The following is a 72,089-nucleotide window of genomic DNA, read 5'->3' as shown; positions in this document are numbered from 1 at the left end:
TTTTGTGTCAACAATGTTGCCCTTAACATATCTGTATACTGCTTATATTTATTTCTTCAGATGAAAATGTAAAAATTAATTCAATTTATCAATAAATATACTCTTTAAAAATTTGAAATGTATCATTAAATTGCCAGCAGAACATTTCTACTGGGAATATGCGAGGGCGCCGCTTTTCTTACACCTGTTTCAACAATGAATAACAGAAACTGTTCTTTCTTTAGGTTTCATCTTTAATAAATGTTTAATACATTTTGTTCATTTTTCTAATAACACGTTTTTTTATCTGTAAAAATGACTTTATTAAATAAATGAATCTCTTGCCTATCGTAGAATGTAAATGCTTTTTACAGCTTCTCATTTAAATATCAAATTCGTTTATAATTTTTCTCTGAAGAAATTTTAAATATGAATTTAAAAAAATCAGTCTTTTACTTTACAGATTCTGACTCTGCCATCATGATTAAAAACATCTTTCCTATTCCAGTAGTGTAAAATTGTTCAACTAAATTTTCATTTGGAACTTTATATTGGTTTTCTTTGTTGCCATAACAAATCCCTTAGTAGCTTTAAACAATATCTACTTATAGCCTGGCTTGGTGGCCGAGGCCTGTAGTCCTAGCACTTTAGGAGGCCTAGGCGGATGGATTGATCACCTGAAGTCAGGAGTTAGACTGGCCTGGCCTGGCCAACGTGGCTAAATCTTGTCTCTACTAAAAATACAACAATTTGCCAGAGGCAAGCGTGGTGGCGGGCAGTTGTCCCAGCTACTTGGGAGGCTGAGGCAGGAGAATGGCTTGAACGTGGGAGGCTGAGGTTGCAGTGAGCCGAGATCAGGCCATTGCACTCCAGCCTAAGTGACAAGAGTGAAACTTCATCTCAAAACAAACGAACAATCAAAAAACCAAGATCCACTTATGATCTCACATACTTTAAGTCAGAGGTCTGGGTACAGTGTGGCTCAGCCAGGTCCTCTGCTTAGGATCCCACAGGGCTGAAATCAAGGTATGGAAGACTACGTTTCTTTTTGGAGGCCCGGGCAAGGAATCAACCTCCACACTCATTCAGGACGTGGGCTAAATTCCATCTCATGCTGGTAGAACTAAAGTTCCTTTGCAGGAGGTTGGAAGGTCCTGGTTTGGTTTCTACTGGCCTGCAGTCATTCTCATGCTTTCCATTTGACATCCCTCAAGCAGCAGCAGTTCTAGTTCCGCTCATGCTTTATGTGCTGTTGGTTTATATATAGTATCTAATTTAGTATGTACAGAAACTTTATGGGCTTATTATCCTCATCTCATGGACGAGGAAACTGAAAGGTTAAATAACTTGTTCAGGGTCTTATAGCCAGTAAGGGAGGAGGTAACACTTGACAGCTCACATCTTTTCTCATCTTACTTCTTCATGAGATATAAACAAAAGCTACCAGGGCTGTCTACTGATAATATAATTAAGGGTATTAAGGCTTCCTTAGATAAGTATCATCTAATGTTTGTGAGGAGGCTACGTTTAAAAACATCATTTTAAAAATGGTTATGGACCTTTCCTTTTACCCATTCCTGTCTCTCTCTCTCTCTTTTTTTTTTTTTTTGGTAGCTGAGAAGTTCTCATATTGTAAACAACTATTATTTTATTGCTATGTGTCCTCACCCCACCCCTTTTGTAAGGTAAGATGTTGATGATAATAAACATGAGTTTATGATCCTCATAATGTACTAGAACAAACTGCGAGTTCAATCACTGTTCAATCCAACTGTAAAAAACTACATTTTTTTTTTAACCCTGGTGACAATAAAGTGCCTCAGAAGTGATTAGTTTTTGTGGAAGAAGAGCATGGCAGAAACGTGATAGTCTGAGGCCGAGCTTTTGCTCTGCTTATGGAATAGGTATGTCAAATCACAGGTGGCTTAATTTACCTCCTTGGAGTGGGTGAACATAAGCATCTGTGATATGGTATTCTAAGAAGATACTAAATTTCCTTTTGATAGCTCTCTCTGTTTCTTTCAATGCAAATACCTGACATATTTAAATGATACAAGAGTCTTTTAAATCCTTTTATAAGTTCATTGGATATTGATTTGATAATAAGGGTCACTAATATATGATGCCATTCCTGGAATCTTAAATGGATTAATTTTGGAAGTTAATATAAAGAAAAATTTCTAAAATACTAGAATGCTTTTTGTCTATCAAATAATAAAACACACAGAATTGATTCTATTGCCATTTCTGCTTTGTTTTCAGGGAAGGGTCAGGATTAAATGTGATGCTAAGTCATGGTTACTGCATTTGATTTGATGGTTATCATATTTCTTTCTCACTATGGTTAAGGGCTTGGAGTTTTATATGTATGCTTTTTAGTAGCCTTATACTAAATAAATCTTGTTTTGGTAAGCCAACTCAAGTCTGATTTGACAATCAGAAAGCAAGATGTAAGTTAAATATTGTAAGATATCTTCTTCCTCCAATGTTGGGATTTCCTAGACTACCAAAGACCAGCATTTTCATATTTAGATTTCTAATAATTTATAATTACACAGAATAAAAAAACTCTCAGGATGGGTGCCATGAAAGTCAGTTAGCTAACAAGAGTTTCAACAGGATGTGAAAGCAGCTCAGACTGTTCAAATTTCTTAGTGGAGCATAACTATTTGCATGCTTATAATAGAGAATGAATCTTCAGCAGGGTTTTTTTTTAAAAAAAAACCTTCCTTCTCTACCATCTCACCCCTACCAAACAAACAGATTTAAAAAAGGACTAAAACACAAATAAGTGAGCAAGCAATTTATGCAGCATCCAGAATCTCGTCTTTCTCAATGTGTCCTTGCTATGGTTGACAACAGAGATAATAGGCCTTTGTCTAGACTTCTTTAACTCCTGCAATGACTCCAGCCACATCTCCCTAATTACATGTCTAAGTCACTGAAACAGGTTGTTGTACTGGAGGGAGCATAGAAAGTCAACACCAAGACAAAAGTAGGCCAAATTGCAGGGTCTTTATTGCTGGCAGCCACGGAGGACTCATGTCTTTCCAACCTGTGGCCCTGAAAGGAGGGCGTCAAGACCTTTTATGCCCATAAACCACGGGGGTGGGGGTGAAGGGCAGGAGTGAGGGTGAGGGGCTTCACACATTCCAAGGGCCAGTGGATTCCGAAAATCACCTCCTGGGCGGAGATGAGGGTGAGGGGCTCCGGATATTCCAAGGGCCAGGGAACTTTGGACATTCTGATTGTTACTTAAATGGTTCACAGAAGTCAAGATAAGTGTTAGTTTACACATTGCCTGGGTAGGGTGGAAATTACAGACCTTAGTTACTTATTACAAGTCTCAGGGGCCAAGATGGCATGGGTTTAGACTGCTTGCCTGTCACATCAGGGTTACAGAGAGCGGTTTCAACAGAAAGCTGAGGTATGGTTGAGGTATGCAGATTTTGGGGCTTTTACCATGTCACAAGATCACTCTGGGGACTCACAAATCCCCTCCATGTAAGAACACTGAACTCCCTAGCAGGCATTAATAATTCTGACTTAGTAGAACAGGAGAAGCTATCGCATAAATGATAAGTAAACTTTTATCTTGAAAGTAAATTCCGTATATAATAAATTTATAGCAACTATAAACTGTTCAAATACATGTATGTAGAAAGACGACATATACTAGCATAATAACTTTCAGTTTTTTATGGAATTTTAACAAGAAATGTGGCTCAAATATTTTATAATTGGTCCCTCAGATTCAAATGTATCATCTTGGTGTAGAATTGTGTATCTTTGCTCAGAGCAAACAGTAAACATTTATTCATGGATTTCTGAGTATCATAAAAGCCTTTGTCTTTCTTAGATCTTAAAAAAAAACACATGAGTTTCAAAGCATCTTTTAAAATAACTGAGATTGTGAGCTTTTACCTGGAGAATTTGACAGACTTGACACAAGTTTTCCAGAAACAAGTCATACCTTCTTGGTGTTCAGTTTGGTTAGAGCTCCTATAGGCTGTCAGCTATCTTTGTGGAAAAGGAGGCTATATTTGGAAACGAGTCAGATCTTAATTGTTTTCTCTGCCAAAAAAGCAGTATTTTTTTGAAGTTTTGACAGCTGTGCCTTGTCATGGAGAAAAATCTTCTGCAAGAAAACAAAGGAACCTTTATCTTTACCATACATTATGCTCCAATGGTGTGCATAATCTATCATTTTAAAAACAGTGTACATAGTTATAAATAACTCTACCAAGAAACGGCATATCAAAAAGCTTTTTCTTCTTACTTTGGCTTTTAAAAAATCATTAAAATATTTTTGCTTAGGAGGAAGACGATAATTATAGATGGATCAATTTCAAGTATGTTGGGGCAGAGTTACAAAGAATACTTTTCTCAGTTTTTGCAGAAGCTTGTTTCTATAACTGACACAGCTGGAATTTAGGCATTTGTATCATTTCTATAGTTGTTTTAAATGAAAACTCTATTCTGTTATACAATTATAGCTTCAGATTAACATCCAGAATTCCTTGTACAGGTATTTATGACTCTTGACTTCAAAACCAAAAATTATGTATTTTGACAAGATGACTTTCTGAAAAGACTGCCCACAACTCAAACTGTCTCTTCTCTTGATATAATTTTTGCGGAAATGAACAGGAGCCTTTTGGAAAATTAGTACAACAGGGATACATTCTTCTCCAGAAGCTCAGCTGTGCCAGTCATACTACATTATATTTTCTAAAAATAAATGTAACTTCAAATGTTAAGAAATGCAAACTCAGTTATTACCAGGTCTTCCTATTCCTCCCATCCAAACCTTATTACAATTTAGAGTTCCACAATGCAATAGGGCCCTCTGTGCTTCAGACTGTGAACCCGGAAAATCTGAGGCGGGTCTCAGTTAATTTAGAAAGTTTATTTTGCTAAGGGTGAGGATGCACCCATGACACAGCCTCAGGAAGTCCTGAGGACATGAGCTCTAGGTGGTCGGGGCACAGTTTGGCTTCATACATTTTAGGGAGACATGAGACATCAGTCTATGTAAGAAGTACCTTGGTTCTATCTGGAGAGGCAGGATATCTTGAACCAAAGGCAGGAAGACTCAAAGTTGGGAGGGAGCTTCAGGCCATATATAGTTGAGACACAAAGGGTTGCATTCTTTTGAGTTTCTGATTAGCCTTTCCAAAGGAGGCAATTAGATATTCGTCTCTCAGTAAGCAGAGGGATAGCTTTGAATAAATAAGAGGTAGGTTTGCCCTAAGCAGTTACCAGCTTGTTTTTCTTAGTGAATTTGAGGACCCAAGATATTTTCCTGTCAGAAGACTATATATGTCACTACTGATTATCCAAGTTGTCATGATTCCTTGAAAGTGAGAGACTCTGATGCACTAAGAAATGGGTAGGTATGTTTGTTAGGGCTGAACATCCCAGGGCCTCCTTCTAGCCATCACTGTAGTGCCTCAGTTATACACAGCAATTTCTTTCTCTTTGAGTACTTGTCCCCCAAGGACCCTGAGTGGGAATGAGATGATGGCTTTTTCATCTCAGGGAACCCACAATTCTCTATCAATTTCCCAATTGTGAGAAAGCCCGCTTGCTCTCAATACTTCCTGTCTTTCTCCTTTTTACTCCCTCAAAGTATTTAGCATGATATCCTTATTGGGCTTACCTTTTGAAACAAAGAAAGAACTCCATCCCTACCCCACAACTGGCCTGGGCTATTCTGCTTTTCCATCTGTAACACAAGCTAGTAGGTATGGCTACATTAAGGAAGAACTGATCTCTTAGGGAAAATGAGAAGGGAAAGACACAATACAACTCAGAAGGAAAAACACACAAAAGAAAACACAAATTAATACTTCAAAAAGTTCTCTCTCTCTGAATTTGGGCAAGGCTTTTAAGCTCTTTATGCTTTGTTTTTTATCTATAAAATAGAATAATCATTGTACTCACTATTAAAATTAATGGATGTAACACACTCACATAATGATGATTAATATTCTTAGTCTAATTTGTGAGAGAGTAGAGCATTGCATAGAGGAGCATCACCCCTTAAACCAGACTCTCTGAGTTCATATCCCTGAGCTACCTGAATGTGGGAAAATTTACTGATTGCACTTTAAGTTTCCTTGTCTGTGTAATGGCGATTTAAAAAACATGAACAATCTAATGTGGTCTGGCTCTGTATCTCCACCCAAATCTCACCTTGAATTGTTATAATCCTCACTTGTCAACCTCATGACCAGGTGGAGATAATTGAATCATTAGGGGCTGTTTCCCCGCACGCTGTTCTCCTAGTAGTGAGTTATTTCTCATAGGATCTGTTGGTTTTATAAGGGACTTTCCCCTTTGCTTAGCACCCATTGGCTCTCTTGCCACCGGTGAAGAGGTGCCTTCCACCATGATTGCAAGCTTCCTGGGGCCTCCCAAGCCATGCTACTATGCTGGCCAGGACATGTTTTATCTAAAAATAAGTTGTCTACACACAAGTAACAATATACTGCATTAAACAGGAATAATATATGCACAAGAGAAAACTTGAAATTTTACTACCATAACCATTTAAGGACTCTGTGTGTGTGTGTTTTTATGTCTGTATGTGTATATGTATATGAAAACAAATTTTTGCTAACTTAGCAGTTCAAGGTACTTAATTTTAATACTGTTTACAATATACTGTATTTTACATAACTTTTCAGTTCAGTATTTCATATGTTATGAGCAATCATGGACTAATGGGCTTTCAGCTTGTATAGGAAATAACAAGGTAAATTTAAAAATCATAACACAATTTAAAAGCAATAAAATCAGGCAAGTTAAAAAATATTGTTGATAATAATAGTTTTATATCAGTTAAAAAGATTATCCAGTTTTTAATCAACCAAAATACCTACTTCTGCTTGATGAGCCATAGTCAGAATTTAAAGTTATTCCATTTGAACATTTTCATTAGTGAAGTCTCTCCACAATAATGATGCGTAGCAATCAGATCGTCTCAGCGTTACACCAAACTAAGCCTTTCTTTTGCTCATAAGTTTGTGCTTCAGGTGCTAGTTTTCCTATGAGCTAAGGTTGCTCTGCAGATGCATCCCTCAGTTTTGAATGAGCAGCCTAGTGTGACATTTTTCTCCTTGTGAAGATGGCAGAGATGCAAAGAAGACCGTCCTACCAAGGCAAGTACATATCACACTCTTACTGTGTCATTCCTGCTGATATCTCACCAAAACAGGTCACATGGTCAAGCCCAAAACCAAGGGCTAAGAATATATTATCCAACCTCCTCCCCCAGTGATGAGGCCATGGCAGCAAGGGTGTTGGATGTGAGAGAAATGAAGTGTTGTGGCCAGTAAATCAATGTACCATGTATAGTTTTTCTTACTCCATGCTACTAGAAAATTAGAAAAATTAACACAGGAGGACATCATTTATGGCAGAAATTGACTGTCTAGTTGTTTTATATACCTGAATGGATACTTTCATTTCTATGCTAAGTGACAAGATAATGAGTATATCACTCACACTTGGAGCTCTGATTTTTTTTTTTTTTAATTTAGAAGGTAATAGCAAAGTGCTCCCTAAACCAAAGTTGAATGTATTTGACTCTGGAAAGCATTTTACAGTGTTTTGAGAAGCATTTTGAAAGTATTTTAAAATATGCCTAATAATATGTCATTTGTTATTTTTTCTGATGAATAAGTACTTCCCTTTCTAGCCTAGCCTTCTTATCATATGTTAGCCTCATATTATTATTTTTTCTACTCTGAGATTATAAATTTTAGGCTATTCAAGATGCTGAATTCATTACCAATATATGTAGCCTGGCATTAATGGTTGGTGGAGAACTTTGATTCTCTTATTGCCCAACCTATGTGGACACCTTTTCTCTTAATGACCAGCATGACCTAACAGGAAACAGCAGAAGTTCACATTACTATTTTTTTTTTTTATTAGGCAGTCTTAAAATACTTATGCTTAGGGGCATAATATAATTCTATTCACCCTTTCACCATTTCTTTCTATGTGGAATCAAGATTAGGAGGCAAAATCTACTGTTATCTATGATTAATGGAGTGTAGTAATTGGCATCAAGAAGCAATCTTTTTAATTTGATTAGCTACACTCTTTATTGCTGCATTTATATTTGCTACTCTGTTAGTAGTGATCACTACATATTTTATCTCTTTCTGCTTTATTTTAGTGCACAGAGGAATTATTAACCAAAGTAAAAGGTATTTTGTCTATTGTATCATGAGTTTTCAGAAACAGAAAAAAAAAAAAACCAACGCACAGTTTTCTCATAAATTCCTACCACATATGTGAAGAGATGATTTAAGCTTTGCCTATGAATGGCTTTATCCAGCTCTAAAGTGAAATCTTTTCTAGCATGCATGTGGGGTGAGGCTTGTCTTTTCAAATGACATGTACTTGCCATTAAGTATTATTCTATAATGTCATTCAGCAATGGAATTTTGCCATTAACAAATTGTGTTTCCTTTCTGACCGGATTCAAATTATATGAATATACAACATTTTCTTTACCCATTCATTTGTTGGTGGGAATTTAGGTTGCTTCCTTATCTTGGCTGTTGTGAATAGTGCTGGAGTGAATATGGGAGTGCGGCTATCTTTTTGAGATCCTGATTTTAATTTCTTTGAAAATATACCCAGAAGTAGGATTGTTGGATCATATGCTATTTCTATTTTGAATTTTTCGAGAAACCTTTACGGTATTTTTCCATGGAAACAATTTGTATCTCCACTAACAGTGAAAAAGGTTCTGTTTTTACTCTGCATCTTGTGAACATTTATATATATATAAATAGTTATCTTAATAGGTGTGAAGTAGTATTTCATTGTGGCTTCTATTTGCATTTCTCCAATTATTAGTGATATGAAGCAGTTTTGATGACCTGTTGTCCCCATTACCTATTGGCCATAGACTAAATGTTTGTGTAAGTTCTTAGTTTATTTTTAAAATTGGCTTTTCTGGACAGGCATGGTGGCTTGTGCCTGTAACCCCACCACTTTGGGAGGCCAAAGCAAGTGGGTCACTTGAGATCAGGAGTTCAAGGCCAGCCTGGCAAACATGGTGAAACCCTATCTCTATTAAAATACCAAAGTTAGCTAGATATGGTAGCACATGCGTGTAGTCCCAGCTATTCAGGAGGCTGAGGCAGGAGAATTGCTTGAACCCAGGAGTTGGAGGTTGCAGTGAGCCAAGATTGTGGCATTGTACTCCATCCTGGGTGACAGAGTGAGATTCTGTCTCAAAAAAAAAAAAAAAAAGAATTGGGTTTCCTGTTTTTTTCTCTATTGAGATGTTTGAGCTTTTTTATGTATTTTAAGTATGAACTCTTTGTCAGATATATGGTTTTCAAATAGTTTCTCTAATTCCATAGGTTGCCTTTTCTTGAATTCTTTGTCAAACATTTTATACATTTCCATCTCTTTAGGGTCAGTCTCTAGCACTTTAGTTTGTCACTTTGATAAATGTCATGTTTCCCTGAATATTCTTTATCTTTGCTATATGTCTTGATGTCTGTGTATCTGAAGCAGGTACTTATTCCAGGCTTCACAGACCAGCTTTGTCTGGGGAAGTTCAACAGTTAGCCTGTCCAGGGCAGGCTGACTCCTGTGGACCATGGGCAGGCTTGCTGCTGGATCCCTTGGGCTAGTTGGTCAGCTGTCTGGGTCAGCAGTTAGTAGGCTCATAGCATGGGACCCCTGGACCTAAGTTGACAGTGGGGAAAGACTTAAGTCTGGGGCCACTGGAGCCAAGCTGATGGTGGGGTGGGCTTGAAGCTTGTGGCTATTGGGCCTAAGATAGCAGTGGGGTTTTCCTAAAATCTGCTTGTATTGAGACTGCCTTGGAGCTGAGGCAGGCCCAGCAGTGATGTGGCCTGGAGATTGAGTTTGCCACACAGGCCTGAAACTTGGGCTGTAGGGTCTGGTTTGGTGAGAGGGAAGATTTGGAGGCTGATTCTGCAGGTACCAGCTTGGAGTCTGGGGCTGTGAAAGCTTTCCTGATATTGCTTTTTTTTTTTTTTTTTTTGTGGCAGGCCTGGATTTGGGGTCCAAGGCTAAGTCCTCTGCTCATCATTTCCCTGTTTTCCCCAAGTGAAGTTTTTTTCTCTGCATGCTGTGCTGCCCAAAGTTGAAGGAGAGGTGACACTGGTAATGTAAATATGTCTTTCCTACCCTCTTCCATGCATCTTTTCTCATTTCTATGCTATACCCAGGTACTGTGATCTCTTACCTGGTTGCTTAACTCTTGTAAAAGATTTTCATGCATGGATAGCTGTTTAAATTGATGTTTCGGTAGAGGAATGATTACTAAAATGTCCTCTTGTGCCATCTTGCTCTTTCCATTTGATATTGCCTTTTCATTTTATTGATTGGTTCCTTTGCTGTACAGATGCTTGTTAGTTTGATGCAATACTACTTGTCTATTTTTGTTTTCATTCCTTGTGCTTTTGATGTCATATCCAAGAAATCATTACAAGGGCCAATGTCAAGGTTTTTCTCTGTTTTCTGCCTTCCTTCCTTCCTTCCTTTTTTTTCTTCTTTCCTTCTTTTAGATGGGGTCTTGCTATGTTGCCCAACTACTCTTGACCTCTTGGGTCCAGTGACCCTCCTGCCTCAGCCTCCCAAGTAGCTTGGATTACAGGCACATACCACTGCATCCTATGCTTTATTTGAAAAGTTTTATAATTTCAGGATTTATGTTTAAATCTTTAATCAGTTTTGAGTTGATTTTGTATATAATGCAGAATAAGAGACCAATTCTTTTGCATGTACATATCTAATTTACTTTTAATTTATTAAAAGAGACTCTTTTTTTTTTCTCATTGTGCATTCTTTGTACCCTTTTGAAGATCAGTGGAATGCACATTTGTCAGTTTTTTTCTGGGCTGTCTATTCTGTTCCATTGGTCTACCTGTCTGTTTTTATGATGTTATCATGCTGTTTTGATTATTATAGCTTTGTACTAGACTTTAAGACCAAGGAGTGTGGTGCTTCCAGTTATAATCTGGTTCAAAATTGCCTTGGTTATGTAGTATCTTTTCTGGTTTTAAAAGAATTGTAGGATTATTTTTCTTATTATGTTAAAATTCTATTGGGATTTTAATAGAAATTGCATTGAATTTCTAGATAACAGAATCTATAGAGTAGTGGGTAGTGTGGACATTTTAACAATATCAGTCCTTTCAATGAACATAGGAATGTTTTTCAACTTATTTACATCTGCTTTAATTTATTTTTTCAATGTTTTGTACTTTTCAGTAGAGATTTTTTACTTCCTTTGATGAGTTTACTTCTAAGTATTTTGAAAATTTTGTAAATGAGATTTTCTTAATTTCCCTTTTGGATAGTTCATTGTTAGTATATAGAAATGCAACAGATTTTATATGTTGATTTTGTATCTTGCAACTTTGCTGAAAATGCACATTAGTTTTAAAAATTATTTTCTGTGGAGGCCTTTTATTTCTTTTCCTACCTAATTGATCTGGCTAAAATTTCTAGGGCCATGTTGACTAGAAATAGCATTAGTGGGCATCCTTGCCTTGTTCTAGATTTTAAAATAAAAGTTTTCAGTTTTTCACCACTGAGTATGATGTAGCTGGTGCTTTCATATGTAGTCTTTATTCTGTAGAGGTATGTTCCTTCTTTTTAAATCTTTTTTTGAGACAGAGTCCTGCTCTGTTACTAAGGCTAGAGCATAGTGGTATGATCGTGGCTCACTACAGCCTCAAACTCCTGGGCTTAAGTGAACCTCCTGCCTCAGCTTCCTATCTTGCTCAGCTTATTTTATTTTATTTTTTGTGCAGATAGAGTCTTGCTGTGTTATCCAGGATGGTCTCAAATTCCTGGTCTCAAGTCATTTTCCTGCCTTGGTTTCCAATAGTGCTGGGATTATAGGCATGAGCCACTACAGCCAGCCATAAGTTTTTATAAGAAATATGTTGAGAGTTTTAAAAATTATAAATGTTATTGAATTTTGCCAAATGCTTTTTCTGCATCTATTGTTAACTATTGTGTCATTTTTCCTTCATTTTGGTAATGCCATTTATCACATTAATTGATTTGAATGTGTTGAACATGCATCCCAAGGATAAATCTTACTTGATCATGGTGTATGATTATGATTATGAGTATTATTTTTTGAGATGGAGTCATGCACTGTCGCCAGGGCAGGTGTGTAGTGGTGCAATCTCAGCTCACTGCAACCTCTGCCTCCCAGGTTCAAGTGATTCTCCTGCCTCAGCCTCCTGAGTAGCTAGGATTACAGATGCCTGCCACCATGCCTGGCTAATTTTTTTTTGTTTGTTTGAATTTTTAGTAGAGACGGGGTTTCACCATGTTGGCTAGGCTGGTCTCAAACTCCTGATATTGTGATGCACCCGCCTCAGCCTCCCAAAATGCTGGGATTACAGGTATGAGCCACCGAGCCTCACTGATATATGATTATTTTAATGTGCTGTAAAATGTGGTTTGCTAATAGTTTTTGCAGAATTTTTCAGTCATGTTCAGTAAAGATATTGACCTTTAGTTTTCTTTGTTTATTATGTCTTTGTCTGGCTTTGGTGCTGGCCTCATAGACCAAGTTTGGAAGTACTCTTTGTTCTCCATTTTTTGAACAGTTCAAGAAGGATGTGATTAATTCTTTTTTAGATGTTTAGTAGGATTTACCTGTGAAACTGTCTTGCCCTGCGCTTTTCTTTCTTGGGAAATTTTTGAACACTGATCCAGTTTTCTATATTTTATTTTCCCTTATTTTTTATTGGTCTGCTCAGGCTTTCTATTTTTTATTCATTCATTCTTGGTAGGTTGTTTCTAGAAATTTATTTCTTCTTGGTTGGCAAGTTTGTTAGTAAGGGATTTTTATAATCATGTATACACTATCTTTTTATTTTGGTAGCTTGATTATGGACTTACTTCTTTGAGTCTTCTTCCTTTTTCTTAGTCTAGCTAAGGTTTTATTTATTGTATTTATCTTTTCAAAAGACAAATAGTTATGCTGTTCCTTGTGTAGTTCTTCAATTCTCTGTTTCATTTATTTCTGCTCTAATCTTTATTATATCCTTCCTTATGTTACTCTTGGGCATAGTTTCTTCTTATTTTTCTAGTTCCTTGAGGTGTAATGTTAGGGTGTTTATTTGAGATTTCTTCTCTTTTAATGCAGGCATTTATTGTTATAAACTTCCCTCTCAGTACTGCTTTTGCTAGATCCCATAAGTTTTATTATGTTACATTTCATTTTTATGTATCATAAAATATTTTCTGATTCCTTTTTTGACATATTTTTTGACCCAGTTGTTTTTGTGAATTTTTCTGTTTTCCTTCTGTTATTGGTTTCTGGTTTTATTCCATTGTATTCAGAAAAGTTATTTGGATAAATTCAATCTTAAGTATGTAAGATAGATTTGTTACCACTTAGCATGTGATCTGCCCTGCAGAATGTTTCATGTGTGCTTGAAAAGAATGCGTATTTTGTTGCTGTTGGTGGAATGTTCTGTTTATGTCTGTTATGTACATTTGGTCTATAGTGTTATTCAAGTTTGCTGTTTCCTTTGTCAATTGAACAATAATATGGTTCAGAAATTTCAAAAGGAGAGCTTTATTTCTCATAAAGGGCTACAGTCTGCAAGGTGGCCATTCCTATAGGCTAGGGAGCATAGCTTCTGGTCAGAAGCAAGAAACAGATACTTCAAAGGTGGAAATAATAAGACAGGGCTTTATGCTAAGTGTGCTGGCCAAATATATATATTTAATAAGCTATAGGAGGAGTCATGAATATTTATGAAAGGAGAAATGTGCATGTACAATTGAGCTTCAGGGCCCTCCATGGGACCCATGTTAAAATAATGGCAGCATTAGTATGATCCAAGCATGAAATTTTTGGTCCTCTGAGTCCAAAAGGTGAAGCAGAAGACATGAAAACCCTCCCTGTGCATCATGCATAGACTGGCCAGAACCATTCTGTAGTTAACGGTCTTTTAACAGGGAGTGCTGATTGAAACTGCAAAAGGGAGGAGCAGCTTCAGGCGACTTGTGATATCAGGGTTGGAGTGAGTTTGTTTAAAAAGCTCAATTCTGTTTAGCCCTTAGAAAGAGAGCCTGCAGGGCACGGTGGTTCACAACTGTAATCCCAGCAATTTGGGAGGCCGAGGAGTGTTGATCACTTGAGAAGAGGAGTTTGAGACCAGTCTAGCCAACACAGCAAAACCCCATCTCTTCTAAAAATACAAAAAATTATCTGGGCGTGGTGGTGGGTGTCTATAATCCCAGCTACTCAGGAGGCTGAGGCAGGAGAATCACTTGAACCTGGAAGGTGGAGGTTGTAGTGAGCTGAGATCCTGCCATTGCACTCCAGATTGAGCGACAAAGAGCAAGACTGTCTCCAAAAAAAAAAAAAAAAAAAAGACAGCGTAATGGTGTTCAGTGAGAGAGAAGGCATAATGAGGCATGTCTCATATCCTATTCTTTCATGGTAGGAACTCAATTTTGATGTTTTTTATTAGGGTCCCTTAGTCAAAGGGGGGGTCCATTCAGTTGATTGGATGGCTTAGGATTTTATTTTTATTTCTCATCTTGATATTTTTGTCTCGATTATCTGTCTATTATCGTTAAGTCTGTGTTGTAGTCTCATATTATTATTGTATTACTATCTATTTCCTTTAGATATTTCAATGTTTGCTAATATTGGGTCCATATATATTTGTAATTATAGCTTCCTGTTGAATTGACACTTTTATCTTTATATAATGACCTTCATTTCTCTTGCAAAAGTTTTGATTTAAATCTGTTTGTCTCATGTAAATATAGCTACCCTTGCTTTCTTTGGTTACCATTTACATGGAATATCATTTCCAGCTTCTTCATTTCAGCCTATTTGTGCTCTTAAGTCTGAATGTGTTGTAGACATTTTATAGTTCAATATATATTTTTAAATATATGCAACTACTGTATATATTTTGATTAGTGAACTTAATCTATTACATTTCAAATAATTATTGATAGGTAAGGATTTACTATTGCTATTTTGTTAATTGTTTTCTGTCTGTTTCTTGGTTCTTTTGTTCTTCTTTTTCTCTTTTGATCTTTTTGTGTTTTGATGATTTTTTTGTAGTGATATGCTTTGATTATTATGCCTTTATCATTTTTGTATTTGGTATAGGTTTTCTTCTTTGTGGTTACCATGATGTTAGAATAACATTTATTGTAGTTCTAATAGCCTATTTGAGCTGATAGCTTCAATTGCACAAACAAAACCCTCTATACTTTTACTTCCTTCTCAGCACTATGTTATTGATATCAGAACTTACTTCTTTTACACTATGTATCTATTAATCAATTTTTGTGGTTATAGTTATCCTTTATACTTTTATCTTTTAACCTTTGTACTAGAGCTAAAAATGTTTTATGTGCCAACCTACAGTATTACATTACTCTGCATTTGTCCATATATTTATCTTTACCTGTGAGATTTATGCTTTGATGTGCTTCCTTGTTGCTGTTTAGCATCCTGTCATCTCAACTTGAAGAACTCCCCTTAACACTTATAAGACTGGTCTAGAGATGAGGTGCTCCCTGTGTTTATTTTGTTGGTCTGTGATATAATTTGGCTTCATATCCCTATCTAAATCTCATGTTGAATGGTGATCCCCATGTATTCAAGAAGGGATCTGGTGGGAGGTGATTGAATCACAGGGGTAGATTTTCCCCTTGCAGTTCTTATAATACAGTTCTCATAAGATCTGGTTGTTGGACTGTGTGCAGCATATTCTCTCTTTCTCTCTCTCTCTCTCTCTCTCTCTCTCTCTCTCTCTCTCTCTCTCCTCCCCTCCTCTCTCTCTCCCTCCCTCCCTCTCCACCCTCTCTCCATCTCTCTCTCTCTTTCTCTCTCCCCCCATTCCCATCTCTCTTTCTCTCCCCCACTCCCTCTCTCCCTTTCCCTCCCTCTCCCCACATCCCTTTCCCTCTTTCTCTTCCTTTCCCTCTCTCTCTCTCTCTCTCTCTCTCCCTTTCTCCCTCTCCCTCCCTCTCTTCCCCCTCCACTTCTGGCTATATGAACACTGTACCTGCTTCCCCTTTGCCTTGCAACTATGATTGTAAGCTTCCTGAGCCTCCCCAGCCATGCCTCCTGTACAGCCTGTAGAACTGTGACTCAACTGAACCTCTTTTATTCACAAATTACCCAGTCTCAGGTACTTATTTGTAACAGTGTGAGAAGGGACTAATATAGAAAATTCGTACCAAAGAAGTAAAGATACCTGAAAATGTGGAAATCACTTTGGAGTTGGGTAATGAGCAGAGATTGGAACAGGTTGAAGATCTCAGAAGGAAGTAAGAAAGAGAATAAGTTTGGAATGTCCTAAAGACTTACTAAATTGTTGTGACCAAAATGATGATAGTGAAATGGAAAATGAAGTCCAGACAAGTAGTCTCAGACGGAGATAAGGAGCTTAATATGAACTGTAATAAATGTCTCTATGAATTAGTAAAGAGACTCATGGCATTGTACCCCATCCCTAGAGATCTGTAGAACTTTGAACTTGACAGACATGATTTAGGGTATCTGGTGGAATAAATTTTCTAAGCAGCAAAGCATTCAAAATATGGCCTGGCTGCTTCTAACAGTGTAAGCTCATGCATTTTACAAAGTGATGGTATGAAATTGAAACATATTTAAAAGGGAAGCAGATCATAAAAGTTTTGGAAATTTGCAACTTGACCATGAGGTAGAAAAGAAAAACCCATGTTTTGGGAAGGAATTCAAGCTGGCTATAAAATTAGCATTTGTAAAGTGGAGCCAAATGTTAATAGCCAAGACATTGGGGAAATGCCTCCAGGACATTTCAGAGACCTTCCAGGGAGCTTCTCCTATCACAGGCCTGGAAGCCTAGGAGGGAAAGATGGTTTGGTGAGCCAGGCCTACGGCCTCAGTGCTCTGCACAGCTTTGGGACATGGTTCCCTGTGTTCCAGCTGCAATACCTCCAGCTGCGGCTAAAAGGGGCCAAGGTACAGCTTAGACCATTGCTTCAGAGGTTCCAATTCCCAAGCCTTGGCAGCTTCCACATGGTGTTGGGCCTGTGGGTGCACAGAAGGCAAAAGCTGTGGTTTGAAAGCCTCTGCCTAGATTCTGGAGGATGTATGGAAACACCTGGATGTCCAGGCAAAAGTCTCCTGTGGGAGTGGAGCCTCATGGAGAATCTCTGCTGGGGCAGTTTGGAGGGGACATATGGCATTAGAGCCCCAAAACAGAGTCCCCACTGAGGCACTGCCTAGTGGAGCTGTGAGAAGAGGGCCACCATCCTCCAGACCCCCAAAAAATAGATCCACCAACAGCTTGCATTGTGCCCCAGGAAAAGCCACAGGCACTCAACACCAGCCCATGAAAGCAGCCAGAAAAGCTGTACCCTGCAGAGCCACAAGGATGGAGCTGCCCAAGCCCTTGGGAACCAACCTCTTGCATTGCTGTGGCCTGGATGTGAGACATGGTGCAAAAGGAGATCATTTTTGAGCTTTAAGGTTTAATCACTGCCCTGCTGGGTTTCAGACTTGCATGGAGCCTATAACCCCTTGTTTTTTGCCAATTTCTCCCTTTTGAAATGGGAGCATTTACCCAATTCCAGTACCCCCATTGTATCTTGGAAGTAACTAACTTGGTTTTGATTTTACAGGTTCTTAGGCAGAAGTGACTTGCCTTGTCTCAGATGAGACTGGACTTTGACTTTTGAGTTGATGCTGAAATGAGTAAGAGTTGGAGGAATGTTGAGAAGCCATGATTTTGTTTTAAAATGTGAAAAGCACATGATATTTGGGAGGGGCCAGGAGTGGAAGCATAAGGTTTGGCTCTGTCTCTACCCAAATCTCATGTCAAATTGTAATTCCCATGTGTGGGAGGTGATTGAATCAGGGTAAGCTTTCCCTTTGCTGTTCTCATGATAGAGTTCTTACAAGATCTGGTTGTTTGGAAGTGTATAGAACTTTCCCCTGTGCTCTGTCTCTTTCTTCTGCCCTGGTCCTGTGGAGACCATGCCTGCTTCCCCTTTGCCTTTACCATGATTGTAAGTTTCCTGAGGCCTCCCCAGCCATGCCTTCTGTATAGCCTATGGAACTATAAGTTGATTAAACCTCTTTTATTCATAAATTACCCAATAGTTCTCTATAGCAGTATGAGAATGAACAAATACAGTCTGTGGAAGCCTTTTTCTCACCTGTATTTTTAGAAGACAGTGTTGCCGTATATGACAAACCTGTAACTAATATCACAAAATCATGTGAGACTTTACTTGGTAAAGTCAAAATCTATTTACATTTGTTGGTAGTAAAATTTTAAAAGAAATTCAGCTTAAATATCTGTATCCATGCTTCTTATACTTGGTAAGAAAGCAGATAACCACAGTTAAAAAGGCCATTTTGCAAATGAGTGTTTATAATAGCAGTTCTATTTTCTTTAGTGCAAAGAACACAGGAAGGCATGTTGGAAGTGACCCTTAAATATTTATAGGTTTTTATGTGTATCCTTAGCCACATTTTATTTATTTTTGGATAATTTCACTTGAAAAACTAAAATGTTTGTGACTGTCCTTATTTAGTATTACTTTTATTATCTATGTTTCAACATATATATCAATGAGATTTGACAGAATGCTCTTAAGCAGTCTACTAGCTATCATAATAGGATATAATGCTTCAAATATACATAAATGTATGGTTCAAAATATTCATCTATAGCTCAAACTATGCATTTGCCAATGGAGTTAAATATAATACACTAAAGATATAAGAATTTGTTGTTGGGCATGTTTATAGGTGGTCTGTGAACTCATCCTCACTATTTCAGTATTATTTTCTACAAGTGTAGGAAAAGTAAGTGATAAATTAAAATTCTGTTGACACTTCTATTGGAAGTTTTGTATCTTTGGCTTTATATACTTTACTTTGACTAAAGCCATAAATAACTCAGAGGAAAGGAAAAAAATTTCTTTTGACAATGCATATATTTATATTTCAGGTCAGGTAATCAAACTCAGGCAACCAAGTTTACACACCGAAGCATACATTCTTTCTTAAGCTAGTATTATTTCATATTATAAAGAATAAGCTAAAAAATAATTGGACTTTTATTTAATTTCAATGATAGCAAAGACCTCTTATTTAGTACTATATTCTCAGAGCTTTAAAGGATGCCTGGCACAAAATAGATATTCTAAAAGTGAATGAACAAATGAATGAATGCCAAGATGACAGGTTAGAGAGGCTTTTTGACTTAAAAAGTGTGCTTGCTTTTTCATCACCAAAACTCTCTTTAAAGTTAGCTTATATAAAAAAATACATGTTAAAAACTCCTGGGCTTTAACTTGTCACCTTGCAGAATAGTCTGTTTTTAAGAAAACATAGCTCATACAAGTAGAGGAATGCAGCAAACTCAAGGGGCTAAGTAGCTTTCCTGATCCCGTAAATCTCTTCTCACATTTAGGTTTTGTTAAATTAGCTATTAGCCAAGTACAAGTAGAAGAGCTATCAGGAAGAAATTCCACAGTCAAATATAGCATAAGAATAAATAGAAATAGAAATATGTAATGTGTAGGTTTCTTGAGGGATTTGAAATTTGCCAGCTGGCTTGTTAAGGGGAACTCAGACAAACCACTAAAAGCTCTGATTACTAAAGGATACTTTCTTTTAGGACATTAATAAAAATGAAAGCAAATAAATTCTAAGGATGAATTTAGCAAAAAATATTCATTGAATGGCATAGGCTTTTTAAAACCTTGATAAAAATTTATATCTCCAGGTCTTTAATTCTGTAAAAAAGCCTACAGAATATTAAATCTGTTGGAGACAGTTGATGGAATCTGGTAATCTATGTTATGGAGCAATTAATTGCCTTTTGGGTTCATCAAATTTGTCAATGTGGAAGAATCTACAATAATGCTTAGAAGATAATTAAGATTTCTGCACCCAAATCAATAAAGAAAGATAAAGAAATGGAGATTAGTTGTTTCAGAAGACGTTTGAGAGGTGACGCTGTCAATCTTTAACTACATGGAGAAATTATCAAGCAGACCAATTTTCCTCTTTCTTCCTAGCATGGTGAAGAATGAAGTGGGTTTGGTCAGTCTTTCATCAAATATTTATTGAGTGCTTGGTTTTTTGCACAGTACTGTGAGAGATACTGTAGGCAACACAGGGAAACATGGACCTCCTTGTGTGCAATAACAGATGCAATTTAAGTAACTTGATTATCTACTATGTATAAGTATATGTGTAGTTCCTCCATGGTTTATTTTTGGGGACAGAAGTGCAGCTACATTAGTTAGGCATTTTGACAGAAACCAGAAAACCTTCTGCTCTTTAGTAGACATATGGAAACCCAGAATGAAAAGCACATTTTTAGCTTCTTTTGCAGCTAGGTATGGTTATGTGCCTAAGACCTGTTAATGAGATATGAACACAGGTAAAATATATAACCTGTAGAAAATGCCCTTAAAGGGAGCTAGTGCATCTTATTCTCCCATGTAGGTCAAGTTGTGGAACTGGACTGAGTAGCACAAGAAGAGGGTGTGGAATAGAGAAATGTTTTTCCTCATTTAAGAAGTTCATATACAGCCAAAGACAAAAAATCACATGATTATCTCAATAGATGCAGAGAAGGCCTTTGGCAAAATTCGACAGCCCTTTATGCTAAAAACTCTCAATAAACTAGGTATCAATGGAACGTATCTCAAAGCAATAAAAACTATTTATGACAAACCCACAGCCAGTATCATACTGAATGGGCAAAACCTGGAAGCATTCCATTTTAAATCTGGCACTGCACAAGGATGCCCTCTCTCACCACTTCTATTCAGTATAGCATTGGAAATTCTAACGAGAGCAATCCGGCAAGAAAAATAAATAATGGTTTTCAATTAGGAAAGGAGGAAGTCAAATTGTCTCTATTTGCAGATGACATGATTGTATATTTAGAAGACCCCAAAGTCTCAGCCCGAAATCTCCTGAAACTGATAAGCAACTTCAGCAAAGTCTCAGGATACAAAATCAATGTGCAAAAATCACAAGCATTTCTCTACACCAATAACAGACTCAAAGAGAGCCAAATCAAGAACGAACTGCCATTCACAATTGCTATGAAGAGAATAAAACACCTAGGAATACAACTAACAAGGAATGTAAAGGACCTCTTCAAGGAGAACTGCAAACCACTGCTCAATGAAATAAGAGAGGACACAAACAGATGGAGAAACATTCCACGCTCATAGTTAGGAAGAATCAATATTGTGAAAATGGCCATACTGCCCAAAGCAATTTACAGATTCAGTGCTATCCCCATCAAGCTACCAATGACCTTCTTCACAGGACTGGAAAAAACCACCTTAAACTTCATATGGAACCAAAAGAGAGCCCACATAACCAAGTCAATTCTAAGCAAAAAGAACGAAGTTGGAGTCATCACATTACCTGACTTCATACTACAAGGCTACAGTAGTCAAAACAGCATGGTACTGGTACCAAAACAGAGATATAGAACAATGGAACAGAACAGAGGCCTCAGAGGCAACACCACAGATCTACAACCATCCGATCTTTGACAAACCTGAAAAAAACAAGCAATGGGGAAAGGATTCCCTGTTTAATAAATGGTGTTGGGAAAACTGGCTAGCCATGTGCAGAAGGCAAAAACTGGACCCCTTCCTGACACCTTACACTAAAATTAACTCTAGATGGATTAAAGACTCAAACATAAGACCTAACACCATAGAAACCCTAGAAGAAAATTTAGGGAAAACCTTTCAGGACATAGGCATAGGCAAGGACTTCATGACTAAAACACCAAAAGCATTAGCAACAAAGCCAAAATAGCCAAATGGGACCTAATCAAATTCCAGAACTTCTGCACAGCAAAAGAAACAGTTATTAGAGTGAATTGGCAACCAACAGAATGGAAAAAATTTTTGCAATCTACCCATCTGACAAAGGGCTAATATAAAAAAGAACTAAAACAGATTTACAAGAAAAAAGCCCATTCAAAAGTTGGTGAAGGATATAAACAGACACTTTACAAGAGAGGACATATATGAGGCCAACAAACATGAAATAATGCTCATCATCACTGGTCATTAGAGAAATGCAAATCAAAACTACATTGAGATACCATCTCACGCCAGTGAGAATGACGATCATTAAAAAATCAGGAGACAACAGATGCTGGAGAGCATGTGGAGAAATAGGAACACTTTTACATTGTTGATTGGACTGTCAATTAGTTCAACCATTGTGGGAGACAGTGTAGCGATTCCTCAAGGACCTAGAAATAGAAATTCCATTTGACCCAGCGATCCCATTACTGGGTATATATCCAAAGGATTATAAATCGTTCTATTATAAGGACACATGCACATGAATGTTCATTGTGGCAGTTTCCAATAGCAAAGACTTGGAACCAACCCAAATGCCCATTGATGATAGACTGGACAGGGAAAATGTGGCGTATATACACCATGGAATGCTATGCAGCCATCAAAAACAATGAGTTTGTGTCCTTTGTAGGGACATGGCTGAACCTGGAAACCATCATTCTCAGCAAACTGACACAAGAACAGAAAATCAAACACTGCATGTTCTCACTCATAGGCGAGTGTTGAACAATCAGAACACATGGACACAGGGAGGGGAGCATCACACACTGGGGTCTGTTGGGGGGAACTAGGGGAGGGACAGTGGTGAGGCTAGGGTATTGGGGAGGGATAACATTGGGGGAAATGCCAGATATAGGTGATGGGGAGGAAGACGGCAAACCACACTGCCATATGTGTACCTATGCAATGGTCTTGCGTGTTCTTCATGTGTACTCCAAAACCTAAAATGCAATAAAATTAAAAAAAAGTTCATATGCTTATAAATACTTCCATTTTTGTAAAATTGTTAATAAAAATGTATAATGCCTATGATGTTAATGATACCATTTAGACTTGCAGAGTGTGGAACCTGTGCAATCACTTTAATTTTTGGTAACCCTGATAATCATGGAGCCACCATAACTAGTTGGAAACTGCAAACACATTTTACAATTTTTAAAAAACTTTTAGTGTTTTTTTTTACTCAAGGTCATGCCTAATCCTACACACTCTCCTTAAGATGTAAGCTCTCCTGAAGCAGAGATATTCCCTGTCTTTCTGTGACATTTTCCATTGCCTCAATAGAGCCTGTCATATAGAAGACATGAAAATATTGTTGATTGACTTACTGAAAAAGAGAAAGGAATAAAAAAAGAAAATTGATAGTGGGGGCTGGAGAGGTAGGAATATTTTTTCCTTTGCTAAGAGTTGGTGGCCTTTTGAAATTTTACCATACATAAAACTGTTTCCATTGGAATCATATGTAAGATAAAGTAAAAACTGGACCATAATATTTACCATATTTTCTGATTAAGAAAATTGCATAATTCTTTAGTGTTTTTACGTGTAAACTACTAGTAAGTTTCAAATAACTTAGGCAAGCTGGGCATGTGGTGGCATATGCCTATAGTGCCAGCTACTTGGAGGCTGAGCAGGATTGTTAAGCCCAGGAGTTTGAGGCCATAATGCACTGTGACTGTGCCTGTGAGTGGCCACTGCACTCCAGCCTGGGAAATCTAGTGAGGCTCTACGTCAAAAAAAAAAAAAAAAAAAAAAAAAAACAAATTAGAGAAAGCTTTTGTAAGCCAAGGCCTAGCTACATATTTATATTGAGAAGTCAACCTATAAGATTTTTTTTTCAATTTCTATTTTAAATTCAGAAGGTACATGTGCGTGTTTGTTACTTGGGTATCTCTCCCTTCCTCCCCCACTCCGGAAGTCCCCAGTTTCTATTATTGCCATCTTCATGACCATGAGTACTTAATGTTTAGCTCCCACTACTAAGTAAGAACATGCATCAACCTGTAAAATTTAAATTGTGACCATTTCTGAAAGGTAGACAAAGAATTATTTTTTTGGTCAATCATTTAGCATTTGCTTACTTTCTCCTGTGAGGGCAACATTGTGGTAGACACTGTGTAAATCACAGGTAGAGTCTTCCTGTGATTGTTGACCACACCCATTCCTTACAGGTTCTAAAGTAAAGGAGAAATATATAAAAGAGCTAAATAGAGAACAAAATGCTTGATTCGTGACCAGCCTGGGCAACATGGTAAATCCACTTTAAGACCAATAAAGAAAAAAAAAATTAGTGGGTGTGGTGGCACGTGCTTGTAGTCCCAGTTACCAGCCACTCAGGAGGCTGAGGTGAGAGGATCTAAAGCCCAGAAGGTGGAGGTTGCAGTGAGCGATGATTGTGCCATTGCATTCCAGCTTGGGCAATAGAGGGAGACCCTGTATCAAGAAAAAATTCTGTGAAGTTTATGCTAATTAAATATAAGAAAAATGATGGTCAAAATTGCTTGAAAGAAAACTTTGATATGAATGAGAGATTGTGTTTATCCATGTGCTTAAATAATAAAGGAGCATCCTTGTCTGCGAAGTTAAAAGAGTTGATATAGACACTTCCAAATTCATACAGAGGAGCTCCATTTAATTCCTAGCTCAGCCTTGGTAGGATTTATACAAAGACGTTTTTAAGGTTGATTTTGAACTTTCCTAGTGATATAATCTCAGAGTAGTAAATCAGAAACTGGTTGGGGTGGCCTGTTGGACTGAGAACTAGAGGTCATGGGGCAGAGTGCATTTCTTCCTTTTTATTTTTATTAAAATGGCCAAGGGTCCCCAACACTACCTTAGATTCAAAAATTCACTAGAAGGACTAATAGGATTCAGCATAGAGCCATAGCCATGATAAGATTTATTACAGTAAAATTATCCAAAGCAAAATCAGCAAAAGAAAAAGGTGCATGGACAAAGTTCAGAGAAAACCAGGCTCAAGCTCCCAAGGGTCTTCCCCAAAGGAGTCTCACAAGATGTGGTTAATTCACCCAGCAATCAGCTGTGAGAATATATATGAAATGTTGTCTGTCCAAGAAGCTCATTAGAGACTCAGTTGCTAGGGTTTTTATTGGTGGCTGATCATCTAAATATCCTCTGCTTACTCCATACCCAAATTCTGCACTCCCTGAAGAAAAACAGGTGTCCAGTAGACATCACATTGTTTGCATGAATATTTTAGGCGCAGTATATTGCTCTTACCTGTTAAAGAATGATAGGAGCACTCCAGAAACCCAAGTTACCAAATGCTAGCCCATGGCCATCTTCCAAATAGTCCTTTCTAAGGATAGATAGCTATCTCAGTACAGGCCTATTATTTAAGTGTCTACTACGTACTGGATTTGTTTCTCCCAACTGTGTGGATTATTAATATTTTGCCCAGTTTTAGTAATTATTCTAGAAACCAATACGGAAAAGTGGAAGAAATAAATCCATTTGCATTTTCTTCCCTGCCCTGCCCTGCCCTCCCCTCTTCACCCCTCCCCTCACCTCCCTTATGGAGTTTTGCTTTTGTTGCCCAGGCTGGAGTGCAATGGCTCAATATTGGCTCACTGCAACCTCTGCCTCCTGGGTTCAAGCTATTCTCCTGCCTCAGCCTCCCAAGTAGCTGGGATTACAGGTGCCTGTCACCATGCCTGGCTGATTTTTTGTATTTTTAGTAGAGACGGGGTTTCGCAATGTTGGTGAAGCTGGTCTTGAACTCCTGACCTCAGGTGATCCACCTGCCTTGACTTCCCAAAGTGCTGGGATTACAGATGTGAGCCACTGCACTCAGCCTCCATTTGCATTTTCATGAGTAAAACTTTTAAAGATTATGTTGAAAATATAGAAATTAATACATTTACTGTGGCTTATATATAGTCTTGCTACATCTTTTTCCACTAAACTCTTGCATATTTAATAAGAAAATTAAGATTGTTTCATATTTGATATATTCTATACTTTATTGAATTTTATTAGTTGCTTTTATGTTTTTTTCTTAAACTTTCAATTTTGAGATAACTGTAGATGCACAGGTATTTGTAAGAAATATACCCTCCAACCAGTTTTTTCCAGTGGTAATATAGTGCATAACTATAGTATAATATCACAATCAAGAAACTGACATTGGTATACTCCACAGATTTATTCATATTTCACCAGGGAAGGGAAGGGAAGGGCAGGGAAGAAAATGCAAATGGACTTATTTCTTCCACTTTTCCATATTGGTTTCTAGAAGAATTACTAAAACTGGGCAAAATATTAATAATCCACACAGTTGGGAGAAACAAATCCAGTACGTAGTAGACACTTAAATAATAGGCCTGAACTGAGATAGCTATCTATCCCTAGAAAGGACTATTTGGAAGATGGCCATGGGCTAGCATTTGGCAACTTGGGTTTCTGGAGTGTTCCTATCATTCTTTACAGATAAGGGTGATATACTGTTCCTAAAATATTCATGTGCATGTGTGTATGTCTTTAGTTTTATGAAATTTTCTCAGATGTGTAGATTCTCATAACTTCCACCACAGTCAGTGTAGAGAACTGGTTCATCACCGTAAGGATTCCTTGTGCTAGTGCTAGTCTTTCTAACCGTACTCTCCCTCCATCCCCAGTCCACTCCCTCACCCCTCAAAACTACTAATCTTTTCTCTATAATTTTATCATTTTAAGAATGTTCTATGAATGAAATCATACAGTATGCCACTTTTGGGACTGGGTTTTTTCATTCAGCTTAATTCCTTTGAGATCCATCCAAGTTGCTTGCATCAATAGTTCATTCTTTTCTATTGCTAAGTAGTATTCCATGGTATGGATGTGCCATGGTTTGTTTCACCATTCACCCATTGACAGGCATTTGGGTAGTTTTGGCTCTTACAAATAGAGCTGCTATAAATATTTACTCATTTTGCAATGAAGAGAAATTTTTAGTTTTCTCTAATAAATGCCCAAGAGTGCGATTGCTGGGTTACATATAATTGCATGTTCATTTTTATAAGAAACTGCCAAATTATTATCTCATAAGAAAAGTATGAGAGATACATTTTTTCCACATCCTCGCAAGCATTTATTATTGTTGCTGTTTAGCCATTCTGATAGACTGGTAATATCTCCTTTTGGCTTTAATTTTAATTTACCTAAAGTCTAATAATGTTGAAAATATTTTCATGTGCTCTGTTATTCTCTGTATATCCTCTTAGAGAAATGTTTATTGTTCATTTTATAATTAATTTTTTTATCAAAAAATAGTTAACTTTTGAGAGTTCTTTATACTAGGTATTAGTTATTTGTCAGATATTTGTAAATATTCTAATCTCTAGCTTGTCTTTTCATCTTCTTAACAGGATATTTCACAGGGCAAAATTTTAAATTTTGATGTTCAATTTATTAATGTTTCTTTTTATGAATCGTATTTTTGTGTCAAGTGTAAGAACTTTTATTCTACTTAGCCTTATGTCCTGATGATTTTCTCCTAGTTTTTTCTAAAAGTTTTATAGTTTTATATGTTATATACTTAAAGTGACTGCCTAGAGCAGCAATTTTAACCAAAAAAATACCACCTTAGAATTACCTGCAAACGGTGACACACTAGACGTGTTTTGCCACTGTATAATTGTCAAGTTTGTGTGAATACATGTACTCTGTTGTAGGGTACAGACTGCTTGCTGCTAGTGGTGAGAAGTAGTAGACTGAGACAGAAATAGGGTTTAAATATTTACCAAATTGTCATTCTTTGAATTAAACTTTATCATGTGTCCATCTCAACTTACTTCTTTTATTTGACCTGAACAATTGAAACGATGAGAAACAAAACACAGGAAAAGTTATAGTAAATAATGTGGTATTCCTTATTTATTTTTTTACAAATCTGAAATTAAAAACGTATTTTTAGTAGCAGAAAGGCCATTTTATCTTGTAGAATTGCATTTTGTGAGTGCTTATTCAGAGATATCTCAGGAAAAAATTTCCATTTCAGATTTTAAATGAAAATATGTAACAATGGTTAGGCCATTATAGTGGCTCCTCTCCAAGCCACACTTTATCTCTAATCTCGTGCATCCCTAACAAGATCAAGCACATCTTCAAACTCAATTCCATGTAATGTCTGATTCTGAATGTTTTTATTTTTAGCAAATTCTGCTTGACACAGAAATCCATTAAATTAGGCTTTTAGCTTGCAATGGCTTTCTTTCTGTGGTTTCCACACACCAGAATACAGTTCACTTCCTGGCAGCTAAAAAGGTTGACTTTTTGAACCTTTCTCAGAGGGAAAAAAGTCTCCGCTTCTAATGCAAAAGTTAAAATTGCTGCGAAGGTTTTCTATGTCTGTGGATCTGGAGTCCGGAGCAGTGCCGTTAAAATGTATCGCACTGTTAAAAATGACCTAACTGCCCTCTAGGTGGCACACTACCATTATTTTTTTCTTAGCTTCCGGCACGTACTTGCTTATCACCAAATCACCAAGTAGCCCAGATACCTGTTCCTAGTTCCAAGAATCATCCAATTCTCAAATTTAATCGACTTCTATCTCTTCTAAAGTTATCTTGGACTTCTATTTTGTTTTGATTAACACTGATGTCATGTCTCAGTGTTCAGACATTCTATGTCAATTATTTAAAAACATACTAGTGTTTCCACCCTAATAAATTTTGTATATACTTAAACATACTCTAAATTCACTGGTATTTATACACGGAATATGCCCTATAGTGCTACTAATATAATTAAAATCTAAGAATGTAAATTTAAAGCAAGTTTATTTTATACCATTTCTGAACTAAATGACATTATATAGACAAAATGTATAAGCTACATTTTTATGGCATATGTAAAATTTTGCTTAAAGTTAGCATTTATGTGAATTGATTATTGATTTGAGAGTCAAAAACATCACAAACTATTAACTAGTATGTCTGATAACCTTCCCATGCATAAATTGTCTATCAAAAATTAAAGTGAAAACTCTTAGTTATACTGAAAGGCATTATTTGTTTTATAGTCCTTTAAATGGTAAGTTTTGTTTCATAATAATTTTTGAAAAAAATTAATTTCAAATTATATTTTATTGTGTCATAGGATTTTTGAGGTAAAATTTAAATATGAATTAGTATGTCATTTTGAAATAAAATTTTAGCAGTTGGAGAATTTCAGATTGGCTTATTTTTAGTGTGTGTAACAAATAAAGTCAGAATACATTAGAACCAGTAATATTTTCATTGTGTCATAAGAAAAATTTTGGAAATAGTGTGCTCTCTAGATTTATAGTATTATACAAACCAAGAAATAATGTAATCTTCATATATCTAATAAACACATTTCAATGAAAAAGAGCCATCTTCTGAGGTTATATGGAATATAAGTCACAGAAACTGGATGGAGAGACAAGTTTTCATAGCTGCTGGATGCTTTTAGTCATGGGGCCACAAAGAAATTAATCTTGAGAATGATGACAAAATATGGAAGAAATTTCTTACCCTCACATGTTCTTTGTTATTTATTCTAACCCTGAAATTCCTATATGTCCTCTGTAGTTCTGACAAACACTCGTAAGTGCTAATTAGCACTGATGTTCCCTGGAAGAAATAATTTAATTGTATACATATATATGTATGTATACCTGTTCCTAGTTCCAAGAATCATCCAATTCTCAAATTTAATTGATTTCTATCTCTTCTAAAGTATGTATGTATACATACGTATATATGTATGTATAATGTATACATACGTATATATGTATGTATAATGTATACATACGTATATGTATGTATAATGTATGCATACATATATGTATGTATAATGTGCTGGAGAAAATCTTTGCTGACCACATATCTGACCAAAAATATAAATGTCTGTAATATCTTGTAGCTAGAATACATAAAGAACTGAAAACTCAACAATAATAAAAACGATCCAATTAGAAAATGAGTAGACACTTCACTGAAGAGGGTATGCAGATGGCAAATAATCTCATGCAAATATATTCAACACCATTAAACATTAGGGAAATAAAAATTAAAACCATAATGAAATATGACTATGCCCCTGTCAGATGGCTAAAAGACAGTGATAGCCCCAGATGCTGATGAGGATTCTGAGAAACGGGATCAGTCATATTTTGATGGTGGAAATGTAAAATGGTACAGTCACTGTAGAAAATAGTTTGGCAGTCTCTTATAAAAATCAATGTGTTAAAGGAAAAATTTTAGATAAATTCAATTTAGCAGATAATCACTTAACTCTGAACAAAGAACAATATATGAATCGAGTAGCACCATGAACAATGTGGGCAGGCACTATTTGTAGACAGAAAGAGAAGTAACATATAGAAACAGCTTGGTTGCTTACAGCTCAGCATTTGCCTTAAATTAACATGGTCTGATCAGTTGGAAGCCTGTGATTGGCTGCAGCTTGGCTGCTGTGATTAGCTGTGACTTTTGTTACAGTAGATTCTTGTTACAGAAATATATTCTTGAGTTAGGTTTCAGTTTGTTCACATATTAAGTTTGCTTGCGCTTCCCTCAGTATGGCAGCAGATTTAGGCCAAATTTAATTTAGTTTAACACATGCAATTACTGTATGACCTATCAATTGTACTCTTAGATATTTATCTCAGTGAAATAAAAACATAGTCTAAACAAAAACCTGCCTGTGAATGTTTACAGTAATTTTATTGGTAATAGCCAAATGGCCTTAATGGGTGAATGGTTGAAGTGTGATACATTTGCACTATGGAATACTGCTCAGCAATTAAAAAGAAAAAGTTAGTCCTGCATGGAATCACCTGAATGAATCAAAAGACAATAATGTTCAGTAAAATCATAAAAGATGACATACTGCATGATTTCCCTTATATATCACTCTTGAAATAACAAAACTGCAGAGGTAGAAAACAAGTTGTTGCCATAAAAGGTTAGAAATGGGAGAGTGGGTGTGGCTCTAAAGAATCATCACAGGAGAATCTTGTGGTGATAAAACTGCTCCATATCTTGATTGTGATATCTTGTAATATCTTGATTCCATATCTTGGTTGTTACATTAATATATACATGTGATGATATTGCCTGAAAATGTAAACACACACACACACACACACACACACACACACACACACACGCAAAACTGACAAATTCTTAACTCTGTGGGTTGTAGCAGAGTCAGTTTCCTTGTTATTATATTATACTATAGTTATGCCAGATGTTAAAACCGAAGGATGCTGGATAAAAGGGGCATGGAACCACTTCAACCTCTTTTTAATAAATCTTTCTATAAATATACAATTATTTCCAAACCAAAAACTGATATGCTTATTTTTTCAAGAAATTATGCTATGCTAATCTCCCAGAGAGTGAACTAATTACTATTTTTGTTATCTTTATAATTACATAAATTTGATTTTAAAAAGAGACACAATTTCTAGACACAAAAGTATAAAATGCAAAAATGTTTAAATCATTTTTTTTTTTCAGGAATTTGCACTCTTAAGCTTTTCACCGTGTCATACATGTTCTAGGACTATTCTCACTTAATAGTTTCTTAGCATTCTGTTTCTTTGCCTTATGTGAGGTGTAGTCTGAAATTTATTTTCCTCTCCATTTGATCTAGATTAAGCTATTTGGCTCCGGCTCCTAAGAAATCCCAAAATACTATGAATCATAAATGAAGGGATGTATGTGATAACTCACATGTAGACTTTTATGATTCTGGAAGAACTCTTAATGTATCCCTAGTGAAAACATTGACTTTATGTTAACGTAAATTTCTAATATCATACCATTGGTATTACTAGAAATTTTCTAAATGTTTCTAAGAAAACATAAATGGATTATGTAAAAAAAATTTAATTTTTCAAGACCAACTAAAATCACAACAGCAAGATTGTGGCTTTGAAAAATGATCATTTATTTTAAGGGAGCATTCAATCTCAACATCTTGGTTCTTATGTCTTATATAGGGATTCTAGAACGAATCTCCTTTGAGACTGGTCTTCTTGAACTAAGGACATATTTTAGGGCCAACTTCATCAGTTTTTAAGCAATTAAAAATCTTTGACCTGTTTACAGACCTGAGAGGCTTTGGGGCTGAGCTTTTTAAACTTCTTGATGAACGACTTCTCCCTTAAGAGCCCAAATCTTCTCCTCACTGCTTGGAATATAAGATAGTGTGTGTGTGACCCACAGGGCCAATCAGTCAGAATTAGACCAGAATGGCATTTATTAGGCATCCTTCTGCAGTGTGTGTGGGTGGTTTGGGGTGGCTATTTGAGTAGGAAGAATAAAGTGGCCAAGACATGTATCAAAATGGGCAGGATAGATTTTTTAGTGTTGCATATCATGCCATGGCTTAGGCCAGATGCACATTTCTCTGTATTAGGAAAAATTTATAATTTAAAACCTCTAAATACTATGGTAGGATACTGGGTTTAGAATCAAGATCTTTGAGTTAGAGATGTCTAATCCAGATTGACTTTCTAATGTTCCAGTTTTATGATCTTGTATGAAGTTAATTTTGTGTTCTTTAATACTCTCATGTATAAAATGAGGCCTGTAATACTGTCTTAAAATAGCTTTCATGAGGATTAAGTAGATTAATGTACATGTGAAATTAAATTTCAAAATGTAAATGTCTATTTAAATATAAGATGCTATTGCTCTTTAGCAATCATTATGACTTAGTTAATATATGTACATTTATATGTGTGATGTGTATGTGAGTATATTATGTATGTGTATGTAAATGTACTTTTTAAACCAGTACATGTCCAGTGCCCAGCATATAGAAGACACTTAATAAATATATACTGAATGAGTAGATAAATGAACTTAAAACAGAGTGTTCAAATATAAGGAACTTACTCTAATTTAATTGGTATCAGGTAAAGAAAAAACACAGAAACTGAACAGGAACTGAATTATAGCATCTATATGAAATTAAATAATTTTAGAAATGGTGGTAAATGTTTTTTAAGATTTTTGTTTGTATTGGCACAGATATAAGCATCAATCATGACATCTTTCTGCTCACAAACCTTAAGTAACTCCCGTTGCTCCTATTGCTAAGAAGATAAAATCCAATTCTTTTGCTTGGCACTAACCTTTTCAAATTTATTTTCCATATTACAATCTTGCTTCATTTGGATATTTCTTATGTATTACCCAACTTTCCCCTTTCCCTGCTCTCTTGCCACCTTGCCTGTGTCCAGCCTTTATCCTCATTTTGAAATGCCCTTCAACTTACTTCTATAGAATCCAGTCCCACCCATCTGTCAAGTTCTGTCCCTAATGCCACTGCCTGTATGGAGCCTATGTAGATATCCTCTGATAGAGGTAACCTCTTTCTACCTATTTATTCATTCTACTTTATGTTTGCCCTCTTGAGACCTTTGCCACCTCCTAATTTAGATTATAAACATTTTTGGTAGCAGAGTCTATGTCTGATTTACTTTGATATTTTCAAAATTTCCTGCATTGTAAATATACAATTGCTTCTTTATTGAACAAACTGAATATGCATTGTCATGCTTCTGCTTGTGAAAGACATGCATTTTTCAATAACTGTTATACACAATAAAGATTATATAGGTGTCCATGATTTTGGCATGCTTATCATCATTATGGTTAATTGATTTTAGCAAAAGTACCAAGGTAATTCTATTGGGAAATGACTATTTCTTTTCAAGAAATAGTTCTGGAACATTTGGATACTTTATGCCAAAAGCAAAGCAAAGTAAAACAGAAAAAACAAAGAAAAAAAGGAATTTAAACTCTTACTTCACCAATAACAAAAATTAACTTATAATGGATTATATTCTTAAATGTAAGCACTAAAAATATAAAACTTCCAGAAGAAAACACAGAAGAAAATCTTTATGTTCTTGAGTTATGCCAAGAGGTCTTATATTTGGCATCAATAGCAAGATCATAGAAGGAAAATTAGACTTTAAATTAAAAATTAAATGTTTGTTCCTCAACAAACACTAGTTAGAGAGAAGAAAAGACAACCTAGAGAATTTGAGGAAATATATGTTAATCATATATCTGAGAAAGGACTTGTACCCAGGATATATGAATAAACCAAGTGCTATCAATTATATGGAGAAATGAGAATCCTGATACATTGTGGAAATGGAATATAACACAGCCACATTGGAAAGCAGTTTTATCATATCTTTATAAAGTTAAACATATACTTGCCATGTGATGTAGAATTTTACCTTTAGGTATTTACCCAATAGAAATGAAAACAAATCTCCCCACAGAGACTTCTGTGGGAATGTGGATAGTAGCATTGTTCATGATAGCTCCAAACTAAAAGCAATTTAGATGCCCATGTCCAACTGATGAATATATGAACAAAATGAAGCATATCCTTACAATGGGATATTTTCTGGTAATGAAAAGGAACAAAATAGTGGTGCAGGTAACAACATTTATGAACCTCAGAAATGTCATAAGTGAAAAAGTATGTATGTAATGATTAAACTTGCAAGTTTCTATATGAGACAAAAATATAGAAACAGAGAGCGGATCAGTGATTGCCTGGTGCTGGGAGTGGAGGCTGCCAACAAATGATGATGCTGGAACTTTTTGGGGATAATGGAAATGTTTTAAAATAGAATTGGAATGTTTTAAAACTACATTAATGTAATAAAACTCATTGTTATACTGACAGTGGGTATATTATACGGTGTGTAAATTACACTTCAGTATATCTGATGAGAGAAGGAGAGATTTTATTTAAATTTTGGGATCAGATAAAGTTTAAGGAAATAAAATATAAGCTTAGACCTAAAATATGAATAGGAATTAGGGAACAAAATGGCTGTTAAACAGAATAAGATCATATCAAACAGGCAGGGAGGCACTAAAAATTTACTTGAATGAATGAATAAATAAAGGAAGTAAGGATTGGAAACTTAATTGAAAAGAACTTACAGCCTCTCAAAATCATTATGATTTGAATTATTTCCGTGTTAGAAATATATGTTATACCTTTTATTGAGTCCAAATCTGCTTTCCTATAGATTATATTTATTGATCCTATTTCTCCAAATCTGGACCTATGCAGATCTAGCCTTTCATAAGTTTATATAAGACTAGCACACTATTTTATTGTCTTCTCCAGGATACACTCCATAATTTAACCATTTCTTACCTGACTTGCTTTATTCATCACTTACTAACTTCAATATACAATATCAAGTGTGCAAAGATTATTTCAATTTATCTTCACAATAGCTTAATGAGGTAGGTCCTATATTATCCTCATCTTACATATGAGGAAAGAGAATCAAAGAGTATTAAGTAACTTGACAAAAAATTACACAACTTACAAGGGCTGCAGTGACTCCCTGGTATCCTAACCATCATGTTGTATTACCCTCCGTGAAAATCAGAACCATTGTATGTCCTGTCTAATGCAATGCCTAAGTGCCTGCCAGGAAGATAAACTTGCTAGTAAGGAAGACATGAATTTTTTTTCTTTTTTTTTTTTTATTGCATTTTAGGTTTTGGGGTACATGTGAAGAACATGCAAGATTGTTGCATAGGTACACACATGGCAGTGTGGTTTGCTGCCTTCCTTCCCCTCACCTGTATCTGTCATTTCTCCCCATGCTATCTCCTCCCACCTTCCCACCCCCCATCCCTCCCCCATTTCCCCCCAACAGACCCCAGTGTGTAGTGCTCCCCTCCCTGTGACCATTCATTCTCATTGTTCAACACTGCCTGTGAGTGAGAACATGCCGTGCTTGATTTTCTGTTCTTGTGTCAGTTTGCTGAGAATGATGGTTTCCAGGTTCATCCATGTCCCTACAAAGGACATGAACTCATCGTTTTTGATGGCTGCATAATATTCCATGGTGTATATGTACCACATTTTCCCTATCCAGTCTATCATCGATGGGCATTTGGGTTGGTTCCAGGTCTTTGCTATTGTAAACAGTGCTGCAATGAACATTCGTGTGCATGTGTCCTTATAGTAGAATGATTTATAATCCTTTGGATATAAATCCAGTAATGGGATTGCTGGGTCAAATGGGATTTCTATTTTTAGGTCATTGAAGAATTGCCACACTGTCTTCCACAATGGTTGAACTAATTTACACTCCCACCAACAGTGTAAAAGTGTTCCTATTTCTCCACATCCTCTCCAGCATCTGTTGTTTCCAGATTTTTTAATGATCGCCATTCTAACTGGTGTGAGATGGTATCTCAATGTGGTTTTGATTTGCATTTCTCTAATGACCAGTGATGATGAGCATTTTTTCATATGTTTGTTGGCCTCCTGTATGTCTTCTTTTGTAAAGTGGGAAGACATGAATTTTTTGTCTCAACTTTTATTTTAGGATCAGGGGATACATGTGCAAGTTTGTTATAAAGGTATATGGTGCAATGCTGGAAAATGTTGTGTGAATGAATCCACCACTCAGCTAGTGAGCATAGTACCCAAAAGGTAATTTTTCAACCCCTTTTCCATTCCCTCTCTCCTCCCTTTTGTAGTCCCTCATGTCTGTTGGTCCCATCTTTGTATCCATCTGTACCCAATGTTTAGCCCTCACTTATTAATGAGAGCATTTGGTATTTGATTTTCTGTTCTTGTGTTAGTTTGCTTAGGATGAAGTTTTCCAGATGTATCTATACTTTTGGAATTTTATTTTTTATGGTTGTAAGGTATTCCACGGTGTCTATGTACTGCGTTTTCTTTATTCAGTCCACCATTGATGGGCATCTAGTTTGATTCCTTGTCTTTACTATTGTGAATAGCATTGTAATGAACACATGGGTGCAAGAAGGAAGACAAGAATTTTAGTAAATGTTCTGCATGTAAGAATTTCAAATGGAATGTTAGACATGACTTGTCATGAATTTCCATGAAACTAATAAAGCTGCAGATTTAGGGACCCCAGCTTACATGTTTCTTCCAAAGATTTGTTCCCTAATTAGAGATTCAAAAATCTGGGTTATTTTTTTTTTGAACAAGGACCACCAAAATTGTCTAAGTGTATGCCCATAAAGCTTGTATCTGCTCCTGGGCATCATTTTTTGTTGTTGTTGTTAATTTTGTTGCCTATTCTTCCACCAGGAAGTTTTCTTGGCCTTTATTTCCAAACTTTTTCAATTTCTAAGTTCTTTGTCCTGCTCCTTTTGTATTCCTGTTTCTGATTAAAAACTATCTATTTGTCTTACTTGGATGAATTTATCTCTTTCCTTCCATGTTTTGGTCTTCAAATAGGTTTTCCCAAAAGTGGGATATTTTTCTCAAGGATAAATCCCACAAGAAAAGGATGATGATGATTATTATTTGCCTCAAAAAGTGACATTTATTCAAAGAAAAAAAATGACAAGATGTCCATTACTTGGCCCCCTTCCCTCTCCCCTCCTCCTGCTCCTTAGCTCCCCCATCTAGCTGGGGCTAGATGGCAGGACAGCCCCTCAGATGAGTTCAGCAACACTGAGGGGTATTTCCTCAATGGAGGTGTTGTAGAAGGTCTCTATGTCTTGAAGAGTCCTCTTGTCTTCTGTCACCATGTTAATAGCTACACCCTTAGGGCAAAACTGCCCACCTTGGCTGATTCTGTGGATATAGTTTTCCCTGTTGGTGGGAAGGTCATAGTTGATGACTAAAGAAACCTGCTGCACATCAATGCCTCTTGCCTACGTCAAGAAAGACAACTCTTTAGCATGTGCATGAGAATCTATCCTGAAGGGATGACATGTGGGTATCCATGTAAGCAGCCAAGGAAGGCAGAGGAAATAAGCATCCCTGTTCCCAAAAGACCTTAGGCATGCCAGATTCTATTACAAGTTGCCACTCTCCTGAGAGGGGCACTGGATGTCCCCTTGGAGAGGAATCACCCTGGATAAGAAAAGGAATTATTATGCCAATTCCTAAGATAAAAATTTCTCCAACGTCTTTACACAGATTTTTTCTTCCATTTACTTGCAGCATTGAACACAGGCTCTCCAACTTATTTCCATGCAAATATGAACAGGTCTGTTTTTCAGGAAAATGGTATAATCACCTATTGCTGTAGTATAATTTCAAGTCATGTTTCTGCCTTCTTAAGTCAAAACTATAATTTTGTATCATTCTCTTTTTTAAAATTCCAAATTCATATTGGTACTCATGATATAGATGATTAGGGCTAAAAGTACTATTCCCATTTCCTCCCATATTCTGTTTACATATGAATCACTTCATACAGTCTAAGCCCTTAGTCTTGTTTTCTTCTGGTTTGTTATAGAAGTAGATTAACAATGGGGTTTTCATATATATATATATATATATATGTGTGTGTGTGTGTGTGTGTGTGTGTGTGTATTGATCACAAATATTTTTAGAATGTGATGAAAAATATGGACTATCTCCATAAATTTAAACATATAAAACATACTATTTCTATACCATAAGGGAATTTACTTATTCTTTGAAGCCCACCTATAATTCCCCAGGTCCACAGATAATCAGACTATGTATCTTCATAGTACAATTACTAAAATCTGGAATAAGTAACATTATGTGCTGAATTACTTTGAAAATTTATTTTTATTCTCCATTGTGTTTTTTTTTTTTGTTATATTCTTTTAGATTTTTTTGAGGCAATGTTCTGCATATATGCAAATTGTTGGATCAGTATGTTCTTGAATCATTACCATTTTGCTGAGAGGACACTAGTAATGTAGTTGATTTAAGTCTTTAAGTCTCCTACTGAGGTTTATTTTTTTTCCAGAACAATGTGACTCTTCTCTTTTAAAACCCATTATGGGATGAAAAAGTCATTAGGATGTGAATGTGGATATCCTAGGAATTGATGTACTACATTTGGAGCTGTTATATTAATGAAAATGAGATTATTATAGAAATGAATCATATAGCCATAAACTTGTAACACTCAGTAGGATCCATTAGTATGTCAGTGGAAATGATGTGATGTTATCAAAGAAAATGTGATTTGTCTTAATGGAGAGAAAGTGTGAGCAGAACATATAGGTGAATTTTAGAAAATTCATAAGAGGATTTAAAAGCTAAAACTATTTCTATATCTTAAAAGTCTTTAAAATAGGTTCTATTGTTGAAGAATATTGCATGCATATAATGGTGTTATTTTTTATAGCAACTAACAAAGGTTGAAATTAATTACTGTAAGGCTGTTAATTTTTACCTATCTTTTAATATGTGCAGAATTTCTGCTGATGTATAGACATGTCTTCTTTGCCTGCATCTATATGGCAGCTTAAGACTCTGATATAATTTTTTTTCTCTGAAAGCCATTCAAGTCTCTAGTTTAAAAAAGAGCTTTGGTATAGAGGTTGAGGATAAAATAAAGATACTAAAAAGTTCATCTTTTACTTTCAGTGATTGTAATTAGAGTGGAATTGTAGCTTCCCTTCTGCATTAAAAATGTTAGTAAAATTTTTTAAAGATGAATATATAGCAATTACTTATTCTCTAAGCTGAAAAATTGTTTGAGAAGGTTTAGTCTGAGTGCTACGATGAAAATTAGTTGTTATTGACCCTGATAAAAGAAACCTGGATTGATAGTCCACTTAATTTTTTATCTAGAGATTCTTGAGAAGTCTCGCCAAGCAAATGGCAATTTGGAGTTTACAATTTTACCTTATTGTTACCTTGGAAATGACTTAGATCTTGAACTAAAAAAAATCTCACATAATAACCTGGAAATAATGTCTTCATATAACTTCATATCTTTTTTTCTTTTGTATTCTGGAAAACATAAAAGGCTATATCCACAAAATATATTTGTAATATTTAATCACATATGTGAGTTGAAAATAAACGAGTTAACAAAAGTAACATATAATCTGCTAGTTCAAAAATTTGATAATTTGTAAACTAAGGCTAATGACTATAGGAAAAAATGTTCATGAAAATGTTAATGTTTTATAGATGCAACGATGATTTCCAGAAATAAAAACAGAAAGCTTAATAAATTGATCAATTCATTTTTATGAAATTGGTACGATAATTAATAAGGCAAGGAAAGCCTTCTCTGATACCACATGACAAACACTTAGATATTTTACCTAAAAGTGTGAAAAGTGCTCAGTGATAGGAAATACAAAAAATGACAGGGGTACTAATAGGCAGATAGTTCTTAGGAAATACTGGGACCCTAACTAGCTTGTCCTCCATGTTTCTCTACTGATACACATCACAATGCCATGTACATTTTGGATGTTAAACAAATATTTGTTAAATGAATACATGAAGATATTATGCCCACCCTTAAGTACCTGCTTGCAGACAGACTTGGAAAGAAGTCTTAATTCCATGCTAAGACTAATAACCACTTATTGTGGGAGACCAACTATGGTAGGCATTTTATGTCTATTATATATAATGTTTTAAACAATCCTGAAAGACAATAATGATGAATTAGTAGCTGATATTTACATAATGTTTACTGTGTCCTCGTTTTTCCTTTTTGTTTGGTTGAGAGAGGGTGACTTAGGAAGAAGAGAGTAAGGTATAAGACACTTTTTCAGTCAAAGCATACAGCCTGAGCAAAGGAAGAGAAATAGAAGAATGAACAGTGTGTTCAGGAATAAAAGTAGTTATTCAATGATCAAATAATTTGTAAAAGATGTTTGGAATTCAGTTTTACTCTGGACCTACTGCCCCTCTGAACTTTATGTGACATGAATCATTACTTTCCATGAAAGTTGAGTGTTTTAATGTTAGATTAAATCTTACTCTTTCTGTAGTATATTTTGCTATATACCATGATCTTGGCTTCATTATGGCTGACAGAAAGAAGGTCATGATCCCCTTTCTGTTATGCCAGAGGAGATATGAGTGTGACATCAGTGAGAGTCACAGAATGGGGAAAAATTATACCACACAGAACCTTAACATTCTTACAAAATGTTCTTTTACACTGTTGAAGGCTTATTCTCCTAAAACAAGTAAATGGGTGAAGAGCAGCTAAAATCGGTCTCAGACCGTTTCCTGTTTTCCACTACTGTTTTTATATTAGAATCATGCAAAGAAACAAGCATGTGATCTCAGCTACAGGAAAAAAGCCATTTTTGGGTTCTCTGTTTTTCAAACACGGCAAACGTGATTTAAACAAATTATTAGTCACATGAATGCAAAGAGATGACAAATTATAGATGAAAGTGAGAAACCCCTCTAGGAGAGTTTATAATAAAATTGTCAACACTTTCTTTAAGAGGCTCAGCTGGAAGCTGCTACAGTCTCTAAAATCACTAGCATCAGATTGTCTTTTTTCTCCCTTATTGAAGCACCAACATCAAACACAGGTGGTAAGTGGTAGCCAATTCTGCTCCCACTTTCAAAATTAATAGCATTGTGCAGTCCGACAGTTCGTGTTCTTGGCCTATGTGTTAACTGTTAGGCCGCTGTTACTTTTTCTCTTTTTCACCAGTGAATACATTAAATTCAGCAACCAGAGCTGACCGGTGGGGCCCATCTGTCTCTGTCTCTTCTTCTTTCTCCTAATGAGCTGCTAGTCTGGGAATCACCAGCATCAGCTGTTGAAGCAGTCCTCTTCTTACCAGAGCCAAGCCACGCCAGCGGGCCTGCTTCTTGCCCCTGCCTGTGGCGTCCAGGCATAGACACAGGTGAAAGCCAGTGAAAGTCGCAAATGGGACATAGACCTATTTTAGCTTCATGTGTTTCTTGCTTGAGATTTGATCGAGAGAAAAATATAAATACAACATTTAATTAGCTACATTATCCCATACTACCTCAAGTTCTTTTGATTAATAAAGTTGAGAGGTTTATCTACAGTGTAACTCAAATTTTACATTATAATTAGTCTTCATATTTGTCTCATAGTGCCCTTACCTCTGTTTTCTCCAGTCTTTCCTTGTTGTTATTAACTGAAAGCACATACATGCTTCATTTCAATCCATGTCTTCATCAATGGAAGTTTGGACTCCTGCAATAATTCGCTAACTTTTAGTGCTCCAAAGACACCCCTCCCTCCCACTGCCACTTCCTGTACATTCCATCCTGCATATTTGTGGCAGATTAATCTTTGTGTTATAGTTTCTGCTTAGGAACTTTAAAACAATTTTTAACATTTCTACTTTATTAAATTAACGTAATTTAGGGAGTAGGTAGCAGTGTGTCAGGAGATAAAAGCGGCTTCAATGATCTACTTTTACAGTTATTTTTCTGTCCTTTATCTTATTTAAAAATATATTTCTTCTGCCAGACCAAATTCTATTTTTTAAATAAATAATTTGCAGTCTTTTCTGATAAACTACTATTATTATTTGTGAACAATTGTTTCATATTTCTAGATAATTTCAAAGAACACAGTTGTATCTATCATTTGAAAAGTATTCCACACATTTATATTCTACTCCATAATATATTTGTGTTCACCTAAAAACATTTCAAGTCAATTGTCATTGAATAAAGTTATAGTTCTAGAATATGTGACATGTTTATTTTGTGGACTTTTGAGGACCCAACATACCACCCAGTATTTCAGGCAGTACAGTCTTCAGTTGAGGAAGCTGGTTTTTACACTGTTTGCTTCTTTGGTATTAAGATTTTTGATTCTTTGACTCACAGGCAATCTCATCTCCCACTTTGTCTTTGAAGCCTACTTGGTGTACTTCAGGCTTTGTAGGTGTTCCTCTTTTTTTTTTTTTTATTGCATTTTAGGTTTTGGGGTACATGTGATGAACATGCAAGATTGTTGCATAGGTACACACATGGCAGTGTGCTTTGCTGCCTTCTGTCCCCTCACCTGTATCTGTCATTTCTCCCCATGCTATCTCTTCCCACCTCCCCACCCCCCGCCCCTCCCCCATTTCCCCCCAACAGACCCCAGTGTGTAGTGCTCCCCTCCCTGTGTCCATGTGTTCTCATTGTTCAACACCCGCCTATGAGCGAGAATATACGGTGTTTGATTTTCTGCTCTTGTGTCAGTTTGCTGAGAATGATGGTTTCCAGGTTCATCCATGTCCCTATAAAGGACGTGAACTCATCGTTTTTGATGGCTGCATAATATTCCATGGTGTATATGTACCACATTTTCCCTATCCAGTCTATCATCGTTGGGCATTTGGGTTGGTTCCAGGTCTTTGCTATTGTAAACAGTGCTGCAATGAACATTCGTGTGCACGTGTCCTTGTAGTAGAATGATTTATAATCCTTTGGATATATACCCAGTAATGGGATAATGCGAAACATTTCCCCATCAATTTATTGAGTATTTATTTGGAAAAGGGATGTCTCTAATTGTCCAGTGTTTGCCACATTCCATCTGTTTTAATTGTTTTGACTTAGACTATAAATTCCTGAGGCTAGAGGGCATCGTGTGCCGAAGGGAGATAATCCAGAACACTTAATACTCTTCCGAGTATGAAATAGTTACGTAAGTGGTTGGTTGTAGAAGGTTCTTACATTACTGACAAGAGTAGAAAACTTAAAAATTGTTGATGATTGTGTTCTGATAGTTGGATTTTATTCTTTCAAAATACATTACCATGATTATTAAGGACAGATAACTCCTCAGAGTGACCTTCTAGTCAGAAGAGTAATAAAATGTGTTTTCATTTGTACTTTTCTTTCTTTCTTTCTTTCTTTCTTTCTTTCTTTCTTTCTTTTTTTTTTTTTTCTTTGAGAGAGAGTCTTGCTCTGTTACCCAGGCTGGAGTGCAGTGGTGTGATCTTGGCCCACTGCAAACTCTGCCTCCCCAGTTTCAAGCGATTCTCCTGCCACAGTCTCCCAAGTAACTGGGATTACAGACATAGGCCACCATGCCTTGCTCATTTTTGTATTTTTAGTAGAGATGGGGTTTCACCATGTTGGCCATGTTTGTCTTGAACTTGTGACCTCAGGTGATCCACCCACCTTGCCCTCCCAAAGTGCTGGGATTATAGGTGTGAGCCACCTTGCTCGGTCCATTTGTACTTTTCTAGTTAGTTTTATTTAATTTATTTTTCCTTTGTCAAAAACTCTTCTGATGAAAGTCACTGAAATAAATCATTAAATTGAGAGACAATGCTTGGTACAAGGATAATCTAATTAATTGTTACTGTGACTAATGATTATTTTTCTAAATTACTGTTACATTTGTGATCTGGGCTACACAATTCAGTAGTTGGTTTCATGCTGTTTTTTCCTCTAGTGATTTTTATACAGAATTAGTTGCCTGCATAAGAGTAGAATCTGTTCTTGAAAATAGTGGATCCCACTGTGCAGGGCACCCTAAGTACTTAGCTGATTGGCATTCAAACCTGTGCTTAGACACAACAGAAAAATGAACAGCATACCTACAAAGGAAAATGCCTAAAGCTTCTCTTATTTCATATTCAATTTGCATTTCACAGTAATATGATGACCTTGCATTTGTGTATAAACATTTATCTTTTCAAATGCTTTCACATTATAATCTTATTTCATCCTTTTTGGTATTTTATCCTACTTTTATTTATTTTAAATATATTTATTCTACTGCCAGACCCAAATCTGTTTTTTTTTTTTTGTAAATAATTTGCAATATTTTCTGATAAACTACTTTTATGATAACTGTGCTTCAGGTTGATTTTATAAACTACACGTGACACTTGGAATTCAGTTCTTGTTATCCTTCCTTTCAGAGCAGTTTTAAATAATCTTTTAGTAGAAGACTTTTGCTTTTGAAAATCAAACACTATTTCTTTCACTTTTATAGTTTACAAGGTTTTCTGTAGTATTCCAAAATATTTTTAACATTCTGTTAATTTTCTCAGTACATCCAATGATGAGTTATAGACCATAAGGTTTACACATCATCAACATTGAAAAATCACTCAACTTGTACTAATACAAAGGTTGCAACTGAAGAAACCCATTTCCTCCCTCTCTCCCTGCATCCCTCCCTCCCTCTTTCATCCTTTCTTTCCTTTCTTTCTTTCTTCATGTCCTGTGACTCCCAGGATCATGAATATCTGTGTCGCTTCCATTTCATTTTCCTTTTTTTAAATTCAAGAGTCCCAGCTTCTTTGAAGTCTATACCACACCACTTGCTATCCACAACTTCTACTAAGCTTCTTACCATTCTCTCACTCACTGAAAAATTAACTCCCAGCTCATTATTGTCTTCCTTTCTACCCTTACAACAGTCATTATTTAACAATTCAACGTTCACATGGATGACACACCCAATATTCTGACTTCTTAAATCATGAATCTTCTCATTTCAAAAAATCTGTTTTCTACTACCATGGTCATGTATATTCTAGACCTTCTCACTTTGGTAACTATATCAGCTCCTGTTTTTCCAATTCATTTACTCTAGAATTTCCCAGTTCCCAAAGTCCTTTTATCTAATTAAAACTTTATATCTATATTGACTTTCCATCATCCTTCTCTAATTTTTGCTTCCTTCATACCTATCAGAGAGTTCACCATTCAGTTAAGTAGCTTCTGTAATAATCTCAACTTCTTTGCCTCCTTTTCCCTCTATTTATTCAACTGTCAAAATTCTAAATTTGATTTACACCAAATTGTTTTCCATCCCTGTGGCTGCCCTAGAGAAGCTGGATATTTTTAAAAACAAGCATCGCAGAACACTGTTGACTTCTTTTTCTTTAAGTTAATTAGCACACAAATTTAGTTAGCACTTAACTCCATCAGATAATTTTGCTACCTTTTCCTAGTGAGTTTAGTTTTCCATTCTCTGTAAACTATTCTAGTACCTTTTCTCATGTTATCATCTTCTCCCATCATGTCAGCTGATGAACTCACATCATAATTCCAGTTAACAAATCTGTAAGCCTCTTGTATCGGTGTACTCATAGTTTCTGCCTTACTTCCTGTACAATAATTGAAGTGTCTCTCTTTCTATCAGAGGCCATCCTCCTATATGCCTATGAGTCTCATCCCTCCTCAACTTCCCGAAATTCATCTCTGCTGCTCTTCCCTCATCTCACCCCACGCTTTATCACTGTGTTTCCCACCCTCTGTGGTCATTTGACAATGCATAAACATGTTAACCAATTAACCATTAAATGAAGCGTCCCTCCTTCCCCTATGTAAAATCTGCACTTCCCTAGTCATGAGGGTTGTCTCCTTGCAAGTTTAGATTCTACATACCACCTCCATCCTGGTCTCCACATTTTAAAAATTGTTTTGGAAAACCATTCTTGTCATCACTCTCGATGCTTCACAATAAGTAATTCTAACATCTCAGTGGCCTAAAAACCCATTTGTTAGTCTTTTATATTTTGTAAGGGTTGGCCTAAGTAGGCTGCAGAGGTTCCCTCTGATACATCCTACTCATAGGCATTGCTTAACTCTCATGCCTCTTCCCATTCTGGAACTGAGGCTGAAAAAGGAGCAGCTTTTTGAGGCTTCCTACTGGCAAAACCAATGAAAGTTCCTGAGAGACTCAATTAGCTATATGGTCATTACAATAAAGAGTATTTCATATTTGTTACTATATGTAAATTATATACTATAACTTTATATGGGTAAAATTTATAATAAAACTTATGTTTGAAATATATCTGTATATCTACTTTTTCCTGGAGAGTTTAGCAAATGTTAAACATTTGCCAGCATACTACTGCTAGTATGCTTCTTACATGCAGCACATCTAAAAAAACACTCTTGCTATTCTCTCTTCACAGCTCGCTCTCTCATCACCATGTCACCTCCTCAGTCTTCTCTGACCTGGTAAATGATATAATCATTCAATCTGTTGGAAAATCCTAAAACCTGGTAGTCATGCTTGGTTACTTTTTTTGTTTTCTAAATCCAGACAATCAAGTCCTGTCATCTCCGTTTAAAAAATAAATTACTCCCCACTTTCACTGTCACTATCCTAATCCATTGTCACCATTATTCATTGCCTAGGCTATTGGCAATTTCTCTTAACTGGACTCCATCCTTCCTTGTCTTGTCTCCCTACATTCTCTCCTCACTTAGTATAGTGATTTTTCAAAAGTATAAATCAGTTCGTGTCACTTCCCTGCTTAAAACACCTTGATGACTGATGCCTTACTTAGTCAGGTATTCTTGGACTGTAAAACTTTTTCTTAATAGACTCTTTTTTAGAACAGTTTTTAGTTTATATCAAAATTGAGCTGAAGATGCAGAGATTCCCAGTGTGCCCTCTACCCCCACACATGCACAGGTCCCCCTACTATCAACATCCCATGCCACAATGGTACATTTGTTACAGTTGATGAACTGCATTAATAAATTATTCAGTGCCAATAGTTTACATTAGGGTTCACTCTTAGGGTTGCATGTTCTGTGGGTTTGGACAAACGTAATGCCATGCATCTAACATTATAGTCTCATACAGAATATTTTCACTGCTCTAAAAATCCTTGGTGTTCCACATATTTATCCTCTGTGGAGTGGATAAATCCCCTTAATCCCTGACAACCACAGATCTTGTTACCATCTCCTTAGTTTTGTCTTTTCCAGAATGCCATGTGGTTAGAATCATACAGTATGTACCCTTTTCAGATTGGCTTCTTTTACTTTGTAATATGTATTTAAGCTTCCTTCATGTTTTTTCATGATTTGATAGCTCATTTCTTTTTAGTGCTAAGTAATAGTTTATTATCTAGATGTACCACAGTTTGTTTATCCATTTACCTACTGAAAGACATCTTGGTTGCTCCTAATATTGAGCAATTATGAATAAACCTGGGAAGGAGTTAAGAATATGCCACACCAAAATTTTAATACAGTTATTGAGAGTCTTATAAAACCACTAGAAATGCCAAGGTTGTCAATGTCAGCAAATGTGGTGTGACCTTCCAGCTATGGGCTAGAACATCAGGAGCTTTGTGCTGTTATCTCTTCAGGAATCGCTGAGAAACTTTTTCATATGATCATTGTTTTCCAGCCACATCCAGGTTTGGAGTATCAGATGGAAACTTGAAGGAGACAACTGGGGGCCACTGTAAGATCTCACATCTGTCAAAGCCACACATCCATTCATTATTGCTCTGGAGGATGAAGGCAATGAATTCTCCTTCTCTTGTACTTCTAAACCTCTTACAAATTTATCTCACTGGCAGAATGTAAATCACGTATAAGTCCTGGAAACAAGTCTGGAAAAGGTATTTTTCAGGCTTCTAGCCCCTGACATTCAAGAAAGAATAGGGATAGTTTTAAGGACAAATCCCGGTTGCCGAAACAAGCAAAAAAAAAAAGAAAAAGAAAAAAGAAAAAAGAAAAAGAAAAAAGAAAGAAGCAATGTCCGAGACAAACTAAATACATAACCCAACCTCACCTCCAGATGGTTGGTTAACAACAGTAAAGCAAAGCAGATGCCCTGAGAATATAATTTTATTCTCTAGGAAGTTTTTGATTAAAAGATTCTTGTCTGACTTAATGTTTGATTCAGACATGATTTCTCATATCCATTCTCTTTGTTTTTCTCACATGCAGCAAAAATGACAAGCACATTATAAGAGAAAAGGTGAAAGGGCTGAATGAAATTTCCATTGATTCTGGATGGAGTCTGCCCTTTGTAGATTTAAGAGAGGAGAAAAACACTATTTTCTGCATTGCAGTACTTGAAGACCTAGCAGAGCAAAGAAGATTAAAGCACACAGAACAAATTGGGAGCAAATATGCCGTATAATAATAATATGCTTGGTTTTGTAGCTTGTCTTACAAGGAAAAAATATTGGCATGTGTAGAGTACTGGAAGAAGGTATCTGTCTGAGCCTTACAGATGGATAGGATTTGGAGCAGTGAGAAGAAGGGAAGAACATTTAAACTGTATGTATGGAAGGGAGAATGGTATAGGTAAGGGCTGGAATGAGCGTGTCAGGGAATAGTGGGAAGTTTATCAGCACCCTCCTAAAATAACTTCATCTCTAAATCTGCCCTGTCAGTTCATTTGCCATACCTATAACCAATTGTTCTTCATATTTCCCCGGTCTTGACATATGAGGACCCTTATTTTTATTACACACTCTCAAGGATTTACACAGAGTTATTCAAATTGCATGTTATGGTTCTGCCCTTCTCTTTTTATTGGAAATACTTATCAATAAGTAAGTGAAAAATAATGATGAAGAATAGTGATGGCTCATAACTTGAACATGGAAGGGCATATCAGAAAACAAGTGAATTATTGGTAATTGAGATGATAGTTAATTTGCTCCTAATATTAATATATAAATAACATATTAATATATAAATAAGAAATAATACTAATATTAATATATAAATAATAATTTGCTCTAATATATGTTAATACTTAATAAACTCCCATATCCTATTAGTTCTGTCCCTCTGGAGAACCCAGAGGGTTCCAGAGTCCAGCAATCGTACTTCTAGATATATATTCAAAAATATTGAAATCATAATCTTGAAGAGATATCTGCACTCCCCTGATCACTGAAACATTGTTCACATAGCTCAAACATAGAAGCAGTATAAATGACCAACGATGGACAGATGGCTGAAGAAAAGGTTGTATCTTCATGTAATGGCGTATTATTCAGTCTTAAATAGGAACTATTGCTATTTGGGACAACATGGATGAACCTGGAGGACATTTTGCTAACTGAAATTAGATATAGAAAGCAAACACTAGATAGCAGTACTTCTTTGATGAATCTAAAATGTCAAACTCAAAGAAGCAGAGAGTAGAATGGTGGTTGAGAGGGTCTAAAGGAAGGGAAGTTTTAGTTAAAGGTCAACAATGTTTCAGTTACGTAGGATGAATAAGCCCTGGAGATCTACGGTGCAGTGTAGTGCCTATGGTTAACAATACTGTATTGTATACTTAATATTTTGTTCAGGTGGTAGATCTCATGTTAAGTTTTCTTACACACACACACACACACATACACACACACACACGCAGATGGTGGTAGGCAACTTTTAGAGGTGATGGATAGGTTTACAGCATAGATTGTGGTGATAGTTCCATGGGTATATAATCTTCAAACTCATCAAGTCATATATATTAAATATGTGCAGCTTTTGTATATCAATCATACCTCAATAAAGTGGTTAAACATGTTCTATGAATACTTAATTTCTTCTATTGTCTTGGAGGGATAGGGATTATTGCTATTTTATATATATTAGAAATAATTGATGCTCAGGGATAACAAATAGCTTTCTCAGTATCACAAAATTGGCAAAGAGTGAAATGGGGCTTTAAACTACAATCTATCTCTGAAGCCTTTCTACATTGACTCAGGCAATATAAGAGACGTAATTGTTGTAAATGGTTATTTGAAGTAATCCGTCATTCACTGATTCCTTGCTTGAAGGTTTAGGTCATAGTTTAAAGCTTACGCACAATACCAGTGAACCCAGATTTTTTTCAGTTCCACAGTGGTTCTTTGGGCCTGCTAGAATCATGTATTTATGGAGAGAGCCAATATAGCACACAGCCTGTTAAATTAGTTGGGATGCCATTCAAAGTGCGGCTGGCAAATACTTCTGCCAAAGGAAATTTCAGTATAAAAGTGCTGCTGCTGAAGGCTATTGAGCTACCTATTTGTAAAAGCTATCTGAGTCACTTTTCTTTTCATCCTCTATCACCAGCGGTGGGTTATCCTTTAGTTCCTGTATTGCTTTTCTAGTCATTCTTCTTAGAAAAGCAATCTCACACAGTGGTTGCCTGAAATGTGCCAATTTCTTGTGATTTCTCCTCTGATTATTTTGGAGGTGTCAAGAGGTAGAGGGTAAAACATGTGGCATCAGTCTACGAATATCAGCTATAACTTAAGTTTGTTTCAAATACATTGCCCTGGAAGCCTCCAAGTATCATTATATAAGCCACGTTTTTCTGAAATTTGGGTGAGCAAAACTGAGCTTAGGTTCTTCCTTTGTTCGTTCACTTAATACCGAACACAGGTGTTCATAGCATTTTTTTTTACCCTTCGAATTTTTAAAATCTCCTTATCATCTTCTAGATTGTCAACTCTATCAGTACAGAACTCTTGGTGGCCATTTTCAGCACTTTACTGCTGTCCCCTCACATGGGTCATGGCATGGAGTAAGCAGTTAAAAGGATACTTACTGATAGATAAGTTATAAACGTGATATTTTTGACTATTACAAAATTCTCCACTGGTACAAAAGGGCAAATAATCACCTGTATTCTTTAGAACAGTGCTTCTTAAACTTTCATATATCCGAATCGCCTGAGGATCTTGTTAAAATGCAGTTGGCTTTGGCAGAGATAGGACAGGGCCTGAAACTGCATTTCTAACAAGTACCTGGATGATGCCACAGTTCTTGTCATCAGACATTTTGAGAAGCAGCTGTTAAAACACCTCAGCCACAAATTGCTATGTTCCTGTTGCCACTTCTTCCTCTAATTTCATTTATTTGCTGGCTGGCCTAACTGGCTTTCCATCAGCAATTCATTAACCTTCTTTAGATAAATTCCTGTTGCTACTCAGCCTGGGACACACTAGATGGGTACTCTCTCTGAGAAGCAACTCAACTGCAAGTTACAGCCTTCAGTTTATGGGATCTGTCCTTGTGACTTTAGATTTTGGGTTCATCTCCCATTTGTCTTCTTTGTGTCACTCTCTTAATACAAGTAGTGCATCTCTCTGTCAGCAGATACTAAGGGCTGTCTTTTCACCTTATTGTCACAGGTTTTGACAAATGCATATGTGCTTGATATTTCCCATATTAAGTTGGATGATTCTTAAAATACCCTGCTAAATGTTGCAAAAATCTATCCATGTATTTTAGAGTGATATAAAAACCAAAACACAGGATCAATTCATACAAGCTTTATTGTATTTATGGAGATTCTTTTTTTATACATGGAGTAATTGAGAGGAATAAGTAAAACATCTAGATTAATACAGGGATCTATTAAAATATTTTTATCGATTTCATTTCTGTTGGTTTGAGGTGTATCCAGTGCTACACGATATAGGCATTTTATGGATTCCAATTGGGTTATAATATACTTTTTGTTACAAACTAGCAGGAAACCGAGAAGGTCTACCCCGGCCCCAACCCTTACTCAAGCTATTTACTGACCATCTTCTATATTATTTTTAATAGAATAGGGACAATTTTTCACATCATTAAATTCTATCTAGGATTTTTTAAAAACCTTAAGTGGTATTTAAATAATGACTTTATTTTTTTTCAGCTCTTAAATATTTCCTGAGCTCCGTCAATTCCGTTTTCACAATGGTCTATTGTTTAGGCAAGTTTTTGCCTTATCTTTTTCATTTTTGATTTTTTCTTTGTATTTCATGGCTTCTTTCTTATTTGATCTCATTTAATATTTGGTTATAGTTTTATTCTACTTTGAAGCTATATTTTATTGCTCTTCTTTCATTATCTGTTAGCAAGTTAATCATGACTTTTTCCTGTAGTCCTTAGGATATAATTTCATGAGGTTGGGTAGCAATTATTTTCTTCTTTTCATGGCTAATCAGATGGGTTTTCTTCTATTCTCAGAAGTAGGTTCTGTGCAGGGGGTGGGGTAGGTCAAGGGTGCTTTCTTAGTTTTTTGCTCAAGGACTGTCTTTTCTATGGTTACCACAAAATGTGAAAACTATGGCTTCTTTATGTAGTAATGTCCACAGATCTGATATCTGCCTTCCCAGCACATTTTCCATCCAGTAACTGGACCGCTGGCCTCCTGACCTGTTCAGTTTGGATTCTGTTTCTGGAATATTTTCTTTTCCCTCAGTGTGAGTTTTTGTGTTTATGAAGGGAAAATACTGAATATTTCTGAGATGCTCAAGCGTTTAAGCAGCTCCAGAATATCCTCCTTGTTCCAGAGACCCTTGCCAAGTCCATGCCCTCTTTTCTGGTCATGCTAAGCTGTGTTTGCTAATTATTCCACCCCTACTAGAATCCTCTCTTTTTTGGGGGTATTTGTTAGAAATACATAAAATAAAGCTTGGAGGCACTTAAAATCACCAGAATTCCCTATATCTTCCCTTCATTATTTCTGCAAAGTGTTAAATCCATGCAGATTCAGGCCCTCTCATTCATATTGTGGAAGATGTCTGTGCTATCCTAGATGCTCTGTTAGTTATTAAGGGGATTTAAGGAGTGATTGATTATATAGAATCACCTAGGAAGCTGTTGAAAAATACCAGTACTGACCCCTTACTTTCAAGATTCAGTCAGTCCTATGTGAGGCCCAGGAACTAGCATTTTAAAATTGCTCCCAGCATGTTCTAGAATGCAACTATGGCAAGTAACTGCTGTTCTAGGTTGATCTTAAGTTTGATACTAAGTTCAATTGGTGCATAATTTGCCTAGCCAACACACAAAGCAGACTAGGATAACTGGAAGTCATCTTCCCTCCTTCCCTCCTTCCCTCCTTCCTTCCTTCCTTTTCTTTCTTTCTGACACAGGATTTCACTCTGTGATTCAGGCTGGAATGCAGTAGCACGATCATGGCTTACTGCAGCCTCGACCTCCTGGGATTGAGTAATCCTCCCACCTCAGCCTCCCTAGTAGCTGGGATTATAGGCACAGGCATGCACTACTACATCTGGCTATTTTTTTTTTTTTTTTTTTTTTTTTTTTTTTGTAGAGATGTGATCTCACTATGTTACCTAGGCTGGTCTCGAACTCCTAGGTTCAAATGATGGTCCCACCTCTGCCTTCCAAAGTGCTGGGGTTACAGACACAAACCATCATGACTGGACCCTAAAAGTCATTCTTTTAATACAAATGCAGCATTTTTTTCCCCCTCATAGAAATGTAAAACTCAAATCCCTTTTCTAAAAATATCAGTCTGCAGTATCCCCTCTATTTTTTCTCTCTTGCCATCAGAAAATATTTTGAAAAGTTAAGTGCTTCTTATCTTTATAGAATGTGAGTATAGAAGAAGCATTTCTAGTCAAAATATGGTCCTGACTTGACTGTTTTTATTTTTAAATATTTTCTTATGTGTTTAATTGTATTCAAGGAATTACTAGGTTTCTAGTTTCTTGGGTCTGAGAAGAGATTTGCTTAATCCAATATTGTCCTCAAAAACAAAGTGTATAGAATTTAACTACAGAAAGTGATGCCAATTATATATATATAATTTTAAATTTTTTCATTTATACTGAATTTCCTTAAGAAAAAAAGTAATATTTATCTTTAGTCACTTTGGCACTTAGAAAATATATAGCATAAAATATATAGCATAAAAATTTGTTAAGCAAATGAAACGTATGAAGTGAATGACAAAAATGTCAGTGTTCATTCAACAGCAATTTTATACTGATTGTGCAAATAATTATTTAGTATATGTGATGTTTAAGAGCTACATTAAATAATTTTTGTGAGATTGAAAGTGTATGCATTTCTAGAGACAACTTCAGAGGATATATGATTAGATTGCTTCAGTTTGTAAAATAGTATCAAGAAAAAATGGTGTTTCATAGAATAAATTTTAAAAAATTAAGAGAGCAGTCTTTAAAATTAAAGAATGTATTTAGGCTCTCTGGCTTAATGTTCAATGTTTATTGCACTGATAATATAGACATGAATCTTTGATCTTCATTTTCTTATAAACTTGTGTTCGTTTGGCTGAACTTATTATATATACATATATATGTATATTTATGTGTATATACCCACATATGCTATATATATAATATATTCATAAAACATGTATTTTATAAGAGATTTATTGTTTGTACAAGAAAGATTAGTACATTCTATTATATACTTCAATGCCATCTTCAAATTAGTGCAAGGTAATAACTTTGTATTCTTATATTTAGTCAAACATTTTCCCATTTCCTTATGGGAAAGGCCAGATGAAGTCAAGACTAAATAAACTGATCAATCTAGCCAGGAAAAGTAAATTTAGACTTGAAGAAAAGCTTTGTTTGCTTTGAAATACGTCACAACATCCTAGTTTGGCAGGGGTCTTTATTAATCTACTTTATATCTCATGTAAGGATAAGGATATATTTGATCTTTTTAAAAACTGTTCTTACAATATGAGATAGATGAGTTCTTGATGATGAACGTTGACATAGGTACTGTGTGGATTACATAGAAGTGATAATATATTATTTACCTTTTGTATTATTTTTGCAAATCATGAGCTTAAATAGTTAATAATACTTGCAGGTTCTTAATGCACATTTAAAAACTAAGTGACAGAGTTCATTTTATACTCTTCAGATTCCCCAAAGAGGCACTCTGTGGAGTTAGATTATGGTCTAATACAAATAGAAAAGGTGACACAAGTGTGGAGTGGTGCATTATTTTAAGAGGTAGCCTTTGGTAATATTAATAAATGTGAAACTGTCACTCTTTTTCCTCTTCTCCTAAAAAAAAAAGCCACAGGGGTGAGCTTCCTTACTGGACAATGCTACATGTAAGTAAATGCCAGGAGTGATCTGGATTTAAGATTCAGCATAAAACACTGTATTAGAATTGATCACCCCAGAGGCTATAAATACAAAATGTCTGACAAAGGCCCTGACAAATAAGAAATTTATCAGAAAACAAGCCAATTGTGGATCACATATAACAAGTCAGCCGCTAGCTTTGTTGAGCTGTCTTTTTCTGCTGAGTAGAGATAAGATTGATTGGTGCAACTTTAGGCAACCTCCTGTAAGCAGCAATAAGAACACAAAAAGTAGAGGTTGTGGGGGCAGATAGCATAGATATATAGTTGGGGAGTTTCACAAGGAAATGAGGAAAAAATCAGCAGGAAATCTCTAGGGAAAGAGAATTAGCAGATGGCATGCCAAGTAAATACGAACTCCTGTCACTTATCACATTGACTGTGATTATCTCTGCCTTGCTTACAATAATTAGACATGGAAAGAGTTTTATTTTTCTTCTGGAGAGAAGTTCCTGTCTTCCTAATATAGGGTATAAAAATAACTAGATTATTTAGTTACTTGATTAACACTCTAAGCATTTTATTTCTAGCTCTTTTATGTGAGGATCTTCAATGTGATTGTCTTTGTAAACCGATCACACGCTATAAACCAGTAAATAAAACCTACTTATTTGATCAAAATAGATAAAGCAGAATGATACATTGTGGTTTTCTGATTGATTGGTAATAAAAAAATGTTTGGGAAATGAAAGGAGACAACTAAAAAATACTTTTAAAATATGGATTTTTAAGTATTTTAACTATTCCAGAATATATTTTTATATTCAAATTATAAAAGGGAACTGAACAGAATTTGTGTGTGGCTAGAGGTCTTTACCTGATTGCATTTTCTCCTCTGGAGGAAAAATAATACATGCATTCTAAAATTGTAATTCCATAAAGCAAGATGATCATCAAGGCACATGAGTTAAATCAATATTTTAATTTTCAAATACTTTATAAATGTCTAGAAAATATATGTTTAGGGGGATTATTTTTAAGACATATTTGCAAGGCAGCCTCAAAGATATATATCAGCATTGTCACATAAATTGTTACATGAAAAATTAATGGTTGAAACTAGCCTAGATACTTCTTTCCACTAAATACAGTATTAAAAAATGTCAATTTTCTAAGTGTCTTTACTCGTGTTACTTAATAGAAATGCCAAGAAGTACTGTGGTGTGATGGATAAAAGCGTGAGGATGGGAATCTTGTGGACCACAGGCCAAGTGACAGATCAGGTACTTACTAACCCTCTGACCTCATGCCTGCTATTTATCTGCACAAGTAGCCTCTACATCTTCATCTGAAAAATGGGGCAAATCAATAATCTCAGCCTTGTGAAGATTAAATGATTAAATCAGGTGATGTATTTAGCACAGTACCTGGCATATGGTAGCTCTCAAACTGTAGTTATTATTTTACTATTAGTTCATCAAATCACAAGAATTAGCAATACTACTTGAAAGAGAACTTTGATTTTTAAGAAATAAAAAAGTTCACTGTTTTCTAGGTTGTTATTAAATATATGTCCAAATGAGAAGTCTGCCATGCCATGCTCTCCACAATAGGACCAGCATACTTCTCCAAACCTTTCTTCCATAGCCTGCCTTACCTCCCACCACCCTGTAATTCTTTCTTCTAGTACAAATAACCTGCTTTTGGTAAGCACACAGCATTGCTTTGTTCATGTTGTGTCCTTTGCTGAAAATGTCCTTTTCCAGGTGTTTGGAAATTCATATCCTTACCAGTGTTTAAAATCTTGTACAAATCCAATTTTTAAATTCCCCTTGGTACCTCCCTCACTTCCCCATCTGTCATGACGGGGAAAAATACAAATCCTCCTTTCTTTGATCTGGAAAATTTAATTTCTTTCTTTCTCCTATGAAACTTAATTATGTGCTTGTCCTTCCTATTTGACTGGAAGACAAGAGTGTATGTTTTATCCATCTGTATACTTCCTCTCCAGAACAGCATTTTGCACAGAGGAGATACTCTGTGAATACTTATGGAATGAATGAATGTTGCATTCGTGATGTATTTAAAACTAGCAGCAATTAGCTAACACTGATAACTGCTCATGACATGTTCAAAAAGTTCTTAAGAATAAAAAAATTTGAATAATTACTGTAAATTTTGTAAGTGTTCTGAATCTCATCAGTATGATCTAACATTAATTTGGAAATAAAAACTTGGGTTTTTTGTTTTTATACTAAAATGTGAATGCTTTTCTGTGCTGATTAAGTAGACTTTATCCTGATCATTTAGATTCTGAACTTTTATTTTAATCAAAAATACTTGCTTGCCTGGATTATTTAGATAACTGCCATAATCCTCCATTTCTTGTGGTTTATTTCAGTTACCAGTTTTACTCAGTTTTCTGATGTTGTTTCTTTGTCAGACAACAAATTCTCTCACCCAGAAAACTCAATGTAGTGACAATAATCAGACTGTGATGTGGCCTGAAAACAATGCTGTTCCTGCTTTGTGACCCAGTGGTCCTGTGGGAACTGGAGAGCAGCTCTGTACCAACTTTGCTTGGTCAATCTGGTTGCCATGTGTCCTAAGTGCTCAGGAGCCTGGTCTCCTTTGATGTAAATTAATGATGATGATGAAAGTGTCTCATACACATTCAGTACTTTTTTATTCCTTTATAATACATTTTCATATTTGGTATAATAAAGATAAAGAGATTTTTTTCTTCCTTTTTTGTTTTTGATTTAACTATGAAGAATTTCTGTCATTAGGAAACACAAAACACATGTAGAAATGTGAGGATGGGACCACTTTTTGAGCCCATTTGCTGAGCAGTGTGCTAAATGTCAAGCTAATTTAATTTAATTTATTTATTATCTTTTTAGGATCTTTAACATCTTCATCTTTATGGTGTTCTTCCTCTTTCCTCCACATATATCAAGCATGAATATATATATTTATTCACTGAGTGCCTGTTTTGTGCTACATCCTATTTTAGATGCAAGTATTTTTTAAAATTATACTTGAAGTATACTGGGGTACATGTGCAGATCATGCAGGATTGTTACATAGGTATACACATGCTGACATGCGATTGCGGTTTGCTGCATCCATCCCCCCATTGTCTGCTTTAGGTGTTTCTCCTAATGTTATCCTTCCACTAGCCCCCGCCCACTGCTATCCCTCCACTAGCCCTCCATCCCCCAACAGGCCCTAGTGTGTGATGTTCCCCTTCCTGTGTCCATGTTTTTTCATTGTTCAACATTCACTTATGAGTGAGAACACACAGTGTTTGGTTTTCTGTTCTTGTGTCAATTTGCTGAGAATGATGGTTTCCAGCTCCATCCATGTCCCTGCAAAGGACATGAATTCATTCTTTTTTATGGCTGCATAGTATTCCATGGTGTTTATGTGCCACATTTTCTTTATACCGTCTATCACTGATGGGCATTTGGGTTGGTTCCAAGTCTTGGCTATTGTGAACAGTACTGCAATGAACATACGTGTGCATGTGTCTTTATAATATAACAATTAATAATCCTTTGGGTATATACCCAGTAATAGGATTGCTGGGTCAAATGGTATATCTATTTCTAGATTCTTGAGGAATTGCCACACTTTCTTCCACAATGGTTGAACTAATTTACATTCCCACCAACAGTGTAAAAGTGTTCCTATTTCTCTACATACTCTCTAGCATCTGTTGTCTCCAGATATTTTAATGATCGCCATTCTAACTGGCATGAGATGGTATCTCAATGTGGTTTTGATTTGCATTTCTCTAATGACCAGTGATGATCAGCTTTTTTTTATGTGTTTGTTGGCCAAATAAATGTCTTCTTTTGTGAAGTGTCTGTTCATATCCTTTGCCCTCCCACTTTTTGATGGGATTGTTTGTTTTTTTCTTGTCAATTTGTTTAAGTTCCTTGTAGATTCTGGATATTAGCCCTTTGTTAGATGAGTAGGTTGCAAAATTTTTTTTCCATTCTGTTGGGTGAAAATATTTTTATAAAGATTGTCTAACAGTAAAATTCATTAGTTTTTTATTGGTTTATTTTTTAATGTTAGATTGCTATTTATTTTTTATTCACAAATAAATTTTACTCATTAAAAATATCAAATGCCTTTTCAACATTTCTTGCTGCTGTGTTGTTGCAATTGAAATAGCTTAGTAAGGCAGAACAAAATGTAGTAGTATTAAATTACTTTTAAAAAATCTGAAACAAACAAACAAACAAACAAAAAACACTCAAAATTCAAGGAAAAATCCCAGGAAAACTGACCTGAATGAAAACTGTGAAAATAGCAGTATTATTCAAAAATGTAATTAGCCTAAATTATATTGTCACCTATTTTTCTGGATTGGCAAAACAAACAAACAAACAAACAAACAAAACAAAAAAAAACCTCCTAATAGTTACTAAGCATCTACTTGTATAAAGAGCTGTAACATTTTGAAGACCTATTAAGAAATGGGATGAAAAAGAATTATGGATGTAGAATTTGGAATATATTTGGGACAGAGAAAGGAAAGTGAGAGAATAGACAGTAGTTAGAGGGACAGAAACGTCAAAGACAGGTTGTTAAGAGGAAGTCTCGCATATAATTGAAGACAGAGGAAAGAGGAAGAATACCATAAAGATGAAGACATTAAAGATCCTAAGAAGATAAGAATTAAATTAGCTTCTAAAAGTACAGGAAGAAAATAGCATAGATGGGGGTATATTTTTCCTTTCCAGTATAGAGTATTTGACCTGAAAGATACATGGGTTAAATGCTTTAGAAAAAAGAAAGTTACTAATGCGGTTAGCTTAGTATTAGGAAGGCAGTACTCACATTATCTGAGCTGGATAGGAGGCTCCAAGCAGCATACTTTTGTTCTAAGTGAACTATTGAATTTGTGGTTGTTGTTTAGGGAACCTGGCAACCCACATAATTTGTTTGTTTGAGACATGTGCTGGTCCTGGTGTTGTCTGGAATTCTAACTGAAAACACTTTTAGGACCAAAGAGAAAGGATGAAGGATGATAAAAATTGTGTGAAGGCCGTATCTTTTAAAAGTGGCCTAAAAGTCTTACTGACCTCTATCTAAACAATTTCAGGTGTCTAAATTCTTGAAGGAGCCCATTTACTTTAGATTTCTTCAGTGCAAAGGCTTACATAAGACTAAATTGCATTAAAATGTTTTTTAAAAGCAAAATCAGTGTTGTTTACAGTGGATATGCTGGGTGATGTATTCAAACACAAGGCTCTGCCAAGTGCTTTTGCTGCCATATGTACACCTATTAATTAACTCCTTGTAAATATCTCCAGTATTCCCTTGGGTTTGCTAAAGTTTGCTGTTGAAGCATCACTTGTGTCACAAATCCTATTTCTCTCAATTTTTAATATGGAGTTTCTAGAGACCTAATAAATAGCCCCCCTTCTCGATTATTCAAGTTTATAACCATTTCAGAGATGCATATGGGAATTAGGCAAATAGGAATGAATATATCAATTTTATTATTGATAAAGCCAGTATTGAAGGTCAAAGCTTCTTGTGAGAGCCAAATGGGACTTACTGATAGTTCCTTTCCAGATTAGATCAAGTTATCCACCCAATTCCAGGCAGTGCTGAAACTGACAGGCCTCATCTCCATGAAGAAGCTGAGCCATAGATACGGATCACGAAGAAGAACAGCAGATAAACTCTCTTCAGGCAGGCAGACTTCAAGATAGAGAGGCAAGCCATGGGCTAAGCTTGCCCAGTTTCCTTTTTCAAACTCATCAATGTAAGTCATGCTGTCACCAAGGGAAAGGGTTAGCAAGGCCAGGAATATTAGTTTAATTGAATATTTTTCTCCTAAATCTGATTGGTGTGAGGAAAATGAAATCACAGGTGTATACTGTAGTGTTTTATATTAAAAAGAAAACATCCTGGAAACCATCATTCTCAGCAAACTGACACAAGAAGAGAAAACCAAATACTGCATATTCTTTCTCATAGATGGGTGTTGAACAATGAGAACACATGAGCACAGGTAGGGGAGCATCACACACTGGGGTCTGTTGGGGTGGGGGCTAAGGGAGTAATATTAGGGGGTGGGGAGGTTGGAGAGGGATAACGTAGAGAAATGCCAGATATAGGTGACGAGGGGATGGGGGCAGCAAACCACATTGCCATGTATGTACCTCTGCAACAATCCTGCATGATCTGCACATGTACCCCAGAACCTAAAGTACAATTAAAAAAAAAAAAAGAAAAAGAAAACGTTATTGAAACACATTTGACAACTGTGTAAAGATTCCTAGGGACCAAATCTGACTAGGGACCTGATAACCTGTGGTTTTATTTTGTTTTGTTTTTGTTTTTAAGACAGGATCTCACTCTGTTGCCTAGGCTGGAGTACAGTGGCATAATCAAGGCTCACTGCAACCTCAAACTACGGGGTGGGTTCAAAGATTCACCCGCCTCAGCATCCTGAGTAGCTGCGACTACAAGGACATGCCATCACACCTAACTAATTTTTTAATTCTTTGTAAATACAGGATCTCACTATGCTTTTTGGGCTGATCTTGAACTCCTGGCCTCGAGCACACCTCTTGTCTTGGCCTCCCAAAGTGTCAAGATTACAGGCATGGGCCACTGTACCCAATTAACTTCCATTTTTTTTGAAAAGCCATCATCTTTCCATTACTTTCTGTTTCATGGAAAAATGTTGAGGATTTCTACAAAGCAGTTAAGTGATATAAAGAAAACATCAAACATAATAGTTTAATATGCTGTTACTAGCATTTTGACCAAGCTTTCTTCAATTTCCATCATTTACCAATTTTGTATACTAAAAATACATTTGATGTAAGTCTAGGAATGCTGATCTTCAGATCATGTTGTACTTTCTATGGTTAGAATAAAACTTTCAGCTGATAAACTTGTGTTTGAAATCCACTAAAATTTAGCTGCTCTGCTGATGTTATGAACAGAATTTATTGTTAATTTTGAGACATAAAAGCATGATCTGTGCATTTTTAAATTTCTCCACATTGTTCAAAGGTATTCACATACATTTACATGTTCTTTTAAAACTACATCTTTCAAAACTCTCAGCTGATAAACTTGTTTTGAAATCAACTAAAATTCAGTTGCCCGGCTGATGGTATGAAAAGAATTTATTGTCAATTTTGAGGCATAAAAGCATGATATGTGTGTTTTTTAAACATCTCCATATTCAAAAGTATTCACATACATATAAATGTTCTTTTAAAACTACATCTGCAAAGGAGTGATAATTATGATTAGTATTGAAGTAAATATATATTGTGTTTCCTACTGAAAATATTTTATTTTGCAGGGGTTCCTTCCACTGGAGCTACACAGCACCAGCCTGTTGGACTTGCAGGCTGGAATAATACATTGTTCTTGACTTAGTACTTTAATGCAGCAATGACATAGACATCGAAGCCGTAATCTTGGGTTAAAACCTGATTTTGCTACTTATTTGCCACACTTCCTTTGACCAGTTACCTAATTTCCCTTTCCTTAGTTTCTTTATTTGCAAAATGGAAATGTAATAAATAGTATTACCTTTTAAGGTGATATCTAATAAAAGGGTGGTATCTAATAATAAGATGATTATTAGATATGTTGTTAGTATAAAAAAACCCACTTATTTATCAAGCACATAATATTAGCTATTATAATTATTCTTATCTCATTGATAGCCAGATAATTTCTCTTCTTACAAGGCTACCAGTCCTATCAGATTAGGGCACCTTTTACCTCTAATTGTCTCCTAAAGGTGTCAACATATGAGTGTTTGGGGTACCTAAACATTCAGGTCATAAAACAGTCCAATGATGAACACAGTTTATAAGAACATATCTAATAATAAGATATGTTGTTAGTATCAAAAATCCCATAACAATGTATCTAATTATATATGTTTTTTAAAAAGCTCACTTACCAAGCACATGATAAATATTAGCTATTATAATTATTCTTGTTTATATATATAATAGCCAGGTAATTCCTAAATAACTTCTACTTTTTTATAAATGTCTTGATCCTCTTCTGATTGGAACGGATGCAGATGAAGGTCCTTTTAGCCTATTAGTTTTGTTTCTCCTCCATTTTCAATGGCTTTTTCTAATTTTCTGTAAATGTCATTAAGGTTCTTCTATCCATTTCTAAAGTAAAGAAAGAAACCATTCTTTGTTTCTTTTTTTCTCTAAGTATGAACCTATTCTCTTTTCTGCCAGCCTCAGTATTTGGACATTCTCCATTTCCTCTTTTTTTTTTTTCTAATCATTCCTTAGTTTCTAATTAACTTTATCCTCATAAATACTCATTGAACACACACTTGTGCTGAGCACTATGCTTGAAATGAGGATACGGTGGTGAATAAAATATATCCAGACTCTGCCTGCATAAAAATTCTTGTCCCTTTTATTCTGCTGAAACTTCTCTCCATAAAAGTTATGAAAGATTTCCTAATTAAAGAAGTTAATGACTTATCCTTTGTCTGTGTTTTATGTAACATCTCTAGGGCATTCAAGACAGATAAGATTCCTGAAACTGTGCTCCCACTTGGTGTTCATTCTGGCTCTCTCTCTGGATCTTTTTCTACCTTTCAGGAGCTCCAAATTAATTTCGTTGGGTTTTGCTTTCTAATTATATTATAAATATTCCCTAGAGTTTAATTTTGGTTCTTCTTCCTCGGGATGTCAAGGTAGCATTTTCAGTTGATCTGCTCCTGCCCGACATTTGCTACTTCACTTAAAAGCATCACCACTGCCTGGGCACTGTGGCTCACACCTGTAATCCCAGCACTTTGGGAGTCCGAGGCAGATAGATCACGAGATCAGGAGACTGAAACCATCCTGGCCAACATGGTGAAAACCTGTCTGTACCAAAATACGAAAAAAAAATTAGCCGGGCCTGGTGGTGCATGCCTGTAGTCCCAGCTACTTGGGAGGCTGAGGCAGGAGAATCTCTTGAATCTGAGAGGTGGGGATTGCAGTGAGTCGAGATCTCACCACTGCAGTCCAGCCTGAGCGATCTCAAAAAAAAAAAAAAAAAAAAAAAGCATCACCACTGATTTCTCTGTCTCCCCAACTTGAAACCTGAGAACCAGCTTCAGTGTCTCTCTTACAAGCTATGTGTAATTGATCTAGTCACACTGACTGTATCTCCTTAACAGCTCCTTATTATCCATTTTCCCACTGTATATATATGCTGTTAAGGAGACCTTCCTCTCCCTAAACCTTTTCAGCCATGCCAAATCTATGTAATTGATAAATCTAGATAAACAAAAGTGGAATCTAAATCTTTTAGATGGCCCCCAGTTTTCTCTTATAGTGTCTATTATCTTTCTGTCACCCCAAATGCTCTGAACTCATTTAGGACTGTGTTATGAACTGAATGTTTATGCCCCCACAAAACTCAAATATTGACACCCTAACCCCCAATGTGACTGTATTTGGAGACAGGACCTTTAGGAGATAAGTAGGGGTAAATGATGCCCTAATCTGACAGGACAATAGCCTTGTAAGAAAAGGAAAAGAGAGAGAGAGAGAGATCTTTATTTTTTTAATTGCAACCTGACCTCCTTCTTGAGAGAGATCTTTTTATCTCTCTTTTTCATGAGGATATTCCTGTTCACAAGTCAGGAAGAGAGACCTCATCAAGAACTGAATTAGTTGGCACCTTGATTAAGGGCTTCTTGTATCTAGGACTGTAAGTTAATAAATTTTTGTTATTTAAGTCACTCAGCCTCTGGTATTTTGATACGGCAGTCTGAGGAGACTATCCCAGCCCCGACTAACTTCAGAGAAGTTCATAGTTTCGTTTCTGACCACTGGTTGTTATTTGACAATACCATGCCTTTGCAGTCTCTCTTCTCTTCTAGAATTCTCCTTTCTGCTTTCCTCACGTAGAAAATTTTCCTCTTCTTCTAAGAGCAAGTTTAGTTATTTCTTCCTCCATCTCTTCTAGGTGTGTTCACTCACAGAAGTAGCATTAGCAACGTTTACTTCTGGAATCTACATATTTGTATTTAAGCAATGACAACATTGCCCTTTTATATTTCTCTGCCTTACGAGTGAGCTGCTTAAGCCAAGGAAAATTTTATTCTTCTTTATATTTCCCGGGCTAAGCAGACTCTTTTGCTATTTAGTAATCACTGTCGAATGAACTGAAAGATTTATGAATGAATGAACAATATAAAGGCTGAATGCATTTCCCTAAAGCAATGATACTAAGTTGGAGGATGAACCAACATTCCTTAGACCAGTGAGTGGTCCCCAGCCTTTTTGGCACCAGGGAGAGATTTTGTGGAAGACACCTTTTCTGCGACCTGCTGGGGGTTTGGGTGGAACGGCGTGGGATGAAACTGTTCCAACCTGAGATGATGAGGCATTGGCTAGATTCTCATAAGGAGCATGCCACCTGGATCCCTTGGGCAGGCTCAGTTCCCAGTATGTTTTCCAGTCCTATGAGACTCTAACAGCGCAGCTGATCTGACAGGAGGCGGAGCCCAGCCGGTAACGTTCCCTCGCCCACCTGCTCACCTTCTATTGTGCAGCAAGTGTCATAACAGGCCACGGACCAGTACCGTCCGCGTTGACCCAGGGAGCTGGGGACCCCCGCCTTAGAGTATATTCTCTTTCTGTCCTACCGATGTACTAATTTATTCAGTATTATTTATTAAAGAGTTACTAGTTTGTACCATTGACTTTATTCCACTCAGCAGGGAGAGGACAGGTGAGTTGAAAGAAAGGAAAAAAAATCGTTTCATAAATATTTCAGTTTTTGTTTTTTAAAAACCTGTTTAGATCATGATGGGAGCAAAGTATAACTATTCATTCTAATAATAAGACCTTCCAATAAACACTGAGTCTGTCACTTTTATAGGCTTCAGAGAATAATGGGTTTATATAAACAGCTGAAAATTTTTCTCTTTGGTAGGCAAGATCCTCTATTATCCTGTATAAAGAACTGTTTTGGCTATAAAAATAAATTTAGAGTTTGAAAGGAAAATTTTCAGAAGCAACAATAATCACCAGTAAGATTCTGGATAAATACAAAATGTAATGTTAATATTAACAATGTTACAATAATGCAGCCAATGTAATTTCACATTTTTAATGGGCTATAAGGAAATAATATATCTTAGCATTGGCTCCAAAATTTTAACCGGATGTAATTTGTACTCTCATTTTATAATGTAATGTTGTGAATAGTAACTTCTGTTATGACTGTTTCCCTTTGTTCTAATGAAATTTGTGACCCAACAGTAGTACCTTAAAAATTAAAATTTTAGTGTTGCTATTTGCATCAGTTTATCGAATTTTACAATTTAGTTGTTAGGGTTTTAAAAAGTAGCATTTCAGGAAGCTTTAGCAATTTAGTCTAGACATTGTATTGCACAGGTGAAGGGACTGTGTTCCTGGGAAGTGGTTATATACCTGAGGTTACATGTGTCATTGATGGTATGGAACATAGAAAGGTCTTCAACATTTCAGCACTGTTGTATAGGAAGGCTCTGCTAACACTCAGTTAAAACAATTTTCAAAGTGAATAAGGGTCAGGTATAATAATGAAAAGGATGCAGAATCTTATTTTCTCAGTCCTGGATTTGAGAGAGCCTGGGTGCCTTTGTTGCGGTCTCTAAGGCCTGAGTAAGTGACTCATGGTATCTTCTGCAGCATCACTTGTGAAGTAGTAACTCACTCCCATCTCACTATAATATTTTGAGGTCAATGAGGGCATGCATTTTTTTCACTGTTGTATTCCCAGAGCTTTGCACAGTGCCTGGCACACAGGACATCCCCAAAAACTATTAGTTGGGTGAATAAATAATGAAGAAATATGTGAATTAAGAAAAGAGTTTGGGCCAAGTGTGGTGGCTCATGCCTGTAATCCTAGCTCTTTGAGAGGCTGAGGAGAGAGGATAATGAGGTCAGGAGATCATGACCATCTTGGCCAACATGGTGAAACCATGTCTCTACTAAAAGTACAAAAATTAGCTAGACATGGTGATATGTGCCTGTAATCCCAGCTACTCAGAAGTCTACGTCGGGTGAATCACTTGAACCTGGAAGGCAGAGGTTGCAGTGAGCTGAGATTGCACCACTGCACTCCAGCCTGGGCAGCAGAGCAAGACTCTGTCTCCAAAAAAAAGAGTTGGAGGCAGAATGTTCAGGAACTACTTCATGTGGTTGCTTAAGCTGGAACGAGTGTTGATATGAATCATTAATTATACAATAAATCGCATATTAATATGTATTATATATGGCATTTAATCTGCTGTAACTGACTTATTAAAGTTATGGACTTGCCCAGTTAAATAGGAAGTCTCTTCATTCTTTCTCACCACTCCTCGTCAACTCACTTCCTCAGGCGGGATATATCTTCCCATTTCTGAATTCACCACTAGGCTGTCCCTATAGTTTCCCACTGCTTTATATTGGTATTTATAAAAGTCTGACCAACTCTAGTATCACAGCTTCAATCTTCACCAAATTTAAAGTTCCTCCATCCCTTAGATCATGTTTACTTCAGAGGGGGTAATCTGAAGTAAGAATGGTTGCTGTGGTTGGTGTCTTTGTTTTTCTCTCCACTTATTTAGCACTCTGCTACTTTCACCTTCACTGATCCCTAGGGTTGGGAACTTAGGGGAGGAAGGAGAGGTAAAAGGACAGAAAGATTGTCATTCAACTTCGACAGTTACAAACTGGGTTGGTGCTTCCTGGATATTTCAGATGGTGAGCTTACGTTTTCTCTTGTGGGATCCTCTTATGGATGACTAGAATACTCCTCACTGCTATAGTGCTCCAAATAAATTTTCCTGTTGCTCGTAACTCCCTGCTCCCCTTCCAGTCCTGCTGCTGTGGTCCCTTTTTCCATCTAGAATGACCCTCTTGGGTGGAATTTCTCTTAAGACAAACCCAAAACAGCTCACTTCCATGGAACTTACCTCTGGCCTATGAGTGTATTGGTTTGTTAGGGCTGCCATAACAAAATACCACAGAATATAAATTTAACAACAAATTTATATTCTCACAGTTTTGGAGGCCAGGGGTATGAGAACGTGGTGCCAGTAGGTTTGTTTTTATTTTGAGGCCTCTGTCCTTGTCTTGTAAATGGCAGTCTTCTCTCAGTGTCTTCACATGATTTTATCAGTGATTTTGTCAGTGTTCCAGTGTCCTCTTATGAGGACATCAATCATACTGGGTTAGGATCTACCCTAATGACCAAATTTTATCCCTTTCAAGGTCTATCTTTTTTTTTTTTTTTTTTTTTTTTGAGACGGAGTTTCGCTCTTGTTACCCAGGCTGGAGTGCAATGGCGCGATCTCGGCTCACCGCAACCTCCGCCTCCTGGGTTCAGGCAATTCTCCTGCCTCAGCCTCCTGAGTAGCTGGGATTACAGGCACGCGCCACCATGCCCAGCTAATTTTTTGTGTTTTTAGTAGAGACGGGGTTTCACCATGTTGACCAGGATGGTCTCGATCTCTCGACCTTGTGATCCACCCGCCTCGGCCCCCCAAAGTGCTGGGATTACAGGCTTGAGCCACCGCGCCCGGCCCTCAAGGTCTAGCTTTAAGTAGAGTAACATTCTGAGGAACTGGGGGTTAAGACTTCATGATACAAACTTTGAGGGGTACAATTCAGAATATAACTAGAAATACACATATTCAGGACTGGCTCACCAAAGTTTGCAAGTTCAGGCAATCGCCAACAAAGCGTTTTTTCTTGTAGTTTGGCCACAAGTCAGCTCCTTCCACTTGAACTCATGCGCAAGTCACACACCGGCTCCTATATCCTTCAAATTCCAGAAGACACATGCCAAGTTTTCCCAGTGATTCTCTTGTTTTGAAGATCGTATGGAGGAAACTTCAAATCAGTAGTTGAAAATTCCTTCTTCAAAGAAAACTCTTTTAGGCATCTTCTTTCTTTTCTTCTACATGCCTGATGGGAAGGGTGGTGATTGATTAATGAGGGCAGGATCACAGGGACATTGGTGGTCCAGTGCTTTGACTCCTCCCAATTGTTCCTGGTTTTGGGGGCTTCTCTGGAACCTCTTATGCTATTATAAACAATACTTTAATGAGTGTATAGGTACTAAGATCACTGTTTACATTCATGATATTTACTTACTAGATATATTTGTAGAAGTCATTATTTATGATGTCTTTTGATAAGTGAAGTATTTATGTTTTAAATTTTACTTTAAGTTCTGTGGTACAGGTGCAGATGATGCAGGATTGTTGCATAGGTACATACATGGCAGTGTGGTTTGCTGCCTCCATCCCCCCCGTCACCTATATCCAGCATTTCTCCCCATGTTATCTCTTCCCACTCCCCGCTGTCCCTCCTCTAGCTCCCCCAACAGACCCCAGTGTGTGATGCTCCCCTCTTTGTGTCCATGTGTTCTCATTGCTCAACACCTGCCTACGAGTGACAACATGTGGTGCTTGATTTTCTGTTCCTGTGTCAGTTTGCTGAGAATGATGATTTCCAGATTCATTCATGTCCCTACATAGGACATGTTTTTTTGGCCGTATAGTATTCCATGGTGTATATGTGTCACATTTTCTTTGTCCAGTCTATCATTGATGAGCATTTGGGTTGTTTACAAGTCTTTGCTATTGTACATAGGGTCACAGTGAACATACGTGTGTATGTGTCTTTATAATACAATGATTTATAATCCTTTGGGTACATACCCAGTAATGGGATTGCTGGGTCAAATGGAATTTTTATTTCTAGATTCTTGAGGACTTGCCACATTGTCTTCCACAATGGTTAAACTAATTTACACTCCCATCAACAGTGTAAAAGTGTTCCTGTTTCTCCACATCCTCTTCAGCATCTGTTTTCTCCAGATTTTTTAATGATTGGCATTCTAACTGGTATGATATGGCATCTCAATGTAGTTTGGATCCTAAATATATTTGCACTCAGTACAGGAACACCCAGATACATAGAGCAAGTTCTTAATGACCTACAAAGAGGCTTAGACTCCCAGAAAATAATAGTGGGAGACTTTAACACTCCACTGTCAATATTAGATCAGTGAAACAGAAAACTAACAAGGATATCCAGGACTTGAACTAGATCTGGACCAAGAGGATCTAATAGACATCTACAGAACTCTCCACCCCAAATCCATAGAGTATACATTCTTCTCAGCACCACGTCACACCTACTCTAAAAAAGACCACCTAGTTGGAAGTAAATCACTCTGGAGAAAATGCAAAAGAAGAGAAATCATAACAGTCTCTCAGACCACAGTGCAATCAAATTATAACTCAGGATTAAGAAACTAACTCAGAATCACACAGCTTCATGGAAACTGAACAACTGGCTCCTGAATGTCGACTGGATAAACAATGAAATGAAGGCAGAAATAAAGATGTTCTTCAAAACCAGCTAGAATGAAGACACAACAAACCAGAATCTCTGGTGTACATTTAAAGCAGTGTCTAGAGGGAAATTTATAGCAATAAATGCCCACATGAGAAACAAGGAGAGATCTAAGTCGACACCCTATTGTCAAAATTGAAAGAACCAGAGGAGCAAGATCAAAAAAACACAAAAGCTAGCAGAAGACAAGAAATAACTAAGATCAGAGCAGAACTGAAGGACATAAGGACACAAAAATCCCTTCAAAAAATCAATAAATCCAGGAGCTGGTTTTTCGAAAAGATCAACAAAATAGACCACTAGCCAGATTAATAAAAAAGAAAAGAGAGAATAACAAAATTGGTACAATAAAAAACAATAAAGGGGATATCACCACAGATTCCACAGAAATTCAAACCATCATCAGAGATTATTACAAACAACTCTATGCACATAAATTAGTAAACATGGAAGAAATGGATAAATTCCTGGACACTTGCCTCCTCCCAAGCCTAAACTAGGAAGAAGCTGAAACCCTGAATAGACCAATAACAAGGTCTGAAGTTGAGGCAGCAATTAAGAGCCTACCACCCCAAAAAAGCCCAGGTCCAGATAGGTTCATAGCTGAATTCTACCAGACATGCAAAGAGGAGCTGGTACCACTCCTTCTGAAACTATTCCAAACAATCCAAAAGAGGGAATCCTCCTTAAATGTTTTTATGAGACCAACATCCTCCTGACAACAAAACATGGCAGAGTCTCAACAAAAAAACAAAACTTGAGGCCAATATCCATGATGAACATAGATGCAAAAATCTTCAATAAAATACTGGCAAGCCTTGCAACAGCACATCAAAAAGCTTATCTACCATGATCAAGTGGCTTCATCCCGGGGATGCAAGGCTGGTTCAACATACACAAGTCTATAAATGTAATCCACCACATAAACAGAACCAAAGACAAAAACCACATGATTATCTCAATAGATGCAGAGAAGGCCTTCAACAAAATTCACCAGCACTTTATGCTAAAAACTCTCAATAAACTAGGTTATCGACAGAACATATCTCAAAATAATGAAATCTATTTACAACAAACCCACAGCCAATATCATACTGAATGGGCAAAAACTGGAAGCATTCCTTTTGAAAACTGACACTAGACAAGGGTGTCCTCTCTGATCATTCCTATTAAACATAGGATTGGAAGTTCTAACCAGAGCAATCAGGCAAGAAAAACAAAGGGTATTCAATTAGGAAGAGAGGTAGTCAAATTGTCTCCATTTGTAGACCATTTGATTGTATGTTTAGAAGACACCATTGACTCAGCTCAAAATCTCCTTAAATGATAAGCAACCTCAGCAAAGTCTCAGGCTAAAAAATCAATGTGCAGAAACCACAAGCATTCCTGTACACCAATAACTGACCAAAAAATAGCCAAATCATGAGTGAACTCCCATTCACAATTGCCACAAGGAGAATAAAATACCTATGAATACA

The 72,089-nt window shown here is 36.3% G+C and overlaps 1 non-coding gene across 1 annotated transcript; it reads right to left on the bottom strand.

Moving 5' to 3' along the window:
- Positions 1-37,643: 37,643 nt before the first annotated feature.
- LOC120367792 (small nucleolar RNA SNORA67) lies at positions 37,644-37,782 on the bottom strand. Its single transcript, XR_005582076.1, has one exon. It is a non-coding gene; the product is annotated as a small nucleolar RNA SNORA67 (small nucleolar RNA).
- Between the last annotated feature and the right edge of the window lie 34,307 nt (positions 37,783-72,089).

The sequence above is a fragment of the Saimiri boliviensis genome, chromosome 3, assembly GCF_048565385.1.
Source record: "Saimiri boliviensis isolate mSaiBol1 chromosome 3, mSaiBol1.pri, whole genome shotgun sequence".
Taxonomy (NCBI): Eukaryota; Metazoa; Chordata; class Mammalia; order Primates; family Cebidae; genus Saimiri; species Saimiri boliviensis.
This window is presented reverse-complemented; position numbering and strand designations above follow the sequence as displayed.